Source organism: Glycine max, chromosome 10, assembly GCF_000004515.6.
Source record: "Glycine max cultivar Williams 82 chromosome 10, Glycine_max_v4.0, whole genome shotgun sequence".
NCBI classification, from domain to species: Eukaryota; Viridiplantae; Streptophyta; class Magnoliopsida; order Fabales; family Fabaceae; genus Glycine; species Glycine max.
The window spans coordinates 6,143,691-6,215,779 of NC_038246.2; the positions used below are offsets into that span (position 1 = coordinate 6,143,691).

General features: G+C 31.9%; 6 protein-coding genes and 1 non-coding gene across 11 annotated transcripts; 2 read left to right on the top strand and 5 right to left on the bottom strand.

Moving 5' to 3' along the window:
• Positions 1–19,246: 19,246 nt before the first annotated feature.
• Positions 19,247–21,227, top strand: LOC100798278 (stress response protein NST1). Of its 2 annotated transcripts, XM_041005668.1 has the most exons (2): positions 19,250–19,496; positions 19,589–21,227. In XM_041005668.1, exon 2 carries the CDS (start codon positions 19,597–19,599, stop codon positions 21,013–21,015), a length of 1,419 nt encoding a protein of 472 aa, XP_040861602.1. In that variant the 5' UTR covers positions 19,250–19,496; positions 19,589–19,596; the 3' UTR covers positions 21,016–21,227. The 2 variants fall into 2 exon arrangements, with proteins under 2 accessions (XP_040861601.1, XP_040861602.1); XM_041005667.1 differs by having other exon boundaries at positions 19,247–21,227.
• A 1,360-nt stretch (positions 21,228–22,587) lies between these two features.
• TRNAR-UCU (transfer RNA arginine (anticodon UCU)) lies at positions 22,588–22,660 on the bottom strand. Its single transcript has one exon. It is a non-coding gene; the product is annotated as a tRNA-Arg (tRNA).
• Positions 22,661–24,634: 1,974 nt separating this feature from the next.
• Positions 24,635–30,862, bottom strand: LOC100801466 (pyruvate kinase 1, cytosolic). The gene is made up of 15 exons (XM_003535221.5): positions 30,451–30,862; positions 30,255–30,351; positions 29,995–30,092; positions 29,348–29,503; positions 28,853–28,930; positions 28,422–28,553; positions 28,239–28,319; positions 28,038–28,109; positions 27,869–27,958; positions 27,289–27,522; positions 26,452–26,547; positions 26,206–26,273; positions 25,976–26,075; positions 25,504–25,563; positions 24,635–25,081 (listed from the first exon to the last, which is right to left on the bottom strand). The coding sequence occupies exons 1-15, from the start codon at positions 30,517–30,519 to the stop codon at positions 24,929–24,931; spliced, it is 1,584 nt and encodes a 527-aa protein (XP_003535269.1). The 5' UTR covers positions 30,520–30,862; the 3' UTR covers positions 24,635–24,928.
• Positions 30,863–34,619: 3,757 nt separating this feature from the next.
• On the top strand, positions 34,620–39,720 carry LOC100805176 (uncharacterized). Its single transcript, XM_003535227.3, has 7 exons — positions 34,620–35,603; positions 36,967–37,111; positions 37,248–37,301; positions 37,385–37,476; positions 38,401–38,636; positions 38,791–38,961; positions 39,298–39,720. Exons 1-7 carry the CDS (start codon positions 34,906–34,908, stop codon positions 39,393–39,395), a joined length of 1,494 nt encoding a protein of 497 aa, XP_003535275.1. The 5' UTR covers positions 34,620–34,905; the 3' UTR covers positions 39,396–39,720.
• A 648-nt stretch (positions 39,721–40,368) lies between these two features.
• Positions 40,369–43,692, bottom strand: LOC100804135 (leucine-rich repeat receptor-like protein kinase PXC1). Its single transcript, XM_003536986.5, has 2 exons — positions 42,085–43,692; positions 40,369–41,212 (listed from the first exon to the last, which is right to left on the bottom strand). The coding sequence occupies exons 1-2, from the start codon at positions 43,607–43,609 to the stop codon at positions 40,530–40,532; spliced, it is 2,208 nt and encodes a 735-aa protein (XP_003537034.2). The 5' UTR covers positions 43,610–43,692; the 3' UTR covers positions 40,369–40,529.
• Positions 43,693–51,114: 7,422 nt separating this feature from the next.
• On the bottom strand, positions 51,115–56,568 carry LOC100809456 (probable 3-deoxy-D-manno-octulosonic acid transferase, mitochondrial). Of its 2 annotated transcripts, XM_003535231.5 has the most exons (11): positions 56,207–56,566; positions 56,055–56,097; positions 55,029–55,151; positions 54,630–54,749; positions 54,470–54,548; positions 54,064–54,180; positions 53,425–53,522; positions 52,480–52,570; positions 51,976–52,095; positions 51,834–51,904; positions 51,115–51,750 (listed from the first exon to the last, which is right to left on the bottom strand). In XM_003535231.5, the coding sequence occupies exons 1-11, from the start codon at positions 56,494–56,496 to the stop codon at positions 51,553–51,555; spliced, it is 1,350 nt and encodes a 449-aa protein (XP_003535279.1). In that variant the 5' UTR covers positions 56,497–56,566; the 3' UTR covers positions 51,115–51,552. The 2 variants fall into 2 exon arrangements, with proteins under 2 accessions (XP_003535279.1, XP_006588813.1); XM_006588750.4 differs by lacking the exon at positions 54,630–54,749 and having other exon boundaries at positions 56,207–56,568.
• An 843-nt stretch (positions 56,569–57,411) lies between these two features.
• Positions 57,412–60,420, bottom strand: LOC100804666 (uncharacterized). 3 transcript variants are annotated; one of them, XM_006588753.4, is made up of 3 exons: positions 60,047–60,420; positions 59,712–59,929; positions 57,412–59,287 (listed from the first exon to the last, which is right to left on the bottom strand). In XM_006588753.4, the coding sequence occupies exon 3, from the start codon at positions 59,233–59,235 to the stop codon at positions 57,541–57,543; it is 1,695 nt and encodes a 564-aa protein (XP_006588816.1). In that variant the 5' UTR covers positions 59,236–59,287; positions 59,712–59,929; positions 60,047–60,420; the 3' UTR covers positions 57,412–57,540. The 3 variants fall into 3 exon arrangements, with proteins under 3 accessions (XP_006588816.1, XP_006588814.1, XP_025979831.1); XM_006588751.4 differs by having other exon boundaries at positions 59,853–59,929; positions 60,047–60,419; XM_026124046.2 differs by lacking the exon at positions 60,047–60,420 and having other exon boundaries at positions 59,853–60,034.
• Positions 60,421–72,089: the final 11,669 nt, after the last annotated feature.

Below are 72,089 nucleotides of genomic sequence, written 5' to 3' on the forward strand. Positions count from 1 at the left end.
AATCTTCTACACTTGGAAGGATGATTAAATACCAACAACAAGTTTCAACCTTACAAGGATGAGACTTCCTCAAATGATACATATCGGGGTTGTACCCGAATCAAATAAACATTAAAATGTAGTATTTAGAAGTGATCTAGTCGTCTCCCAGTAAGCAATGATCAACAACGTTCATAACATATATATAAATAGTAACAAAATGGGGGGGGGGGGGGGGAGGGTTGTTTGTTTTTGTAAATTAAACAGCAAGCAAACTTGAATTAAGAAAAATAACAAAACTAAAACATGTTGTTTTCCGTTGATTCAAAGCAAGTCTTTTATCCTAGGTTACAAGAATTTATCCCTAATCATTTCAACCACTTAATCCAACCCGAAATTAATTTACTAAGCGAAAATTAACACAAGGCTGTCATTATGTAATTAAGTAACACATACACCAATTAATCCCTTTCACATGTCCATTAAGCATGAACGTTAATTAAGCATAGAGACAATTAATCAAGCGTTAAGCATGTATGGATTAATATCACAACAAATACAGAATAATTGGTGAAGGGGAAAAACTGATCAGAATTTAATGTTAATAACAAAACCTCAAAGAGAGCTATGCTTAATCCTCAAGAGAAAACAACACTAGAGATTCAGCATTCCATTAACAGTAGAAACGAAACTGGAAACTAATTGCAACACAGAAACGAAAGTGAATCTACAAACATAAACCAAAAATGAAATTGCAATTGGAAATGAAATGCAGAAACGAATAGGAAATCAAAGGCAGAAAACGAACTGAAATTAGAAGACAAAAATGAAAACGAAACTGGAATTTGAAGCAAAAAACGAAAATGGAGTTCTACGTGAACAGTACCATGCGTGAATAGTAACACGAACCAAAAAAACTAAAAATGAAACCCTAAAAATCTCTACCTCTCGTGAACAGTAACCAGACCCCTACTAAAACCCTAGCAGCTGGGCTCACTAAAGCTCACCAAGCCCCAAAGCCTACAAATCTGATTTTTGGGCCCAATAGAGTCTGGTGGATGGTGGTGAAATTTGTGTGTGAAACGAAATGGAGTTTAATTACAAAAACATATTCATCCTTGCAACTTGGTGGAAGGATGCAAAGGTTATTACAAGATTGATCACATATCCTTATTAGTGCATAAGAAATGGTTAGAGAATGGGATAAGAGAGGCATGAGTGATGAAGATTACTTGGTAGTGCATATGTACTTGTCGCAATAATTATGAGATTCACATTTATTAGAACACCTAATAAAGTAAGAATTAGAAATTATTTGTAGAACTAGTGAATCTATGCACTCGAGGAAGAATAAACATAATAAAGTGAGAAAAGAGATCAAACATAGTGACAAATAAAACATTAATGATGCAAACAGAGACAAAACAATTGTTATGGAAATGAAGAGATTGGTAATGGAGAACAATATAGAGATGCATAAATAACAAATGATTATGGAGGTCAAGAAGAAGAATTAAAAGCTTAAAAGAGTGCAAAAGAAAACATGCATAGGTAACATCTTATTGAGAATGAAGATGAGTCTAATGATGATGCTGAAATTGAAGAAAAGGATGATCATGGTAAGAGTGAGAAAAAGAGATGTAAGAGTACTAAAAAGACATTTAGTTATTTGTGCACATTGCTAACTTTAGAATGAAGAATGTTCCACAATCTTCTACACTTGGAAGGATGATTAAGATTACCAACAACAAGTTTTCAACCTTACCAAGGATGAGACTTCCTCAAATGATGACATGATCGGGGTTGTACCCGAATCAAATAAACATTAAAATGTAGTATTTAGGAAGTGATCCTAGGTCGTCTCCCAGTAAGCAATGATCAACAAACGTTCATAACATATAATAATAAAATAGTAACAAATGGGGGGAGGGTTGTTTGTTTTTGTAAATTAAACAGCAAGCAAACTTGAATTAAGAAAATAACAAAACTAAAACATGTTGTTTCCCGTTGATTCAAAAGCAAGTCTTTTATCCTAGGTTACAAGAATTTATCCCTAATCATTTCAACCACTTAATCCAACCCGAAATTAATTTACTAAGCGAAAATTAACACAAGGCTGTCATTATGTATTAAGTAACACATACACCAATTAATCCTTCACATGTCCATTAAGCATGAACGTTAATTAAGCATAGAGACAATTAATCAAGCGTTAAGCATGTATGGATTAATATCAGCAACAAATACAGAATAATTGGTGAAGGGGAAAAACTGATCAGAATTTAATGTTAATAACAAAACCTCAAAGAGAGCTATGCTTAATCCTCAAGAGAAAACAACACTAGAGATTCAGCATTCCATTAACAGTAGAAACGAAACTGAAAACAACAAAACGAAATACAAACATAAACCAAAATGAAATTGCAATTGGAAATGAAATGCAGAAACGAATAGGAATCAAAGCAGAAAACGAACTGAAATTAGAAGACAAAAGAAAACGAAACTGGAATTTGAAGCAAAAACGAAAATGGAGTTCTACGTGAACAGTACCAGCGCGTGAATAGTAAACGACCAAAAAACTAAAATGAAACCCTAAAATCTCTACCTCTCGTGAACAGTAACCGAACCCCTACTAAAACCTAGCAGCTGGGCTCACTAAAGCTCACAGCCCCAAAGCTACAAATCTGATTTTTGGGCCCAATAAGTCTGGTGGCCCAATTACAAAAATACAGCCCAAAAACGAAATAAAATAAAACTGGACGACAAATAAAATTGTCTGCTCTCTTGAAGTCCAAGCCAATTCAACTCAATTCCGGATCCAAGTCCAATTGCTTATAATTCTCTTGAAATTAAATTAAAACACAGAATTAGTCAAGTAGGCCCAAATGATAAAACTGCATAATTAATTGACAATTAAAGCTGATCAGTAATTAAAATGGTGACAGAAAGGGGTAAGAAATAGGAGAAAATAATGACACATCAAATTCCCTCATACTTAGCCTTTTGCACTCCTGGGACAAAATCAAAAGCAGAGCAAGAACAAATCCAGAGACATTAAAGAGAGACGAACAAACACAAAAACATTTACATACTTCTCATGAATCTCAAGGAATGAAAGGAATAGGCAACATCCAACACGTAAAGAGTTAAAGAATCAAGACAGTCATGAAAATCATCCAAGCACCTCAAACATGGCAAGTAGTCAATCAGCTTAAGAATTGAATGAAAAGTGATAAAGCCTCACAAGATATGCACTCTATCTCTCAAGTGTCTAGGTACTGTTTACTCTCAGAGCACCCATGAAAACAAACACCACATAGACTTGGCAAGACTCTAAAATTGACAACCAAACACCACAAACACATGCACATGAGGATCAAAAGGTCTTTTAAGGTTGTAATGGGGCTAGGGACAAGGTAGGGAAAGTATGGGATAAGTAGCTAAAACCCAAAGGAATAGAGGAGCAATGGGGAATAAGTGGAAATTAAGCAAAAGTAGTAAACCCAAAACCAAAATTAAAAATTAAGCATAAAAAGTAAACCCAAAACCTCTAATATCAATAAAATCAACCAAGTCCTCAGACCAGTCTAAGTCCTCAAAACAAGACCTCATTTATTCAACTTCATTTTTTTTCTGTTTTTATTAGACAGAAGCATTTGAAAGCATTTTGAATACTTGAAAAATAAAGCAACAATTAGGCAATATATATATACATCAAGCATGGCAAAAATACATCATCAAGCATGGCAAAAAAAAAACATATCATCCAATGAAACATACCCCCCACACTTATTCCCAAAACAATTCCAAAGCTCCAAAATTCCTTAAGGGTAGGGTGAGATCATGGTTTTTCACTTAAGCTTGTAATGAGCTTCAAAACAAAGAAAGGGAACATAGGCTCAAAAGGGCTATCAAAGGAATTAATTCAAGGTAGGCTCATTTGGCTAGAGGCTTATAAGAACAAAATGCCTAAATCATCTCCCAACATGCATGTGAACAAGAAGTATCAACAAGAGTCAAGCCAAGGCTATTGTGCAAGCAATCAATGGGGCAAAACACACCGAATAAAATAGATGATAATGGCTCAAAATCTCACCAAGGGTAAATCTATCACTTTCAATTCAACCTTTCAAAACTAACTTGACATGTAGAGAAAAAACAAGGATTTCAATTCACAAAATGCCAAGAAACTCCTATTTCAAAAACAATTATCCATTACCTGTACATAACCTAGAATTGAAAGAGAAACATGTTGGATTGAGTGGCCTCAGAATAATTAAGAAGGGGGGTTGAATTAATTATTCTTAAACCTTTACTAATTAAAAAATTACTCTTTTAAGGATTTTACTAAATTGTTAAGAGAATGAGGAGTAGAAGAGAAACTTAACAGAAAGTAAAAGCGAAATTAAAGCACAGCAGAAAGTAAAAGAGTAGGGAAGAAGGAAACAAACACACAAGAGTTTTTATACTAGTTTGGTAACAACCCGTGCCTACATCCAATCCCCAAGCGACCTACGATCCTTGAGATTTCTTTCAACCTTGTATAAATCCTTTTACAAGCAAAGATCCACAAGGGATGTACCCTCCCTTGTTCTCTTTGAACCTAGTGGATGTACCCTCCACTAGAATGATCCACAAGAGATGTACCCTCTCTTGTTCTCAGTCAAACCCAAGTAGATGTACTCTCTACTTGTACCACAAAGGATGTACCCTCCAATGTGTTAGACAAAGATCTCAGGCTGTTAAACCTTTGATACTTTGTGAATGGGGATACAAAAGAATTCTTAGATGATTAGTCCTTTGAACACTTTTGTATTAGGGAAGGGAAGAATCAAAAGAATTCCTCAGACTGTGTCATTTTGAATTCTTTGACAAGGGAGAAGGGAGACACAAAAGAATTCAGGCGGTTAGTCATTTGTTCTTTTGGAAAAGGGAGAAGAGAGACACAAAAAGAATTCAGGCGGTTAGTCCTTGGCGAATTCTTTTTGGCAAAGGGAGAAGAGAATGAAAAGATGAATAACACAAGTTTTCAAGGTTTGGAAAACCAGAAAACTTTAGAAAACTTTTGGTACAAAGAAGAAGAAGAAGTTCAAAGAGATTCAAGGCTTGTAAAGGATTGTATGAAATAAGTGTTCAAGATTCTTGAAATGTAAAACAAAGCCTTGCTTTTATAGACTCTCCATGTCTGGTCAAGAAGACCATTCAGAAGAGTTATAACTTTTAGAAAAACTTAAAACCCATTTGAAAAAGTCAAAACCTTTTTGAAGAGTTACATCTTTTGATTTTTCAGAAACAGTCACTTGTAATCGATTACCAAATAAGTGTAATCGATTACACAAAGCTTTTGAGTGAAAGGATGTGACTCTTCACATTTAAATTTGAGTTTCAACGTTCAAGGGCACTGGTAATCGATTACCAAAACATTGTAATCGATTACTGCCTTTTGAAAATAATTGGAACGTTGTAAATTCAGTTTGAAAACTTTTCCAAACTCATTTTGCTACTGATAATCGATTACAACAATATGGTAATCGATTACCAGAGAGTAAAAAATCTTTGGTAAAGGTTTTGTCAAAAACTCAAGTGCTATTCAAAGTTTTGAAAAAACTTTTTAATACTTATCTTGATTGAGTCTTTTCTTCACTCTTGAATCTTGAGTCTTGAATCTTGATCTTGATTCTTGAGATCTTGAATCTTGATTCTTGATTCTAGGCTTTCTTCTTGAGTCTTGAATTCTCCTTGATTCTTGAACTCTTGACTTGTTCTTGATTCACTTGAGATGTTCTTTGATCTTTGAGCTTTTTGTTCATCACCTTTGTCATCATCTTTTGTTGTCATCATTGTTATCATCAAAACACCTTTGAATCACATTCACCATGAAGCCTTGCTTCTACAAAACATGCAATGTTGTACACAAAACATAAAACCAAAATAACAAAACCTTTTTAATTACTTATTAGCCTTAATTGTCAATTTAATTATGCAATTTTATCATTTGGGCCTACTTGACTAATTCTATGTTTTAATTTAATTTTAGGAGAATTATAAGCAATTGGGCTTGGATCTGGAATTGGGCTGAACCGGCTTGGACTTGAAGAGAGCAAACAATTTTATTTGTCGTCCAATTTTATTTTATTTCGTTTTGGGCTGTATTTTTGTAATTGGGCCACCAGACCTTATTGGGCCCAAAAATCATATTTGTAAGCTTTGGGGCCTAGTGACCTTTAGTGAGCCCAGCTGCTAGGGTTTTAGTAGGGGTCTAGTTACTGTTCACGAGAGGTAGAGATTTTTAGGGTTTCATTTTCAGTTTTTTTTTGTTTGTGTTACTATTCACGTAGAACTCCATTTTCATTTTCTGCTTCAAATTCCAGTTTCGTTTTCATTTCTGTCTTCTAATTTCAGTTTGTTTTCTACCTTTGATTTCCTATTCGTTTATGCATTTTGTTTCCAATTGCAATTTCATTTTCGATTTCTGTTTGTAAATTCACTTTCGTTTCTGTGTTGCAATTAGTTTCCAGTTTGTTTCTGCTATTAATGGAAGGCTGAATCTCTAGTGTTGTTTTCTCTTGAGGATTAAGCATAGCTCTCTTTGAGGTTTTGTTATTAACATTAAATTTTGATCAGTTTTTCCCCTTCACCAATTATTCTGTATTTGTTGTTGATATTAATCCATGCATGCTTAATGCTTGATTAATTGTCTCTATGCTTAATTAATGTTCATGCTTAATGGACATGTGAGAGGGATTAATTGGTGTATGTGTTGCTTAATCATATAATGACAGCCTTGTGTTAATTTTCGCTTAGTAAATTAATTTCGGGTTGGATTAAGTGGTTGAACTTATTAGGGATAAATTCTTGTAACCTAGGATAAGAGACTTGCTTTTGAATCAAGAGGAAACAACATGTTTTAATTATGTTATTTTTCTTAATTCAAGTTTACTTGCTGTTTAATTTACAAAAACAAACAATCTCCCTCATTTCGTTACTGTTTTATTATTATATGTTATGAACGTTTGTTGATCATTGCTCACTAGGAGATGACCTAGGATCACTTCCTAGATACTGCATTTTAATGTTTATTTGATTCGGGTACGGCCCCGATCATGACATTATTAATGAATAATTTGTAAATCATGGAGTAAAACATAATGGTTGTAAGAATATGCATCATGCAAGCAATAGATAGTGAAGTTGAATTTCAAAATTACTTTTGGACGAGTTTATGACTCCTATTAGCACATATGAAGAAGACTGGGAAAGTGATAGACTTATTCTCTCATAATTCATTGACGATGCACAATTTAAGTGTCTAGATTTGGAGACAGATATTAAGTCTAAGACTTTGTCAACCTCAACTCAACCTTAAAGGACTAGACCACAATGTCTTACTAACATCACATCACATGAAATGAAAAACACAAAAATAATTTAATTTTAAGATAAGATTATTTAGGATATGTTGTTTTCCTTGTTTTTTGTTTCCATTTTCATTAAATAATTACTTAGTTGTATTTTAGAAAATATTTTGTATGAAAATATTTTCAGAATGCATCTTAAAATTGAAAGAGAAAAATAGTTGTTTTCAACATTTTCTTTTTAAAATGAATATGTTTAAAAATGAAAAGCCAAAAACGTAGTGACATTCATGCATTTCACAGTTTCTCAAGTTAGATTAATTTATTTTGATGCTTACAAAACATGGTATTATTGAATGTGATTGGTGAATGGGGGATTGCAGATATGTAATTCTCACTACATGTGTCTCTAAGTTATGTTGTTTGATTTTTCAAGTGTTTGTGTTATAGCTTGTGTATGAGGATTTGAGGAGTTGCTATTGAAAATGACTAATTTGGAAGGTCTAACTAATACATGATGATCAAGATTGGAGCTTTAGGATTGGTTTATTGAGCCCTGAAGTGTCCAACTAACTTTGCACTTTGAGTTTATGCACATTGTTACTCCATCCAGGTGTTTATCCCTAAGTTATGAATTTAATTTTGACGGTATAGATCAATGAAAGTTGTCAACTTGTAAATTATTTGACAATGACTTGTTAAATACTCTACCAAATTTGTTGGTGAACTTAATAGTAGAAAATTGTTTATACAAGTACAACAATAAGAATTCAACCTATGGTACATAATTGAATTCTGTGTGCACTATGTTAGTTAAATTGCATTGATTTTGTGATTAAAATTTTAAAATGTCTTTAATGTGAGTGCAGTAGCCAATAACACTTTATTTGTACATTAACATGTGTTTGTTTTAATATATAGGAAGTAGTGAAATTGCATTTTGGAATCTTTAAGTAAGACTTTAAATATGGATGATGACATTGTTAAAACTCTTTTAATGTCTGAAAGTGTTGACACGACTAAGAAAGAAAATTATAATGTTTGAAAATTCTTTAATAAAATTGGTAAAGATAAAGATGGTGCATAGAAGGTTGTGTGCAAGTTTTGTAATCTTGACTTTGCAATGGGTAAGAATCTCAAAACCAAAAATAGTTATGAAACTTCCTATTTAAATTGTCATGATTGTAAAGATATTCCTAATACAAAAGAGAATGAAAAAGATGGAAGCATAAAAAATTTAATCAAAAGACTCATGAGAAATGCTTGCATAAGCACAAATTATGCATGATCTTCCCCTTAGTTTTGTTGAATATGAAAAAATTAGAGAATGTGTAAATTATTTGAATTATGATGCTAAAATGACGTCTAGGAATACTAGTGTGTCAAAACTGAGAAAGTATACAGTAAAGTTGATAACAAACTTAGGCAAATATTAATTAGGATTCCTATTATAATGTGTTTTAGTTTTGACATTTGGATAATAATTATTAGTGAAGGATATATTTGTGTGACAATTGTTGATGAAAATTCAAGATTAAATAGTAAACTTCTTCACGTTTGTCTAATGAAGCCTTTACACAGGTAGAGTTTGTAGTTGTTTTGTTTAATTGTTTAAAGGAATGGATATTAGACCAAAAAAATATTTTTCATTACTTTAGATAATGTTTCTGGTAATACTAGCATGCAAGATAGAGAAAACATCTTTGTGTGGAAAGGAATTTGTTGTGTGATAGGGAGTTTTTGCATGTACATTGTATTTCCTACATACTTAATTTTTTAGGAGAAGTTGAAAGTGGTTGACAAAATACTCTCTAAAATTCAAGATAGAAAGTATGTAAGAGGCTCAGATGAAAAGATGACTAAATTTAAAGATTGTGTTAGTGATGTAGGTATAGACACAAACATTGGTTTAAGATTAGATATGTCTATTAGGTGGAATTTTACATATTTAATGTTTAAGAGTGCACTCAAATATGAAAAAGTTTTTGAATATTTCCAAACGACAGATTGAAGTCATGTATATTGTTCATCTTATAAGGAATGAAGGAGGGGAGAAAAAAATGAGAATTGTTTGAGTCATTTTATGAGATTACAAATCTGATATCCAATTCATCTTACCCTACTTCGAACTTATATTTCATGAATGTGTGGAAGATTAAATGCATCTTGAATGAAAATATGAATAATGATGATGATGCTATAAGAGAAATGTCTTTGAAGATGAAAAATGAGAAGTTTGATAAATATTGAAAGAAGTATAATGACTTACTAGCTTTTAGAGCTATCCTTGACCCATGGTTGAAGATTCATTTTGTAAATTATTGTTATGATGAACTTGACCCCTCAATTGTTAAATAAAAGGTAAGAAAATGTGAAGAAAAAACTTAAGCAACTTTATAGTATAAGTTTGTTATAACTCCTTGTTTAATATTTTATTTCATTTTTCTTATATTTGGATAATTGATATATTATATACTATAGGACTATAAAGTGTGTTAGATTGAAGCTAAATCCTCCACTAGTAAAAATGATTTAGATGTGTACTTGGATTAATCTCAAGTGAATGATGATGACTATGAGAATTTTGATGTGCTTCACCATTAGAAGGTTAATGAGAAAAAGTTTCCACAATGGCATCGACGTATGCTTTTAGCATTGATGGATGTGTTATGAGAAAATATAGAAGTTTTACTTTTCTTGGACATGTTCAAATGTTGTAATAGGAATCAGTTGCATGTTTTTCTCAAAATGCTATTAATAATCCTTTGTTTTTTTGTAATGTTATCTTTTTTAACTATTTTAGGATTAATTGTCTTATTATATTCACTTGGTTGAGTTTTTAGATAAAGATGAGACTGGAGCAATAGTGGAGTCTCATATGCATAAGATATTTATATGAACTGATGCAAGGTACACCGCAATGCAATGTAGTATTTTATTACTATATTGTATGATTTCTATGGTAGAAAGGGATTAAGAAAAAAAATATGTTATCTAATGAAAATTGCTCCAAAAAAATTCACTTTGGATAAGACTTCTAATTACCCAATGACACCAAGCTCTAAATAAAATACGAAAATGACATTGTTTCTTTCTTTCCTTGAAAAATGTAATCTTCATGTTACATTGTTCAACATCCTCTATTTTCATAATTTCTTTAAGTCTCCTAAATTTACCTTTTTTCTCTTTTTCACTTCCTTGTCATTTATAGCAACCAAATATTGGGTTGGTTGGACATATACATGTCCACCATTCATTTTCCTACAACATTTCCCCTTTTTAGTATTTTTTTTTCCTATTGTCTCCCTTTAATCTCCTTAAGCTCATTAGCATCTTGTGGCCCAAAAGCATATCCTAATGGTTTAGTGTTCTTCACTTCGTCAGCCTTTTGAGCATAAGAAATGCCAAAAAAAATCCATCCATTTACAACTTTGTCTTCCTTATTACCTTGTTCCCCACATGCAATATTCTTACACCCTCTGTACCAACATTTCCCAATCTATGAAAAGATTTTGAATTTTGAATTTTGAATATCATCACCCTCTAAGGCTTTGTTCCCCTTCCCAATGTGCCCCTGACTTTGCTTTATTGTATCCCCTTAATAAATGATTGATTTTGACTAGTCACAATGACAAAGATACCCTTATGAGGATCGTGAGTACTTGTTTTTCTATGCACTATTGCCGACAATGACTCACCACTATTTACCTCATCTTTGACTATGGCATGTTCAACAAAGCACTCTGAAAAGCGTGATTCAAAGCCCAATTCTAAGCCTTGTATGGACAAGTCACTATCTAGGCACCTCTTTCCTACATCTAAACACATGATTTTTCATTTCACAACAAACAATTTCCTCCACAGTCTTGATGGTGTATGCCCTCCCATTGATATTCAACCTTTTGTTGATGCTAACATTCTAAAGACTCAAGGTACAAACAAGAATCCGACCATAGTCAAATCTTGACAAGTTATGGTCTCCTCATCCACTGATAGAAGTGTTCCTATAATGTCAACAAATTGTTTGAAATAGGAAGCACTTCATACATGAAGGGAAACACCTATTAATCTTAGCCACAACACTTTATTTGCTGGGATTTGTTCTAGAGACCAAGGTTCAATAAATACAAAAACTTCACTGAGCCACTATTTAACTATATCAAGGAGTTCCCTTAAATCCACATTAGTTAGGGCAGAAAAGAAGATTGTGTTGTCTTTTAAGTGTCTCACTATTACTAATTTGAGCCCTTCCATAAAGAAGAGTTCTTGTAACCTTGAACCATGTTTTGTATCAGACATTCTAGCCACAAAGTTTTTATCAAGTCAATCTTAGTTGCATTCTTCCATATTAATTACCTCACCATTCCACCTTCCCTCCTTAATAATCTCACCTTGAGTTTGTACTTTCTCCCATCTTAGTGTTATAGGTTTCTTATGTTCTACTGCAACTTGTGTATATGACTTCATAAAACTTAGACCGCCTTCCTTCATCACATTCTTCCTCTTCACACCCCAGCTATCATGACTATCCGTTACTCCTTGTTTGATCTTCACCTCCTTTGTTGTTGTCATCCCAAATCTAGTTAAGTAAACAAACAACTTTATGTCTCTTATATGAATGTTATCAAGTTGATATTCAAGCCTTTTGGGATTAGTCACCTCCAAGAACCAAACAAAATCGTATTTTTCATCGGACTTGTTCTTCCTTGGTGAGATATAGATATCCCACACTTTCTCCTACTTCATGAAAATGTTCCATAAGTTTTTTTATGTATGATATACTGGAAAATGCAAGAAGAAAAAGTTGGTTACCCCTTGTTTTCCAATATAATGACCTATGTTCAATTGATAATTCTTCTTTTTGTTCTCCCCTGTGCCTCCAACGTCCCACTCTCCCTCTCTACCTGCCACCTCCTCCAATGTTGCGTGTTAGGCTCTAGCTAGGAGTATTAGACCTTATAACAAGATAATCTTTTTGATACCTCCAAGCTTGAATGATGTTCTTCACTGTACACCCATCAATGCTTTTAAATTCCCATGGATCAAGCATAAAGACATAGAGATAGATAGGAATAAAGAAGGTGTGTATGGCTAGTCAAGTGGCATTGCATTACATAGAGTATTGTGTTTGAAGCTTAAACCACTAACGGTGGAACTTATTCCCTAGGTTGGGCATGTTATGTACATTAGGTTTAATATTATGCTTAAACCTGCATGCTATACTCTTAATTTTTATATAATTATACATTTCCCTGACTCTTTATGTTTTGGGTATTGGCTTTTGGTGGTGCTTGATATTGGCTGCTAGGGATAAATTTGGAAGCAACACAAATTAGAACTAAATTGGCTATGTTATGACATTAATTAAAGGATGGTGTTTTATTTGTATATTTAACCTATGATTTGATTCAAACTTGATAGAGGGTGCCATCATTGTTATATATTCTGTCTATGATTTACTTCAAACTTGAGACATGGTTAAGATATAATTGAAGATAGAAAGGTAATTGCTAGTGATAATTTGTAGGTTTCCCTGAAAAGGAATTGAATATATGAAAGCAATACACATGCTTCTTCAACCACAAGATATGAGGACATTATGAATAAATATAAAGAAAATATTAAAAATATTTAACAACTATTAAACTTCTCTTGAAGGAGTATTTGAGAAAATAAATAAAAAATCAATAATGGCATTTCTAGATTATATAACTTTTCTTCTCTCGATTGCATGGCTTTATTTTTAATCTTAGGATATGTTTGGGTTATTAGTGGGAGGGCATAAAATTACATTTACAAAAGGATATCAATAGTTACTTATGCATTACAAGTGCATTGGAATAACTGTTACAACATTTTGCACAACAAACCAAACATGCACTTAACCATTCTTAAATTGATCCAATAGTCAAGATTTGTTATTTGTCTAACAATCTCATAATAAAAATCTATACTTTGCACTTTTTATCCTCAACTTTTTACTTTTTAGCAAATTTACCACCAACAAATTAATTTGGCACATGTTACTCCCAACTTAAAAACTTGTAAATTGTACCTCCCATCATTTGTATGTTAATAAGCATAAAAGTTAGGGGTGAAATTTGTCAAAAAAGTAAAAATTTAGGGATAAAATTTGCTAAAAAGTAAAAAAAAGGCAAAATTTGCAAAAAAAAATAATAAAAAGTTAAGAGTAAAAAGTGTAATTCTTAAAAAAAGAGTAAAAAGTGTAATTATGTAAAACGATGGAAGGTAAAATTTGCAAGTTTCTTAAAGTATGAGGTAAAATATGTCAAATTAATTTGATGGAGGCTAAATTTTCTAAGAAAAAGTTAAGAAAAAAAAATACAATTAAGCCAAAACTCTACTTATTTGATACGGGGAGAATTTTTTTTGAAGGAGGTATAGCAAAAAAATAAGACCATACAACTATACATGGGTAATTGATATTAAATCACAAAGTCATATAATTCTTTTAAGTGGTCATGTGATCATTTAATATTTTTTAATCCCAACTCTCATCCTACTTGATACCCCCTTATCCCACACCATGAAGATCACACTTTTTTAAATGGTCATGTGATTCCAATATGTTGGGTCAAAGTGTTATTGTATTCAAATTTTTTAAATAAGGTTTTAGGTTTGAATCTTGTAAATGAAAAAAAAAATTAACTAGAAGTCAAAAGTTTATCAAGGGTGATCAACTAAGTTTTCTAACAAAAATTAATCAATAACAAAGGTAAAATATACTTCACACGGATAACATAGTGACAAATGATTAGGTGATCACTAATTATCTTTTAATTTTAAATATTTATATACAATTATATGATATAAGTTACAAATTTTAATTTTTATAACAAAAATCATTTAATGTGGTGATATATATATATATATATATATATATATATATATATATATATATATATATATATATATATATATATATATTACATTTTACATTGGTGCAACTTAATCAACTATTACATCATCTTATCACTTGATATAAAATATATTTTTTATCATTCTAACCGTTGAATTATATTTATATATTGTCAAGATTGTCTATGTCAACTCTTATCAAAATTAAACCATAATAAGAAGGTAATCAAATGATTTATATTTTAGTATATTTTAAAAAATTTATATTACGTTAATTTTAATATGTATGAATTAGGTAACAAATAATTTTGAATTAATATGAAATTTTATATATATGATCTATGTGAAAGAAACAGTCAATCCAACAATAAATTTTAAGAAAATATTATCCAATTGAAATTTATTGAACGGTGATTTGATCTCTTCTTTTATATATATATAGTATTAAGTGATCATTTTTAGTTATTATGAAAAATAAAATTATAAATCTAGTTTTTTAAAGGAAATTATAAATCTAATTCATACAAAAATAAATGAATACTACCTCCGCTTTCAAGTATAAGAAACAAATAAAAGTAATTTGTTTTTAAATATAAGAAACATATAACCACTCATAAATGCATTAATTGTTAATTTTATTTTATACTTTTAATTTACTATAAAGTCTACTAATGAGATATTCACTCATTTTCAATTAAAGTGGATCTATAAGACATCTCCAATGGTGTTCTATATGAGTTGTTTAACTTTAAATAATGTTGTTTAAGTTTTTTTTCTATTAGGACATATGATGCGGAGTTATTTATATAATTATCGTTATTTAATAATATTAGACCGTAAGTAACATATTTTCAAGTGTCGTAAGACCTATAAAATTAATTTAAACACTCACTTTAACAATTTTGACATTGAAGTGAGTTTTTGTTTAAAATACTCAAATCTATATAGAATTGTAAGACCCATAAAATTATGATAAACAATTATGTATTATAGACGCTCTAGGTCATATTCATTGGTCCAAATAATTATCCCTTGAAAAGTAAGAAATACCATTAAATACAACTAACACTTAAATCATTTAATTTTATGGATATTTATGAAATAAAATTTAAATTTATGATATTATTAATTATAACTAATCAACTAAGAATCTATTTGAGCCATCTTATTTTTAAATTTTTTCTCCAAAAAAGGAAAAAAATGAAACAAACAATATTTACATAAAAATTCTTAAATTTTAAATTTTAAGGAACTTATTTTATAGTATATTTTTTGTTTTAAAAAGAGCTTTTAAAACAAGTCCCCTAGAGGAGCTTTTTATTAGCTTTTGCGGAGCTTATTTTGCTAAGGCCGGTTCGATTCCGCACAAGTTTGTATTCTTTTTTTCTTTTTCTTTTTTAATTTTTTTTAATTTTCTAAAACAACTTTAGATTGGACTCTTGATCGCTTGTGTGTGCAGTAACAATATTTTTTTTTATCGTACGCGATAACAATATTGCTTCTTTGTAGATTCTTATTTATTCGACATTTTTAACGTGATTGGATATTATTGAATTACAACCAAATATTTTTTTTACTTCTTTCAAAATATTATTGAACAATAAATAATTTATATATATATATATATATATATATATATATATTATTTCAAATCATCATTAAAATAAATTAAAAATCCAAATACTTCTACTTTAATATTTTTATTTACTTTCATAATTATTAAAATAAATTTATGTAAATTAAATTAATTTTGTACAATATTTTTTATTTTATAAATATTTTTAATAGATAAGATAACTAATTTTAAATAAATTTATATTTTAAAAAATAACAAACGGCATTTAGCTTAAAAGAAACTTTTGAGTTAAAAATAATAAAATTTAAGAAACAACTGATACTTATTTTAAAGCTCTAATATTTAAGTTTTACTTAACAGTAACTTTTAAGTTAAAAATAAGTTGGATCAAACATACTGGTGCCTATTGTTAATTTATTATTAATCTTGATGAATTAAATATTTATTCAGTGTGATATTTACAAAATCACATTTTCTTTTTCATACATACAAACCCACATCTTTTAATGTAATATGTTGTATGACTTATGCACAATTTAGTCGGTTTGTTTAAAATTAAAAAAAGTTCTTAAAAATTGAAGAAAAAAACTTTTATTAAGGAAGAAAAGTAGTTTAAATTGTTTATTTTATTTAGAAAATGTGTTTTAATAAATAAGTTTAACAAAAAAAGTTATATATAATTGATGTATCCAAAAGTAAAAGTTAAATATTGTTTAAAAGAAAGAAAGAAAAGACATAAATAGTAAATATAATGGGTATAATTCAATTAACAAATGCTAAATTTATGGGAATAATCTGAGCTTGATGATTCCTTGTCAAAAAGATCTGAATTTGATCTCGTAGAGAATACATTAAAAAAAAATAATGAGCTTTAAGTGTGATAAGTTTGTAAGAATACTTAAAATAAACCTAATAAGCAAATGATTATACTGGTTACCAAATAAATTAAGAAACATCTGAGATTTTCTATCGTGCCTCCTCCGTTAATTTGGGGTATTGATATATTTGATTTTTCCAACCAATAGGAATCAAGTTGTATTATTATATTTTATTTTAAGATTTAATGATAATTTGAAAATGATACTTTTTTTAAAAATTGTTAACAAAAGATTAATCTAACAAAAACACAAGTAAAGATATGCCAATTAGCATAATAGCAAGCAAAACAATATGAGAACAAATAAAAAAAGTGATAAAAAAAATTCACAATTTTAAAATTTTGAATTCCATTATTATATTTTTTAAGTCATTATATTTTACGAATTTTATGTATTTTATATAATTCTCTTAAGTTATACTCCTATTTTGTGTTTTCTGAATTTTTACATATTTTTTATATGCAAAATGTATATATGATTCTCTTCAGGTATTTTTATATACCTTTTATTATCGTTCAGTGCTTTGTCAAATATTTTTACATATTAATTAAGTAAGAAATGTAAAATAAATTAAGAATTAAATATAAAAAAAACTTAAGAGAATTATATAAAATTCATAAATACAAATACTTAAAAAAAAAGAATGAAATTCAAAATTTTAAAATTCTATATTTTTTTGCTTTAAATTAATCTTTTGTTAACAATTTTAAAAAAAATTAAAGTTTATTTTTTCTCCATTATTATTAAATTTTAAAATAATAATATAACTTGATTCCTATTGATTGAAAAATCACGTATATCAATACCTCAAATTAACTATGAGAGGCAGCACATAGTAAGGTTTATGGTTTTAGTTTTAGTTAACGAAATATCCAGCTCGTATACAAAGAGCAGCATCCTTGTTGCCGTTTTGAAGCGCCACATAGTCGCCGTGGCTCCCCAGTTTTGAACAAAACCAGTGGATTGGTTGGTTTGTTTCTCGGCCTTTTTTTTTTTTTTTATCAAATGGTGGTAATTTTAGTAGTATTTAGTTTTTATAATTTTGAAACTTATTCATTTTAATCTTTATAGTTAATAAATAGATTATTTTAATCCCTCAAATTTATATTTTAATTCCTAAAATGTTTTTGTCATTAAAATTTTTTAATTAATGGAGTTAAAAAATTTAATGATAAAGACCTTTTAAAAATTAAAATGTAAACGTCAGAAATTAAAAAAATTCACTTATTAAACTTACTAAAATATCTACCTATTAGCTATAAGAACTAAAAGAGATAAATTTAAAAGTTAAAGAGACCAAATGATTAATTAATTATTCTTTTTTATGATTAAAGTTTTTTGTTTTAAGATTTTTTATAATGTTGTTTTTTCTTTTGTTTTGCTTTCAATTTTTTTAGAAATTGTAAATAATTTTATTTTTAATTTTACATGTGATTAGTCTTATTAATATTTTGTATATATTTTTTATAAGGTTTTATTTAATATATTATATATTTTTTTATATTATTTATTTAAAATATTTTATATAATTTTTTATTTAATATATTTTGTATCTTTAAAATTTAGATAATTTTTTAATAATGTTATTGAATTTTATTTGTATTTAAAATCAAATAAATAATATAAAATACTTAAATTTTAAAAAACTAAAATTTAAAAATCCAAGACATTTAAATAAAAATTATATGTTCTTTTAACATAATCATAATAATTATTTATAACGACTAATATAATTTTTATTTTTTGTGTTTTTGTTTAATGTGTGTTGTTCATTTATATTAATATATTATGTTATTTTTAATTTAACAATTATTTTATTATTAAATTACTAAATTATTAGATGTTGTTAATAGTAAATTCCTTTATACAAAATAAATAATATTATTTCATAAATTATAAGTTAATATTAGTAACAAAATATTTTAATATTTGATTTAAAATTTGATTTTTTTTAAAATTTAAGTATTTAAAATAAAATAAATATTAAAAAATGCATTAAATAACATTATGTTAGTTTTTTTATTTCATTTATAAAATAAATCAAATTTAATAACATTATTAAAAAATTATCTAAATTTTAAATATAAAAAATATATTAAATAAAACAATATTAAAAAACTATATAAAATTTTTTAAATAAAAATTATTAAAAAAATATATAATAGAACCATAAAAAATATATACAAGATATCAAATAAAACTAATAACAAGTAAAATAAAAAATATTTATTTAATGATTAAATAAATAAAATTATTTATAATTTTAAAAAAATTGAAAGAAAAAGAAAATACAACTAAATAAAAAATCCTAAAATAAAAAACTTTAAATATAAAAAAATATAACTTTAAAGTAGTAAATTATTAAAAAAACAATTAAATTTATGATTTTAAAGTAGTAAATAAAAAAATCAAATTATATTCATAAAATTTTGTACGACTTTAATTATAAAAAAGTAAAAAAAAATTACTCATAACACATTATAATTTATTGCAAATAAAAAAAAATTACTCCTGTTGATAAAAAAAAAAAAAAACCATTAATTCTCTTTATCCCATTTTCTCCCAAACCCTCTCACTCTAACCAAACACAAAACCATGGGCAGTTTGTGTCTGCTCCAACAAAACCAGTTGCTTCAAAAAACCAACACAACATAGTAACACACGCGCACCCTCTTTCTCTTTATCCTCTGTTATTATAACATTTACCCTTTTCTTTCCCCGACAACCCAATCCATCACCAACTCCTAAGTAATCCCATCTTTAACGCTATTACGATGCATTGATGTTCTTGTGCACCCTTTTGGCACTGTTCAACTATTCGATTAAAGGGTAAGCGTCTTTCATCCAAAGCTGGTTCCTTTTTTGCTTATTTTGAAAGAAAGAAAAATTGGTGTTTTTGTTGATGGAACCCATTGGACTAGGTTGTGGAATGTTCTCTGGGTTGGTAGGAGTGGAAAGCCCTTTACAACAGCAACAACAGGAACAAAACCCTCACCATTTGCAACACCATCCCCAAATGGTTCCCTATGCCACACACCATGACACTGAAAACCCTCATCATCCACACCTTCACCATTCAATCAAACAAGGGTACCCTCCTTTTTTATCCAAGACTAAACAACAACAGCAACAGCAACAGCAACAAAGCTCTTTCAGTGATGATGATGAGCCAGGGTCTGCTGATGATGACCCCAAGAAGAAGGTCTCACCATGGCAGAGAATGAAGTGGACTGATACCATGGTGAGGCTCTTGATAATGGCGGTTTATTACATTGGTGATGAAGCTGGCTCTGAAGGGACTGATAAGAAGAAAGCCTCTGGTTTGATGCAGAAGAAAGGGAAGTGGAAATCGGTTTCAAGGGCTATGATGGAGAAGGGGTTCTATGTTTCTCCTCAGCAGTGTGAGGACAAGTTCAGTGACTTGAACAAGAGGTATAAGAGGGTGAATGATATTCTTGGCAAGGGAACTGCTTGCAGGGTTGTGGAGAATCAGAACTTGTTGGATTCAATGGACTTGTCTCCAAAGATGAAAGAGGAGGTTAAGAAGTTGCTCAATTCCAGGCACTTGTTCTTCAGGGAAATGTGTGCTTACCATAATAGTTGTGGAAATGGGAATAACAATGCTCCACAGCAAGGAGAGTCTGGTGGTGAAGTGTCTCAGCCTCAGTCTCAGTCTCAGGCTCAACCTCATCATCAACAGCAGCAGCAACCGCAGCAACAACGATGTTTTCATTCATCAGAGGTGGCAAATTTGGGGGGTTCAGGTGTGGAGGGTTTGAGGGTGTTGAAAGTGGGAAATGGGGAAGAGGGTGATGATGATGAGGATGAGGATGATGATGAATCCGAGGATGATTCGGATGAGGATGAAGATGATTTGGGAGAAGGTGGTTCGAGGGGTCATGTGGGGCATGGACATGAAGACATTGAGGATGAGAATGATGGAAGGACAATGAGGAAGAGGGCAAGGAAAGTAGGAGGAGGGGTTTCCAATTCTCTGTCACCACAGACGATGCAGCAACTGAGTGCTGAAGTGACTGGCATGTTCCAAGACGTAGGTAAGAGTGCTTGGGACAAGAAACAATGGATGAGGAATAGGATGAAGCAGTTGGAGGAGCAGCGAATAAGCTACCATACACAAGCATTTGAGTTGGAGAAACAAAGGCTGAAATGGGCAAGGTTTAGCAGCAAGAAGGAGAGGGAAATGGAGAGAGCCAAACTTGAAAATGAAAGAAGGAAGCTTGAGAATGAGAGAATGGTTTTGCTCATTCGCCAGAAGGAGCTTGAATTGATGGGTCTTCAACCCCAACAACAGCAGCATCAGCAACAACAACAACATTCTTCCACCTAGGTCTAGGGGAGATGATTTTGCTGGGGTTAATTAATTGTATGATAGATGAAACCAAGGTATAGAAAAAGATGTAGATCGATTAGGCCTAATAGAGGAAAGTGGCTGTTCTCTTTTTGGGGTACTTGTTAAGTTGATTGTTATTGAAGAAAAGAAAAATAGAAAATGTCTGTATCTACCATCTTGATAGTTGATACCCTTTTTGTTTATTTAAACATGTTTTTGTTATTAGTACTATTTTTGTTTTGAACTATGCTTAGCTAAATCTGTCACTTCCTCCTTCAAGTTGGATAAAACTAAGTGAAGCCACTTTTGACCCGGGATCAACTTGCATTACATTTGTGGAACAAAAACAAAATATAAACTGTAGAAACGTGTCTTTGTGCATGTTTTTTTGGCAACATTCAATTAAATTTGTATAAAATTTAGGAGGATTTTATATAATAATATATATAGATGACTAACTGCACAACTCAAATTTCAAATTCATTTCAAGCAAATGCAGAGTTCTAGGGGGGCTGCAAAATAGTATTTGTAACAAGTGTTATAATATATTACATCATAATAAGTGCCACCGCAGATTATTATATAATAACTGAGGATTTGGTTTCACTGCAGATTATTTAGAGCCACTTAATACTTGAATTTGTTATGTTTTCCTCTCCCCATCATTTCCAGCAAATATTTGGCGCCAAATTCACGTTGAAGCCACGGTTATGCCATTTTTTGCATGAACATAGCTCCCATTCTAGCATGTCCCTTTGCTATGACAGCTTTCTTTGCCAAGGTAAGTTAATTATGTAAAGTTGAATCCTGATATGAGTACTGAAATTAATATTGACTGAACTATTTTCAACTTTAGCTCGAAAGCTTCCCTATGTGATTGGTCATTTCCTAGTTTAGCTCTTCCAATGGATTCTAGATCCCAACTTGCTCGAGTAAATTGGCTTGGACAACCTATAGCAGCTGTGCATCAATGTACATTACTCCAATTAATTCCTAGTTTTTTTAATGTATATATAGAAAAAGAGATACTATTGTAAATTCCATCCTGAATATAAAATCCAAATGTTTACTTTCCATTGACCCTCCCACCTAATATCCACATTAGAAGTGATATTTTAGCAAAAATTGTCACATGGTATAGCCGTATAGGTGCTCAAAGATGGAACTGGTGAGTGAGTTGAAAAATATCAATACCCCTTCCGAGAAAAAGTACCTCCCACCTGCAGAATTGTGCAGCAGCCCCTAAACTCAATAAATACTTTTCATAATCCACTATTAGAGTATAAAAAACTGACCAAGAAAAAGCAGGAACTGAGCTAAATATTCTCTATAGATAATGGGGGTTATTGTCTTGAGTCAACTTCAACAGAGGAGATTAGTCAAAACTTAAGATCATCTCAACTGCAAAATATATCAAGTGGCTCTAAATACATCCTTGGATTATGGGAAAGGTTGAGATATGAACTCACATCACATTACATTTTGTGGAATAAAAACAGATTACATATTTACCGCAGAGACCACATAGGGGTCTGCCAAACTGAAGGTTAAAAATGTTGAAGAATCTCACACGCCCGGTGGGACTCGAACCCACAATCGCCTGATTAGAAGTCAGGCGCCTTATCCATTAGGCCACAGGCGCTTTCCATTGGATTCTTGGAAATGTTTCATAAAATAATTTCATTCCTTAGCCGCTAAACAATGTTAAAAATTATTGGTATTGTAAACAAGGTAAGCCAATGTAAACACAGCACATCCTGGTAAATAAAATTTTCTAGCCATTAGATGGAAATGGAATTAGGGGTGCCCATATCCAAGAAAGTACAGTAGCCTCTTCCAAAGATCAATATAATTCATGGCTGTACGTATTTACTTTACACAGGATATAAATATAATAATTATGATATGCAGAGCATACTTAAAATTAAATTCTGTATTATAACTAATATTATTTATAAAATACTCACTTCAGTAGTACTATATTATTAATTGCATTAGATGTGAACATGGACAGATCCAGCAAACAAGCAAACGGGGTTGAAATTTATTTTGTACTTAATTATTTTTATATCTAGCCTTTAATAAATAATGATTTTTATCAAATTATTTATTGATTTTACACGTAAAACTATTTTTTTATTTCAAATGATACGAGAAACACATAAATTAATAACTCACACTCATTTTTTTTCAAGTTTTAAAAGATTTTTTTGGTACAATAACAATAAAACAAACAATAACTCATCATCAAAAAAAGGACCAAACTCAGTAGATATAATAATAATTAAAAACATTAAATTTTATAACCCTTATATATAATAAAAATAAACATTTTATAATATAATGTTAATAATTAAAATATAGATAGATAAATAAAACTTGTGATAATACACAGAACATAATTTTTTTTGAGTCACAAAGCATAATTAACCTAGGCAATTAGTAACAATTGATAAAAATTCAGAGTGATATCATTCTTATTAGATCTATTAATTAGCATATCTGTTTGGGTGATTTTACAATAATATATATCTTTGGGTTAGATTTCAAATTTAGTGGTATAATTATTATTAAAAAGATTATTATATTATTAGATTTATTAGTAGTATACATATCTTTTTTTTACTAGAAATAATATTTTTTGATACCAAAAGAAATATTATCATCCACCACGAAAATTGTTTTATGATAAAAATCTCTAAACATACTGCTCTTAGCACCTGGCTATCACCCACTTACAATTTGACTGTTTAATAGTATTAACAGAATTTTGAGGGAGGGGGGCTGAAGCCCCTGCTATCCCCCCTTACATCGGTCCCTGGATGTGAACCTTACCAAAATGAAGTTGGCATTAATCTCATAAATGACAAAATGAAACTACAGAAGAAAAATTGTTCTTTTGAAGTAAAAAGGAAAAAAAAACATTTAAAAAGCACAATTTATGTAGCATTTCTTAGCACCTAAGTCTTCATACTGAATACACAGTCAACCCAATCTCTCAGGGGGAATCACTAACAATTAACAGTCACAGATAGTTAACCGAAAATAAGCAAATCAAAATTTATAACTCAACCTCGAAAACTCCACTTTAGCTTATTTGATACGAAGGCATCTTAAAATTCAAATTAGAACCAGAAATGAATGGATTTTAACAATATACACAACCAATTATTGTTGAAACAGAGTGCTTGATAGAAACTGTGTACTGTGTACACGGAGTCCATCTTATTCATACTATGAGTGCACTAAGTGCCATAACAGATTTATATTATATAATAACTGAAGGTTAAAAATGTTTAACTCAAACCCACAAACAATCAATTTTGCTTTAAAAATCAACATTATGGAGATAAATAACTTTCACCTTTAATGGACCATGACCAGTTCTCGGATATTTGTTCTTGATTACAAGACACTCAATTTTATAGAATTGACCGAGTTATCAAGTCACGAATTTGTAATTGCTGCCATGCAACTTTAATCATGTAGTGTACTAAAATCAAATCAACTACGGCTTCATAAGTAAATCATTCTGATCCACACTCCATCCGTACATTAAACATATACTCGTTCATATGACCACACAATAAAAATATGCTTATAAACAACTGGTCTCTGAAATAACAAGCAATTAGCATCATTAGATTGGTAATCCGATTCAATAATCACATTTTTCGAACTGTGTTCTAGTATGAATCTTAAACTAAAAAAATTGGCATCAAGGGCACATTGCCTTGATTTTATGTTTGACAGCCAGTAATAATTTGCATCAAAATTTGTTTCATCAAAACCAAGTAGAGATAACTTCTACTTGTGGCAGAATGACCCGCATCTTCAAGAAAAATAACCAAAGTTGTAAAAATAAATAAATAACACTAAAACTGTAGTTGGTTGAGTGCTCTTTAATAGTTTAATCTTCAAGCTCAATAATCTTAACCACAGATGCATCACCAAGTTTCTGGCAAACAACTACCCGGTCATGTGACTTAATAACTCCCAATGATTTTCCATGATCAAGGGCAACCTTAAGAATAGACTCATTTGTTGCACTTGTTGACTCAGCCTGCAAGCATAGAGTATGAGATTGTCATATATAATGGGAAGCGTATTAAGAAGCATAACATAATTGGACATTTATACAGGCCACAACAGCATAAAGTATCAATAATATATGTCTTATGCCAAATGAAGACCAAGTGTTTCAACAATGTAAAACAAGAGGCGGTATCCAAAGTGCTAGCCACCCACGAGGCTTATTGTAATTGAAAATAAATAAATAGTGCTTGGATCCAAATTAATCCTGCCTCTAGAACTAACTAGAGAGACAAGAAACTCAATATGCCAAAAATATGCATTGAAGATGTCACTAACTAGATTGTTCTTTAGGCATCTAATTCTAACCCTAAAGAACAATCTCAACAGAACAATGTCCATCAACTCAAGAATGAATTATAACAAAGTAAAATTCCAAAAAGAAAAACTTACAGGATGTCGTGGATCTGCAAGCATAGGAAAGAGACCTCTCACGATAAGTGATTGTCTTGCCTGCATCACAAATTGAATTTCTTAGTAAGTAAGCAAGGTGTAAGCCAATGTAAACCTAACACATCCTGGTAAATAAATTTTTCTAATCACTAGATGGAATTAGGGGTATCCATATCCAATAAAGTACAGTAGCATCTTCCAAAGATCAATATGATTCATGGTTGTATGTATCTACTTTACACAGGATATAAATATCATAATTATGATACGCCGAGAATACTTAGTAAAATTAAAATGTATTATAATATTATTTATAAAATATTCATTACGGTTGTGTATTAATTGCATTAGATGTAAGCCTTCCCAAAAATGAAAGTAGGCAATCGGTCAATTCAACCCAATCTTAGGGGGAATCAATAACAGCCACAGATAGTGAACAGAAATAAGCAGCTAACTCAATTTAAAATTCAACCTCAAAAGCTCCACTAAAGCTCCACTTTAGCTGATTTGTCTTGAGTCGGGGGATCACAACAGATAGTACTGGCATTGTTGGCCTATACTTTGCGATCAATCTGGCAAGTAGACAAGTACATATAACATTTAGACAGAAAGATTTAAGGATAATGGTGAAATGAAGATGCAGGATAGAAGGAAATAATATGGATATTAATTGAAGGATATCTAATTACTCAAAGAAAATACCTTGCAGCCCTTCCTGATGAAGTGAAACAAATTATAATAGATGCTTTCACCTTAATTGCAGCCCGTACCTAACAAGTAAAGATTAGCATGTGAGAAGCACACTTTCAAAGATGAAATAGAATCAACCACACCATGCCAATAAAGCAAAAGCAATAGGCATAAACCTGACCCCCATCTCTAAAAGAAAGAAAGGAAGGCATGCACAAGAAAATACTATTAAAAATGTAAGAGAAAAATGTAAATTACCGCAGAGGATGCAATAGATTCCAAGTGGGTCATGGGTTCTCCAACATACTTGACTGTCCTCTTAAAATAAAGGTCTTGATTGAAAACTTTCTCAGCCTACAAGGACATGAAATGGAAGGCAGAGACTTGAGCCAACATTTTGAGGGACATTTCAAATAGGAGAACAATTCATATGATTCAAAGGAATTCCCAACAAATGATTTGCAGAAGAAATGCCACACAGAGATAAACCACCATAAGGTAGAAAAAGGTAAAAATGGGAAAAAGGAAAGGGAAGTTAGGAACCCAGAATAGAAAGCAGAAAAGATAATGATTTTATTTCTTAATTGAAATTTGAAAATGAACAGAAGTAGAAAGATCACTCCTCCAAGGGCAGAATGTCCCTCCATTCTACCCCTCCTATTTAAGCTTTACCTGTCCTTCCACCCTCTCTAACTAACTATTGATATTTGGGAATCACATACTTTTCCTGTTTAATTCAAGATCTGACATGAAAGCATCTTTAAAATTCAAATTAGAACCAGAAATGAATGGATTTTAACAATATACACAACCAATTCTTGTTGAAACAGAATGCTTGATAGAAATGTGTATTGTGTACATGGAGTCCATCTTAATCATACTATGAGTGCACCTTTGACAGTTGCAGGAGTCAATCACTATCAGTTTACAAGAAAGCTATCAAACGCCAAAACTATAAGATTTCAGATTCATTTAGGCAACAGAGGTCCAACAAAAAGAGAAAACATTTTGGTCAGAAACCATAAAACCTGCATCAACACATCAGAACAAATCCAATTTATTGGACAAAATTAATGAGCTAAAAAATGAACTTACCTCAGAACAAATTCTGCCAACAGTAGAAATAGTCTCAATAGGGTACAACCCACGTAAAGTCTCAGCACCCAGAAGTATGGCATCACTTCCATCTAAAACAGCATTGGCAACATCTGTGGCTTCAGCACGAGTTGGTCTCAAGTTGTCAGTCATGCTATCCACAACACGTGTAAGCACAGCAGGTTTCCCAGCCATGTTACACTTGTAAAGGGCAGATTTTTGAAACAAAAACACCTACAGAAGCAAATGGAAAATGATTAATAGTAACATCTATGCAACAGTCAGTCTTAGAACTATTCAGCATTCACTTAACAGGGACAGTCACAAACATATAATTGTCACAAGGGGCAAAGACATAAGCAGCAATTCATTAAGCTGATTCAGCTTAAACATATTTTAATTTTTTTCTCACAGCATGCTCATATTAAATTTTCAAGACCCAACATAGACATCTGGATTCTGGAATAACTACACAACTTCAAACTACAAAGAATTAGTCAGACCAAAACTTATTTTGTTACGAGACTGCGCGACAACAAGAACTTCAAACTACAAAATAATTTTTAACAAGGAAATATACCTTCTCTGGTGGAAGATCAATACCCAAATTCCCACGGGAAAGGATAATACCGTCAGCTTCTTGAAGAATCTCATCAAAATGGGTCAATCCCTAAGAAAAAAGAAGTTGTCAGAGTACATTATGAAGAAATGAAGTTGTTGCAGTACATTATGAAGAAATGCAAACTCACCTCAACATTTTCAATCTTTGCAAAAATTTGAGTCTGGCTGAGATCACCTAACTTGGAAAGAAATTCGCGAGCCTGCATTACAAACATATAAAGGGTTGTTAGTAGAAAACCTGAAACATCGATAAGTATAAATATCAAATTACCAATTATGAATGAATCTGAGATCACAAATCAAAGTAAAGGATTTGGATCCCAAATTACCTGGCGAACGTCTTTAGCGTGCCGAGTATATGACAGTGACAGAAAATCAATTTTGTTTTTAACACCCCAGGTGCTTATAACCTGAAACAAATAAAGCAAAATAAACACAAAACTAAGGAAACGTATTTTCTAGTGCAATGAAAGGTAAATCATTCTAACATGCTAGCTAAAGGCAGAACTTACCTCCTTGTCTTTCTCAGTGAGAGTAGGCAAATCAATATGAATTTGAGAGGCATGCAAAGTGAACAATGACCCAGCCAATGTAGCTGTGTTCTTTATAATACAAACAACATCTTGCCCTTTGACTTCAGATACCTGCACAACTTCAGGGAGAACTCATCATGCAAGTAAAAGGTTGAATATTCCTTTTTATGTCTAGGGCCACACTTAGGTTTAGAGCATATCAATTCAATAAAATTAATTTCAACTACACGAAATCACAGTATTGATTAAAATAAATGGTTTGTGAATATTAAAGATATATAAATACAAACTCATAACCCAAATGAAAAGGACCAATATAAATCATTTGAAAAGATACTGAGGAACACTGAAACAATAGTAAAAAGGGACCTATTGCAGTAAACTTAACATTCAGGGTTCAATAATATTACCTCTAGCCATACAGAAGTAGTTTCACTTCCCGTGAACAAGTATTGACCAATAAAAATGGTGTCTCCCTTCTTCACTGCCTATAAACAATAAGAAAAAGATAAATATTGAGGTTCAAAACCAACAAATGATATTGCTTACATACAAAAATTTTACAAATTATGCAAGCGATAAATTACAATTCAAGCAGAAGATGTCTATAGATATTTTGGGTCATGAATAGAAAATTTCCATGTAGGAATCAAATAAAATCAGTTAACAGCCACTAAGACCTAAGCAAGAGTTAAATCATAAACAAAGATAAAACTTGTAGCTAATTCAAGCCAAGCAACTTAGAAGGGAAAAAGCAATTGACTCCAAACATGCACTGCATAGGCAGTAAAGTGTAAAAAGTTAATCAGACAAAGTTGTTTGAGTTAATATTCCATGGAAACAATGTGCATGCAAGAAAGTGACCTCATATTATGGCAAGAACAAGATGAAAAATATCAACAAACCTTAGCCAGTCCATCAAAATTGATAGGCAATATCTCTGAAGAGGCTTCTTGTCCCTGATCAGGAGTTAGAACAACCAGACCATTTGCCTCGAGCGAGATTGCTCTCTCACTTTTGTTAACAACCTGCATCTCAGCGCCCACTGTGTCCAGCATAACCTATCAAAAATCAAATAACAAACTCTTAGCTCCTTTCCCATTGTCTACCTTCAACATAAAACCCAATACAAGTGTAAAAATACAATAACACAGAAACCCTAGATTCCTCAAGCAGTTGCTAAAAGAGCTTCACTTCACCTTGACAAAACAGACTGTAGGTTTCAATTTCTATTACTTCTAACCAAAGCAACCAACTTTCAAAAGAGAAAAAAATAAAAAATAAAAGAGGAAAACTGTTATCTTGGCATGGCCCTCTCTCAGCCATTTTGTCATTTTCCTCATTTAACAAACTAGACCCTCTATCTTCTATTTTTATCGGCAAATGTTAGTTTTTGTTAGCAGAAGGGATTGAACCATGACCTTTCTCCTTGTCCTTTTTCCTTAACCATCCAACCACCATATATCTCCACTAGACCCTCTATCTACTCTCCAGCACCAAGGTAGCAAAAGATACCATTGGAAAAAAAAAAAATTGAAGAAAGAAAACTCACAGCACAGAGCTTCTTAGTACTCTTGATAGCAGCCTTCAAATTCTCCAAAGTCTCCTGGTGGTACTCAGGGTCATGCCATGAAAAGTCAAAACGAGCCACTACACACAACAACAAAAAACAAACAAAAAAAAATCAGAATATCCATAACAATACATCACATAAACATAACCCTCTTACCCATTCTTCACTAAAAACTGTGAAGTTTCAAAATTTACAGAAAAAAAAAAACTAAACAAAGAAAGCGAAAAACTGTAATATACCAGACATGCCAGCCTTGAGGCAACCAGAAATGGTTTCGACGGATCTAGATTTAGGTCCCAGGGTACCAACAATCTTTGTCATTGCAGAGAAAAAACTCTACAAAAATAAAACATAAATATCAAATCAAAATAATTATAATTATATAAACAAAAATAGATCCATAGATTGAAAAGTAAAAGGGAAAGAAAAACTAACAGGCTTGGATGGCTCAAGGATGGAGACCATCCTAATAGGTTCCTCGAGAAGCAAGTGACTGGAAGGCATGTTTGGCGATGGATCGATGAACAAAACCTAATAAAAAGACCAGAAAGCGAAGAAGACACAGTTCGAGGATTGAAACAGTGACGGTGGTGGCGTGCGGCGTCTAAGACCAAACACAAACGCAAACGCTGTTTTAGAAATAGAAAACCTTTAAAAGAATATGCTTTTTTGCCTTTTGCTTTGATATCTCTCTCTCTCATTAAGTAAGTTTTTTTTTACTCTATTTTCAACTTTCCTATGTCACCGTGTGTTGTGTTGTGGTGTGGTGTTCTCTTTTTTGTGTCTTTTTTATGTTCTTACTGTGTGGGTGTGGTGGTGGTAAAAAACGAAAAAGGGAATTTGAAGAATAACACGTGGCGAGAAGCCAGCTGTTCGATGTGGGGGCCCCACCTTGTGTTGTGAACCGTACTTTTCTCGTGTGATTATGGCACTAAACCGAAAGAAAAGTAAGTACAGGACTATGGTCTTAGGTTGTTGTGTTTGATTTTGTGAAGGGGCAAAGTGTGGGGATGTGAAATTTTTGTTTCTAGAAGAAGGGATACTAGGTAGAGAGAGCAACGGTTACTTGGAAAGGAGTTAGGTGGCGTGGGACGCATGGTGCTGTGGCGTGCTAGGCAAGGTGGGTAATACCATTAGTTTAATCCTTTACATTTAAAATAAGTTTAACTCTTTTTTTTCATCCTAATCATTTTTTCCTCTTTAATTTATAAATAATTTTGTTCTATTTTTCTTCCTTGTATCACTATTGGTTTCATGAAAGATTACATCATCACTTGATGATGTCATCCTATCACATCAAACAAAATAAATATAATTAATGAAGAGAGAAAAAAATGACATATTTACCGTGATGAAAAATTATTTAAATTACAAATTAAATATTAAAACAAAGGCTTGAATATTAAAATAGAACCTCAAATTAAATATTAAAATTCATATAATTAATATTATGATACGCTTAATACTATCACATTTTTATAAATTCTTATTTATCACAATCATTATTATATTGGTGTTGTGTTACCATTATATCTATATTTTTGTTGTCACCATCATCATTATTATTGTTGTTGTCATCACCCTAATTGTTTTTACTATCATTATTCTTGTTGCTTCCGACACAACCATTATCATTACTAACACAATTGTTTAAAGGCAATGAAGAATGTGAGAAAGACAGATAGTGATGGAGATTGAAGGAAGACAAGAAAGAAAACAAGGAATAAAAAAGTTTGAAGGTAGAAGAAGCATATAGATTGAGATATAAATAAATTAATATTAAAACATTTGTTTTATTTTAATATATTATATTTAAAAACTTAAATATTTTTTCGTCCTTGCAAAGGTTAATTAATGATTTTAAGAGGTAATGGGCAATTTAAGTATAATTTAGGGTTTTGATTATAATATGAATGGGAGGAAAGAGGTACAAGTGAAATCACAATCATGGACTTGCTTTTTTGATAAGTTCTTTTACATTGATAGTATTTGCTTGTTTTATTCTATTTTTGTGAAGTAATTGATAACCTATTTTCTCAAACTTTTGATTAAATCAAATTGTTTAGTGTATTGTAAAATTAGATTCATTTAGAATTTCTTTTAGTCATTTGGATACGATGTCTAAATGTAGGTCTTCTGTAACTAGGCATATGGTGCATTTGCCTTTAGCAAACATATTTAACGCATCAATAACCCTTTTGTTTTAGCATATTGCATTCTTCTCTTTCTCATTTTGCTTGATAGTTGAATGAAACATGATTTCTAGATAATACACCACTTTTTCACTCGATGAGACCTCCTTTAAACATTTTGTTTTGTTATGCGAAAAAATAGAGTCAACGGAAATAGAATAAAGATAATTAAAAAAGAGAGAAATAAAACTAAAATAAGGTAGAATGTTGGGTTGTTTGGTGTAAGATAAATAAGTAATACAGTAAAAACAAAATAACAAGTTTGTTTGGTTTGAATGGAATGAGAGGAGAGAATTTAATAAACTTATAAAAACACTAGTATAGCTTGAAATGTGTGAGGTTTCTTACCAAATATAGTTGATTAAAATTAATACATAATCAATTAAAAATTTAAAATATATGTATTTAATCATTCGTAACATTAAAATAATTGACTATAGTCAAGTGACAAAAGATTTCAAATGAAAGGCATGATCTATTATTGAATTGTGAAAATCGATACTATTATGTCTTGTAACGTGGAAGGTTTCTTACCAATTATAGTTGGCTAAAATTAATGCATAATCAATCAAAATATATGTATTTAGTTGTTTAAGACATAAAAATATTCGATTATAGTCAAGTGACAAAAGGTTTCAAATGAAAGGCATAATGTATTATTGAATTGTAAAAATTGATTACCTTGGAGTAACAAAAGGTTCCAAATGGGTAAAGTGACATCAAATGTGAAGGCTAAAATTTGCAAAACGAGATCTACTCATTCAACTTCATTTATCTCACAAACATACTCTACCAAATTACTATGCTTCATTTCTTTTTATGCCTGCCTCACTCTCTCCATTGCACCAACCAAACCGGGCATAAATAATTTGCCATTTCAATGATACAATGGCTTGTAGGGCTGGTTAGTTTGTATATGGACTGAGATTCAATATTAAAAAATTGTTTAATTTATAAAGTGGTGGACTGAGATTTTACCAAAACAAAACAAAAGTGCTTCTTTTAAATAGATTTTGTAGAGAGCATGCAACTCTAGAACAAACATTCTTATAGTTTTGGAAAATGTCTATGTTAATTGAGAAAAAGGATCTTACAAATAAGAGGAGGGAACTTTAATACCTAAAATGAAAAGGAGTCTTAAAAATTGACAAAAGAGAACATAATTGATAATATTAAACACAACTTAGTTAAGTAATAAGATCTTGGAGTCAAAATTCATAAGCTTGAAAATTGAACTAATATAGGTAACTTATTGTTTGGCTCGAGATGGACTAACCAATGTGTTTATGATAAACTAAGTTAATGTAATGACCTCTTAAAAAAAATGTAATGATTTGTCTAAAATGGACTAAGTTGATGTTTTGTTCAAAATAGATTAAGCTAATATCTTGAGGGAAATGGACTAAGTTGATATCTTGGGAGAAATTTGAGCTTTTTTGGTAGCAAGGGTAAAACTATGTGGAAAATGAGTACTTGTATAAGATATTTTGATATTCAAGTTAGTAAATATTTGTTCATAGTGATGATATGTAAAAAAAATGCATACCTTATTTAATACTTTATTATTTGTAATCACATATTGAAAATCTTATTCCTTGGTTATTTATTTTAGATTGGTTCAACATTTTGGGACGATAATGTAAAAAAATTAACAACAACTCATATAGTGTATTTAATCAACTGAATTAGACTCTCTTGTCATTTGAAATAAAATGATCCTTTGTATGAATAATGTTATCTTTTATATATGTTGAGCTTGTAACAACTATTATCTATCACTACTTGATTATTAACATTTTAATCTAAATAAATTTAACACCATAAAAAATATGAAAGATTTGAAGTATTTTTAATCTTCAAGTAATAAGTTTTTTATTAAAAAATTATGAAGGGAATACACATGTATGTTTATTTATTTAAAAAATAGTATTTTTTTAATAAAATTAATTTTCGTCTTCTTATTTTCTCAAACTTGAGATTTTAGTCTCCTTATTTTTAATTAAGATATTTTATCCCATTTTTAAAAAGTTTATAATTTTAATCCTTCATTTTTTAATCAAGATATTTTATCTTTCACTTAAAAAAATCACACTTTTAATCATTATGACTAATTTCAAACATTAATCTATATAAACACTGAGTGACATATTTATTTATTATACACATAATAAATATTTATTTTCCAACAAACTTAATTTATTAAAAAAAATTAAAAAATATATAGTCAAATCTAAAATTGAAAAAAGATTAAAATTACAATTTTTTTTAAAAAATGAGGAATAAAATGTGTCCATTAATAAATAGGAAAACTGCAGATTTTTTTTTTAAAATAAGAACAGAATATTTTAATTAAAAAATAAAAAAAACCAATATTACAGATTTAAAAAAATAAAGAGAAAAAATTGCATTTTAATTTTATTTTATTTAATATCAAACCGAAGAAACGTTGGCCCATTGAGCATGGCCCGTCACCAGCATCAGGTCCGAATCTCCCCCACTCGAGAAGGACTAGCAAAAGCGCGTAGAACGCACTCGCTCTTGTCACTTAACGGGACCGTCACCACGCGTGACGGCAGATACGAGACCCACTCACGGAAGGCACGCTCCGTCAAACCCTCCCACACACATTTTCTCTCAATCTCAACGCCCCATTCTCTTTCCCTAACGTCCCCGACGACGCCGTAACGTCCTCCCCTTCATGGCCTCTTGCGACGACGACGACGACTTCTCTCTCCTCCGCGATGACACCCACCACCACCTCCACCAGCCCTACGCGCCGCACCACCACCACTTCTCCCCCTCCGCCGTCTCCGTCGCCTCCGCCTCCTCCGTGCCGCCTAAACCCGCCGCCGCCGCAGACGACGACGCCGAGGACTTCTCCAACCCCTTCGACGAAGACGACGACGGCGAGAAGCGCAAGGAGCGCGACGAGATCGGCGAGGGAGCCGCCTCGTACGGATTCAACAACAAGAGATCTAAGACGACGGCTCCGTCGAACGGCGTCGGCGCCGTATCCGGCGGCGCCGAGTACCGCAAGGACCGGGAGGAGTGGAGCGACACGGCGATTGTGTGCCTCCTCGAGGCGTACACGGAGAAGTTCACGCAGTTGAACCGGGGGAACCTGAGGGGAAGGGATTGGGAGGAGGTTGCGGCGGTGGTGAGCGAACGGTGCGAGAATCAATCAAAGAGCGTTGAACAGTGTAAAAACAAGGTCGATAACCTAAAGAAGAGGTACAAATTGGAGCGACACAGAATGAGCAGTGGCTGCATTTCCACCAGCCACTGGCCTTGGTTCAAGCAATTGGAACAGATCGTCGGAAATTCTCTCCCGGCGAAGTTCTCCGACGAGGATAAAGCGGTCATTTCAGCCGGAACTTCTCCCCGGCAATCGAAAAGGTATTCGGCACTCAGCACCGTGATAATGTTTGATAATTGTGTTGTTGCATTTGCATGCAAGTTCTAGTAGTTCACACTTGACATTTTGGTGATTTGTTTAATAATTATTGTGGTATTATATTTGCCTGAGGATTTGTTTATTTGTTTTCTGATTCTGGTTTGCTATATTTCTTGCCTAATCTACCACATCATAAATACTTTAATTCACTCGAGATGCTTGAAGATTGTGGAATATTGTAAAGCTTTATGACATTGCTTTGCAGTACAACTGTGCAGCATGTTATGGTTAGTAAAACGTTTGCTTTTTTTTTTTTATGTGATGGTTCATGGTAGGTTTTTGTGATGTTATTCGTGGGCAAGTTTATACTTTAGAATTGGTTATTGGAATAAATAATGGATCTTTGGTTTTGTCTGAATCTGAGAACTTGTTTTCTCCAGAGGTATTGCTTCATTTTAACAAGTGTCATGCTTTATTCACTGGCATTCTTCTAGTTTACAAGTCACATGGGAACTTAAAAGTTAAAACGGTTATGGCATTACGTTAATTGTTATCTGTAGTGTGTTATTATCTGGATCTAGCATTCATCGGTAAATTATTACATGTATTGTAACGTTACATTTCACTGTGCTTTATGTCAACAGAGGATTTGTCTATTTTGTTTGTGATCTGAGTACTTGCTTATCCTTGTCCTTAATTTTTACAAGTGTCATGCTGTCTTCACTGGCACACTTCTAGTTTACAAATCTCATGGGAACTTAAAACGGTTATGGCGTTACTTTAGTCATTTTCTTAGTGCCTTATTATCTCGATGTAGCATCCATTAGTAAATTAATTCATGTATTGTTACGTTACGTTTGAGTGTGCTTTATGTCAAGAGGATTTGTCCATTTTGTTTGCGATTTGAGTACCTTGCTTATCCTTGTACTTAATTTATGTAGATGGTTGCAACATGGAATGATGAAAAACTTAATAACTTTTTATTAGTACTGGTGTGCACGTTATAGTTTGTAGAATCTTAGTATTAAATGGTATTGGCTTTTTGTCATGGTATTTATGTATAAGTTTGGGTTTAGAATAGGATTTTGGAATAAATATAGATCTATGGGTTTTACTGGTGCTGAAAATTTGAAGTTCTCTTTAGTGTCGTTGCAAATAATCTAATGCTATCTTCACTGGTACACTTCTGGATCACAAATCACATGGATATTATAATGACAGGTGGTGTTACTAAGATGGTGTAGCAAATTGATTGTGTTGTCATTATTTGGAGTATTTTATGTTAAATCACATTAAATATTAAGTATTTATCTCTTTCCTTTACCTGTCATGTGAATATTGAGCATTCCCCTATTCTATGTATAGATATGGAGTGGCAACACCCAGCACTGGAGGTCCAGCAAATAGCATGAAGTCCAAAGCATTGTCAAACAGTAGATGGCGGAGGGTAGTCCTCAAAATTAGTGGGGCAGCTCTTACTGGATCTGATACCTGCAATATTGACCCTAAGGTTTGTGGTTTGGATACACATATGTGTGAAGTTTGATAAAATTGTTCGACTCATGACCTCTTTATACCAAGTTCCTAATTGTCATCTGGATGTTTTGACAACACTCATTCCATTTGTTTGTTTAATTAATTATCAGGTGGCAATGTTAGTTTCAAGAGAAGTTGCCATAGCTTCCCGCCTTGGTGTGGAGGTATCAGTTCTCTTGATTGTTTTCTGGAGTCTGTTATTCTGCTACCATTTTCAGTTTAACTGAAGCATCTTGTGATATTTCAGGTGGCAATTGTTGTTGGAGGTCGTAATTTCTTCTCTGGAGAGGCTTGGGTAAATGTGACAGGTTTAGAAAGATGTACTGCGTACCAAGTTGGGTAAGGTTAATCACTAGAATTTCTATGCAAGTTCTATCTACGCCATTCTAATTTTACTAGAGATCAATCGCAAAGAAAATAAATGGAAAAATAGATTTAGGTATCAGTGCAACCATCCACATCCTGATCACAAATGGATAGTCCAAAAGAAGAAGATATATTTAAGTTGTGAAGTGGGATAGAAAGTACCTAGGTTGTAGTGCTGGAGAAGGCCACAGCTGGGGAGTGAACTCTGATTTGACTTGTATCAGTTGTAAGGTATATTGGTAGTGGCATTGTAGAGCACTTACCTTGTCTGGGTCATAAGACTACAAAGAAGACAAAGATTCTCCTCACTTTAAAAAACTAAATTGGAAATGTGATATTTGAAGATCTGGGTGGAACTGTAAAATGGGGTGTGGATAGAATCACCAGGAGAATTTATCTGTCCTGTGTTTTGTCTATGCTAATTTTCTCTTTCAACTGTATGTGCCTCAGCCGATAATTTGCATTAACCCATTCTTCCCCTTTCTAGAGTTTCACTTCTGACATTTAGTTGCATATTCAAATTTTGGGAAGTTTTTGATCTATGATGAATAAATTTATATTGAAATATATATGACAGTTATTTCTTTCCTATCAGTTTAAGCTTTCAACTTATGTTACTTTTATATTTGATTTCTGTGTTTCTTTTTCTTGGAAAACATGAATGTCTTTTGATGCTTTAACTTTGAGACATCCTATTGTGCTCTGGCAAGTATCTTCTTGATACCTTCATGGCCATTACTTCATTGCTTATGTACTTATGTTACCATAAGATCTTTTTCATCTTGCTGGTTAATATATTATCTTTCAAAGTGATTTACTTTCGTTATCATTTCTACGTTTCTTTAAAACATTGACCTAAACAAATAACTACTGTTTTCTTGAACTTGAATATGCCAGCATGATGGCAACTGTGATGAATTCAATATTGCTCCAATCGACTCTAGAGAAGATGGGTGTTCAGACTCGTGTACAAACTTCAGTTGCCATGCAGGAGTTTGCTGAACCATACAATAGGCAGCGGGCCATCAGACATCTTGAGAAAGGAAGGGTTGTTATATTTGGTGGCATTGGTTTTGGTGCTGGCACTCCTCTTTTCTCAACCGACATAGCTGCAGCTCTTCGTGCTTCAGAGCGTATGCTGCTGTCCTATTTTGTTTTTTTTAAACAATTTCTAATTACCTTTTTTCCCCCACCTTATCTTTAGTTTATGCAAAGGGACAACACATGTATCTTTGTTTTGGGTTTTTGTTTTTGCAAGCATCAGCAATATCTCCTTGTATCTTGCAGTTAATGCTGAAGCAGTTCTAAAGGGTACTAATGTAGATGGTGTATACGACTGCAACTCACGAGACAACAATTTCACTTTTGAGCACATATCCTTCAGAGAGCTAGGTTCAAGAGGTGTCACCTCTATGGATATGTCAGCGCTGACATTCTGTGAGGAAAATGCTATTCCTGGTTAGTAAGTTGTTGCATTTGGTCCCTATTACGAGAGCGTGTTTTAGGTTTTAGTGCTGTAGGTATTCTTGCATAGACAATACAAATGCGCAGCCATTATGATGTGTGCCTTGCAGTGGATCCTAAACAGTCCTGATTGCATGCTTAAACCACTAGGCACTGTCTATGCAAGAAAATTCCTCGATGGTGCTTAGTCGTGGTTTTCCTAGAGTTATCATTTTTGCTTTTATGTTGAGGTTTATGAGTATTCAGCATTAGTTTTATAAACTGATATTGAAGTAACCGACAAAGAGGATATTTTATTTGATGAATTTCTTTGGCCATTTACTTGTACAGTTGTGGTTTTTAATCTACTGGAGCCTGGGAACATCTCAAAAGCTTTGTGTGGAGAACAAGTTGGCACACTAATTGACCAAACTGGAGCAATAAGCTAACAGTTAATTCATCCAATTCAATTATTATTAGTCGCACCGGAGCCATCAAGTTGAGTGGGATATTTGCCATGACTGAGATTCTTGAAGAATAAAATATAAAATCTTGACAGATTCAGCGTGTGGCCAAGTTAGTGGAAATTGTACTTTGGAACTGTAATCACAAATTCCCTATCACTAATTTTAGGTGGTTGTTGTACTTTTAATAAGTTTATGTAAAAAAGAAAAAAAATGCTTTTGTATATTATTCCTAGATGAATTGTAGCATAGTAATGTATTAGCAGTAGTCATCCTTTGTTAGTGAATGTAAACAGATAGAGTAATTCAACTTTATTTATTATTCCTTTTAAAAAAAAAACTTTATTTATCATTGCAACTGTACTAGTCATTTTCCCTTAGTTCAGTAGACGAAAAAAAGTAACTTTTATTTTGGTTCAAGGAGAACCTACTAAATCTCATGAAACAAGGAGGTGCATTGCAAAATTTGAATTCACGCACTTCCATAACATGTCTTTTAGCTCTACTAAGTGAGCTATTTCATTTTATAATTAAAATGAGATTTCCTAGAAATAGTTGAAGACTTTATCTTGCCTTAAATATTTCATCTCAACACGGAATGTGTGCTCTTTTGTCTAGAAAGTTATTCAGTAGTTGAGTTGCAAGCTATTTCTGGCATGCGGTTAAATTTATCATGAACTTCCATCGAAATCGTATGTCGCATGCCTAACTTTTGACAGCAGTTTTAAGCATATTGATGATACTAACACGATTCCATGATTTCAGGGTCGCACATGAATGACAATGTCATTGAAGTGTGTTACCCAATTCATAATTGCTGATTCAGTGTTCTTATCAAGACAGTCCACTGATGTAAACTCCAAATGTACATTATACAATTCAACTACACAGTAGTACTTATTCTATGCTCAGGTTCAAGGTCAAATCATTCAGATTTGTGCTACGTTCAACAATGAAATTCCACAAAAACTCAAATTTTATAAAGACCACTTAACAACGCCAATGAGTAATGTGCATTTAGACAATGCAAACTAGAAGAGGAGACAGGAGGTAACTACAAAACATGACATGAATTAATCTTATATATACCAGACACCAATATTCAACATTATATTACTCCTAAGCTAGACCATCTTCAGTGGTGGGAATGGAAGGCGAAAGTGAATGACGCGATTCGTCATAGTCCTCCCCAAGAGGTGATTGCTCCACCCTGATCTCCTCAATCATCTTCACAACTTCCTCCATGGTAGGCCTCTTCTCCGGTTGCGCCGCCACACAAGCCAACCCTACATGCAGCATGGACACAAGTTCTTCCTCAATGTTCTTGTAGCGCAACAGCTCCTGATCAAACACCTCTGCAGTCCACTCTTCCCTCACCACCGACCGAACCCATTTTGGAAGGTCCACCGTAGCCTGCTCCGGCTCTTCCTCCATTCGGGGACGAGCCGGTGAAGGGTACTGCAATGAAGGAGCTCTTCCTGTGAGAACCTCCAACAACAATACTCCAAAACTGTATACGTCAGCCTGCTGAGATAGCCTCTTGTTCTGTTCCTGTTCCGGGGCTCTATACCCTCCCAACCGTGCAATGGCGTGAACCGGGTTTAGGAGGAGTGATAACCCGAAGTCTGAGATGCATGCAACACCGTTCTTGTCTAGAAGAACGTTGGAGGATTTCACATTCCCGTGAGGCACTTTGGCTGCACTGTACTCTGCATGAATCTTGGCTAGACCTCTTGCTGCTCCTAACACCAAGCTTATTCTTGTAGTCCAATCCAATGGAATTCTTCCCGGACCACGGTTCCCTGTGATGATCAATATCCAACAAACACATAATGAAAGAGAAATTAAAAACTAAATCATTGAAGTTTATATTGTCAAACAATGGTTTGGGATGTGATCCAAACATGTAGTGCATAATATGTGTTTCAACTTCTTAAAGTTGGTTTTGAGTGAAATTAGTTTTAGTTAAAATCGATTTTAAGGTAAGCAAAATCCAATATAAGTTTTTCTATGCAATGCAAAGGTCACTTAATTAACTCAAAGTGAGACCAAATATGCAGTGTGCGTGTTTGAACGCCTATTTTGGTATTAAAGTGGGACTAAATATTTAGTGTATTTTAGTCGCACGTTTTGGGACAAAATGTAAATGGAATTCCTTACTTTTTTTGGAGCTATTCTCTATAATCTTAACAGTAAATGATTGTATTGAAGATCGAGGCAAATTATTAAGATAAAACTCCAAATCTCCAATGAATGGTACTAAAAGTAGCCAAGAAAATATCTAAATTTTGTCCTTTTCATGTCAAATGCAGAAAAATGTTCTAGCTACATAGAGTGTGTGTTTGGAATGAATTTAATAAGGTAGATCATGCTAAGAGTAGCTTGTGACCAAATCCAGAGTGTTTGTTTCAAAATATAGAATGCAGAATGTTTGTTTCAACATACAGATCCAAACATTTAGCTAAAGTCTCACCTGAGTTGGTATTTTAACATGAACCTAAACACGGACTAAGGGTCCGTTTGGTTGGTGAAGAAAGGAAGAGAAATGAGAGAAAACTTTCAAAAATTTAGTAGTCTCATACTTGCATAATTTAAATATTTCTTCTCAATTTCATTTCTTTTGACTCTATGGAAGCGATACCAAGAGATTAATTAATTGAGAAGAGTGACTAACCATGAAGAAGAGCATGCAAGCATCCATTGGAGAGATAATCATAGACAAGAAGCTTTTCCTCCTTGGCATAGTAATAAGCCTTGAGTCTCACAACATTAGAATGCTTAAGCTTCCCAATCACATCCATATACTGCTCAAACTCATGCCTTGCACAAGGGTTCGCATCCTTGAGCCTCTTCACTGCCACAATGCACCCATCATTAAGCACCACCCTATAAACTGTCCCCAAACTCCCCTTCCCAAGCATCTCCGCCGAAGCTCGAAGCAAATCCTCCAACTCAAACTCACTCCTCCGATCAAAAAACACAAGCCTACTCCTATTAGTTCCACTGGTTCCATCACTCTCACCACCACCATACACCTTCTTCTCACTCCCATTGTAGCTGCTCCCACTCTTCCTCTTCCCATAGCTCTCTCTACTCCCCACCAAGCTCGAACCCCTCCCTCTAGCACAGCAATGCGCCACCACAAACGACGCCACCACGAGCAGTGCCACGCAGTTCGCGACCACCATGGCCACGATGGCGCCAGGACTCAAACCCCTGTGTCGTTGCTCTTTCCCTGGACGAGCTATCACGCTTGTCTCAGGGAAGGAGCTAGGGTTTGAAGGAACCGTTGTCTGAGACGACGGTTCCTTTTCATTGTTGTTATTATTACCATTATCCTTAGGAGGGGTTGTGGTGAAAGAGCAACCTGGTAATGGTGTTGCACCGCACAACCCCTCGTTACCAGAGAACGTCGTGGAACTGAATTTCTTCAGCATGGGGGATGGTAAGTGACCGTAGAACTCGTTGTTTGTCATGTTGAGTTCTTTGAGGTTCTTCATGGAGGATGAAAGGTCGGGGATTTCGCCAGAGAGAAGGTTGTTCTGGAGTTTTAGTGTTATGAGTTGTGTTAAGTTTGATATCACATCAACCTTGCCGCGAAGGTTGTTGTCGGAGAGGTCAAGGCGGAGGAGGGATTTTAGGGAGGATATCTCCGGCGGGATCTCACCAGAGAAGTCGTTGCTGCTGAGGTAGAGGAGTTGGAGGTTGGTGCAATTGGAGAATAACAGCGAAATGGTGTCGTTTAAGCGATTGTCGTGGAGGTTGAGGAGGCGGAGGTGGGTGAGGGGAGTGAGAGGGTCTAGGGCTCCACGGAGGTTGAGGGAAGGGAGGGAGAGGGCGGTGACGCGGCCATTCGGAGAACAAAGAACGCCGCGCCAGGCGGCGATACAAGCATCGCCGCCTGTCCAATTTGAAAGAAGGTAGCCATGTAGGTCACTTTGACGACGAAAAAGTGTAAGTGCATGAGTGTCATTGTGGTGGAGACTTAACGTGAAAATCGGTAAGAAAAATAAAAACATGAACAAGACATGGTAATGCTTCATCATCATGTGATGAAGATGATGAAGAGGAGCCAAGTTCATATTTTTCCTTTGTTGTCTATGAGGCGGGAAGTGCAAACAAATTGAAACAATATAAAGGTAGGGAATGGTTGTGTGAATGATTGCTGTTGTCCATTGCTCTAAAGAAAAAGATCTCATAAGCAAACCTGATCACTTTTATTTGCTTTTTCTTTTTCTTGGTCTGTTCTGAAAAAGGGGGAAAGAAGAGAAATATGTGTTGTGTTGGGCTTCTTGATCCTTGAGATCTGAAAATATTGTCCCTGCCGAATCTTTATAATACTATAGAATAGAAGAATGGCCCCAATGTTAATCTTCTTCAATGTTATAGGACGATTTTTTTTTTTATAAAGTGCTATAGGACGAATTTAGTAACAGAATGATGCCGCTTGAATAAATAATGTTTATACTATGAATGGATTTGTTGTATACTTTCTTCCTTTATTGATTGTTTTAATGTGCCACCGGTACTTTATTAACTTCAGTTAACAAAAATGATGTACTTTTTTGCTGTGTTATTGTGGCGTAATGTGGTGAGATTCCATAGCCTAGATCACGAACTTGGAGCCTTTCTGAACAAAATACCGATTTCCTCCTCAAACTATTACTCCCTTAAGTAACTCTTAAAAGTAATAAAGCTATTCAAATAATTCTTGAAATTTTGGATATCTATTGGTTTAGTTCCTAACTTCATGTATTTTAGTAAAATTCAGAAATTAATTTAAAAGTTTTTTTTTCAATATTTAAAAGACTAATTAACATGATTTTTAATATTTCTAAAGTTACTTAAGTAAAGAGAATAATACTTCAAGATGAAATTGATGGTTTGCTCGAACACTTTTATGTGTCAATTTGAAAATAATTCAGGATATGCTGGTTTTCAGCAAAAGGGTGGCCACTGCTTTGTTCTATCCGACAGCACTACGTGTCTTCACTCTTCACTTATGTTAAGAGATCTCAAACCGTATTTTCAATTTGACTTTTAAATGAAACAGTAACACGCGCAAGAATAAATTTAAAATATAAATAGGTAGGTATGAACGAATTATAGCTATAAAGAGTACAATGGCTGTACATTATATCAATTTGTCATGCAATACGATTATAATTCATATACATTAAGTAATTATTAATATACACAACTTGATGCTGCAGGACTTTTGAATTTGAACTCCACTATTGAAGAAGGTTATATAATAAAAAACAATTAAATGACAATCATGATAATTTATTTTCATTTCAGCAATAACTGCATCCTACTCACTTTTTAAGTAATATACCACCTCTAGTACTTATTATAAGCAACAAGTGTTACACTACTTATAATAAGGACTAGAGACCATATTATATAAGCAAAATTGTTAATTATAATCTCAACACTTTAGTTATACTTAATAATTATAGTTTAATTAATAATATATATTAAATTTGTAGATAAAATTTGAATTTGATTCTCACATAATACACCCTTAATTTAATTTTCAGTTTTCTTATCCAAAAAATAGTTGCCTTATCAAAAAATTATATAACTGTACGTGGATACGTGTGGTCCTCGTGACTTAAGAGAACTGGTTCTGCATGCCTTTATTAATTTTACGAACAGGGGCGGCAATATTATGAACGTCTTGAGAAGAAAAATAAAAGGTAGAAAAAACAAAAGTCAACCTACAGTTATTTATGATGAATTGTTTCAAGGTGATTGTCAACAGTCAACGAAAATTTTGACATTTAGAGGGATAGCTAGCTAGACACCAAGAGTTGGTATATTCATATTTATTAGAATCTTATCAAAAGCATCATTGCAAGCATATATGTATATATAGTACTAAGGACTAATTTGCACACACTATTTTGGGCCATAAGAAAAGATCTCATGCAACATTTTAGTGGTTATATATATTTTTTTAGGATAAATGTAAATTATTAAATTTTTTTGTTAGTAGAGATAAAATTCATGGATCTTTCCTTCCTTCCCTTTTTTCTTAAACACCTAACTCATTTTATATCTCTTGTAATCATCTTTAATTAATTGCAATAATTTGTTTGTTTTTTGAAATATTCTGGTGGAGAAAAGGAAAATTTTGAAGTCTAATGGTCCACAATTATCTGTGTTGTTGAGCTGTGAACCACTAAGGCATGGACTGTGTCGATTTAATTAATTTGTGCAACTTTCACTAATCACTGCTGATATATTTAACCCCCAAATGAAAATGATTTATTTTAGTTGGCAAACTTTTGAGGCTTTCAACAAAGGAGAGTGGTTCATTATTTGATTTGCTTGCTGCTCTTGTTTTCTATGTCGTGGAAGGAAAAGAGTTCCCCACTTTATGTAATAAAAACAAGCAAAGTTTTTCTCACAACAACAACCCTTGAAGTGATCGAATTCAATACATTATACATGCATGCCAAATACAAACAAGGAACATGACTGAATTTTAAACGTAATGAGGAAAATTGTCATGGCTATTTAATTCAAACGCACCAAAGCCAAATACACTATAGGCAAACTAATAGTTGAAATTGCCCAACAAGAATTGATATAATATTTTATAGTGGTTTAGTATTTCCAAAAGAATATCGCCTTTTATTTTTGAATAAACGCACAATTCTTGAAAATAACCACCAGACCTAATTTGGCCTTTGAAGGAAAAAAAGTGACCAGATAGTTTCTTAAAATTATAAATTTGGGATACTTCAATCTTTTAGTCATTTTCCTCCATTTTCAAAAATAGAATTGACTATTTATTTAGTCATTTATTTTTCTTAAAAGAAATACTCTTATTTACTCAAAAGAAGAGAGTTAGAACAAAGTTATATATTAATAGTCAATAAAGTTGATCCACCATAAAGAATTGAACTCATATTGTACAAAAACTTATTAGTTTAAATTTCCATTACTTATGCGAGAATTTTGTTATTGAATAATCTCTAAAAACTTCCAATTCATCTCATTTTTAACAAAAAAAGAAATTTATACTGATGGGTGCTACAGATACACTACACTACTGCTCCATGGGAGCATCATCCACCAATGTGTAATTTTTAATGCACTAATGCATTCCCCCCAAAAGTGAGGGAAATGTTTCAGCTTTTTTTCATTGTTAGCATTACAATGACACCATGCTTTGGCCCATTGAACTTGCAAAAGCAAAAAGAAAGACAAAGCAGCAGAGATTGAAGGCGAGATTGGCGCTCCAAATCTAAAACATTTGCCCCAATCACTCACTGAGTCAGCAAAACTTGAAAAAGCACCACGGTACTGCATGCAGTGGCTGTAGGGAATCAAAATCTGTGTTTGTTTCCTTCAATTGCTTTTTATCATATTGGAAAATTGGCCAAGAACACAGTTTTAGCTTAAGAACATTCTACTTAGGTGAAAGCAAAAGCTGTGGATTTTTAGTCTCTCCATAATTGCATGTCTATCTGACTTAACATAATATAGGGGTGTCAAGCCTGCGATCAATCACATGTGTCACAGTAACTTTTAGTTTTTCTTTTTATGGTACACTGTAACCTTAGTTGATGCAAGAAATCTTTTAGTTAGTTTTTAATTTTTTTATTATTTAAAAATTTGTTTGATGATTCGGTAAATATTTTTTTAAGTAGTTTTTAATTTTTTTTGAAATGTTATTTTAAGTAGTATTTTTTAAAGTGTCAACTTTTAATTTTTTTATATTTTATTTTTTTATTCTTAAAATATTTATTCAATTTTTTTATTATCTTTTTTTTAAATATGTTATTTTTGTTATTTTATATTTTTGAGTTATTTCAAAAGCTAGTTTTACACTTATGATTAATAAACTACTTTAAGCTTTCAACTATCAACTAATTTTTTAGTTTTTAACTAACTTTTTAATTTTCATCTAATTCTTCAATTAATTTTGTCCAACATAATTTTTATGTTTAAACAAAAAAAAGATATGCTAGTAACATATTTTTTTAATATATTTTCTCTAATTAATTAAAATTATTAAAAATTATAAAATTTTGAAAGTCTCATTTATTTAATGAATATTTGTTATAATTCTATACTTTCATCTTAAAAATGACAGGAGAATAAAAAGACTAAAAGACACATTATAAAGCACAGTGTACAATACAAAAATTTATTTGTTGCCAAAATGGTCCCTCATGACCGTCTACTCAAGGAATATAATTGATTTTGCCAGTTACATAATCGATTATATATGTCTTTGTTGCAAACAAAATAAGTTAACGGGGCATATAAATGATTATGCAAATTGCACAATCAATTATATGTGTATGATTTATGAATATGATCAAGGCAAGTTGACTATATGTGTATGATCAAACCCACAAAAATAGAGGATATTTATATTATGTTTAACAAATTATTTTAGTTATTTTTAGTTTTTTTAATTAGTTGAAAAATTTGTTGGATCATTCATTAAACAAATTTTTTAAAGTAGTCTCTAATATTTTTTTAGTAGTCATGAATTATATTCGATCAAACTAACTAAAGAATGAAAAGATGAAAAATTAGTTGAAAATTAAAAATTTATAGATATTTTACACAGAAAGTTTTGTATGTAAATGAGTTGAGAGTTATGAATTGCAGTATTTAATAATGTTTTTCTCTTGATATAGATCTATTATACTAGTATTGTATTGAGAAATTTATCAAATTGATTGTAAAATTGAGTTAATCCCCTTAAAAAATTATGTTTAAAAAAATTGTTGGGGGTGTTTCGTGGCCCCCTTTCATCCAACGTAGCTTCACACCTCTTAATTGTAAAAATATTTATCTTATACAATTCAGATATCAGAATACAGTCTTTCGTTTTTTTGTAACACAGTTGTTTATATTTAGCTAATCATCATTAGTGAACCAAGTAGTTAGGATATGGTCATATTTCTAGCAACTTACATATCGTCATCTGTAAATTAAGGAGCTTAAAAAAACATTAAAAGGAATGCCAAGTCCACGTGAAATCTTCAAGTATTGCTTGGATTAAGAAGGAGAACAAACTAATGCTACCCCAAAGTTTTGTCACTAATATGCTGCTTTATTTGAAAGAGTAGATCTGATTATACTATATCAAAACTAGTAAATGTCATCAAGTCACACTATAATTTAATATATAGTTGAAGGTGTGGGGCTGTATAGGTAATGGGAAGGGGTACCATTGTGTCCATGATATATATATGTATGTATCCAATTTGATCAAGCCATAAAATTATTATTCGAAAGTTATGAATTGTATTACTTAGTCATATTTTTCTCCTATTTTAAAATTTTGATTTTATTATACTATTAATTGTATTGTAAATTTTTACCTATGGCCTACGTGTATAGTGAGAAATTTATTAAAAAATTGTGGGGGAGGGAGCGGGGGATCATATGCCCTTTTCATCCAACGTATATAAATATTTTATCTTATACAACTCACCTCTTAATTCATGGTCAATGGACCTAGAAGTTAGGATATGGTCATATTTGTTGCAATTGCAAGTTACATATATCATCATCTGGAAGAGTAATTAATATATCCAAAAAAAAAAATTTACCTCTCAGTTCAAATCCACCACATCCTCGATCTATCTCTTTTTTACGTCAAAACAAGTATGCAAAAATCTCATTTTGCATATAAAATCTAAAACAAAATCACATTTTTCTTTTGTTTTTTTAAAGTCGAAACAGACGATACACCACAAAATTTATGTTTTCCTCAAAAAAATTAAATTACAAGGTTAATAATAAAAAATTTATTATTAATGACATAAATCTTTGTCTTTTTCCAGTATTACAATTTACAAGTATTAGCATTGGAAGATAGCTGTTACTATGTCATGTTGTGCTGATTCATATTACAATTATTACAATTCAGCTGCATATTAGCATTCAAAAGGGTGGTGTGGTGCTGATATTAGTGATATACTTTTTTTTAGGTTAGATATTAGTGATATACTTACTATGCGGCGTGATTCATTTTTTGAAATGTGCCTCTGTATATATGCGTTGGTGTTTTGTTGTTAGTTATTCTATTTAAATTAGTCAATAGAATGATAGGTCAAGTGGGACTTATAAAAAAATCAGATTAGGCCTTTAAAATAGGTTTGTAACATGTATCAGGCCTAAGCTTGGGCTGCTAAATTATAAAACAGGTTAGCCTTAAGTAAGGTTTAATCCGACTTATTTCCACCTCTATTTGTGATCATTTGCATGCCCATAACTTATCCCTTAAAGTTGATTTTAATCATTTGAAATTAATAATAGGTTTTATAAGGAAAAAAAAAAAGCATTATTATATACTGTTAGTTGGGAATTTTGGTCTAAGGTTCGAAAAACACAAATCAACAAATAAGAGTTTAACCAAGATGGCTTTAAGGTTCTTTAATCAAACTAGCAACTAACTTGTTTTGAAATTGAAAAAATGTTTACTTAAATTTCGATTTTAACAATTATACAGGTTTTTTTTTATTAAAGTATTATTAATCCTAACAAAATGTCGAATTCTTAAGTTTTGATATAGTAAAAGAAGCATCTAGCGGTGACCGTGGGAGAAGCAAAGAGAAGGTTTGTGATAAGGGCTGGTTACCTTAACCATCCACTGCTTCAACAACTACTAGACCAATATGAAGGTCGTTATGGCTTCAACAAGAGTGGTCCTCTGGCTATACCTTGTGATGAGTTCCTTTTTGAAGATATTATTCAGACCCTGAGAGATGAGAGATGGAACTTCTTCCTCTAGCCATGTGCCTCTCAAGAAGCTAGACTTGGGCTTGTCCAAGGACTCTATGCCCTTACTTCAGGGCATTGAAAGCAAAAGGAGGAGCAGCAACTAAATGTACTTATTTTTATTACTATATCAGTCTAAGGAGAATAAGTATAACTCTCTTTCATTTCCCTCAATTGCCAATTAGGTTCAAGATTGTCCAAGAGTAGTTCTCAACAACCATGTTAGATTCACAAATGATGTCATAACTTCTTCTTATTCATCAATGCCTTATTGTTAGATGAGTTATTTATTTATTTTATCTAAGATTTCTTGGCACGTTATTTTTATCACAAAAAATTTAGATAAATTGAATCTCAGAAGCTCATTAAGACCGGAGTAAGTCTCAACTTAAAAAAAAATACTTATAAAAGATATTTCTACATTGCTTACCAAGAAAGTCTTTATTGGATCCAATTTGATTTTATATCTGTGACATGAGTCTTAACTTTATCAATTAGATCAACTTTGGTTGGCAAATGTTAGTATTTAATGTTATGATGCATGTGTTTAAATTTCTTGTTTTAAACATGATCTTTGATGATGCATAAATACAACTTAATTATGGTTTGATATAGTAGAATTAATGAAGTCTTTAAGCTGAAATTGGGAAAAAAAAAAAAAGATAAGTATTTGAACAGTGAAAACCAGCAAGGGGCTAAAAGATGTTGTTATTGGAACCGAAATCATCAACAGTTGACTCCATACTCCGGAGGACATGTACAGTTGTAGCACAAATTGCTTGCCAGGCAATAATGAAATATGGGTATTTATTTTGAAAATTGGCGAAATTATTGTTATTTTCGTACTAAATACCTAAAAATTAATGAATCAACAATATTTAAGACTCGTGTTCTGTACATCAGTTTTGTTGTAATCCGCAATATTATTTAGATCGAACAATAAATATTTTAATGTACCCACCACGAAATAGATTATGAGATGCTATATGATTATGCAAATAGCAACTCTATAGTACGAATCACAATATTCAAAGCCACCTACAAGAGCCTATTGTATGGCCAGGAGATGATTGTTCATGAGCTACTCAACGATTTGAAACACATTTGCCAAAGTCCAAACCAAAGTAAAAGTTTGTAACAACACTTGAATAAAAGAAGCATCTGGCATCTACACTCTTCAAGCTTTTGATGTTAGGTAATATCCGAGAATATTAGAAAGCTAACGAGTAGATTGATGGCATGCTGTTAAAATAATAACATCAAACCATCATTACTGTGAAATGGGGTTATAAATATGGGTGTGCTTCTATCGCGGGGTAAATGAATCCAATAAATGGTTCGAGTCTGAACGAAAATTTGTTGTGACAATGTGAAACTTCATTTCTCATAGTCTAAAACTCTTGGATTCATCTGCAGACAACCTACAAAAAATATGAAAATTTAGCAAACTCCAAATATTTTCAACAATGCCACAGGACAACTGACAAAACGCTTCCTTAGCGGCTCTACGGCGTGCTTCCAGAAGTGTTGCATTGGTGAAGAGCTCAATGAGAGCTTTTTCGAGCTCCAGTTTTCCAGAAACCTATAAGTAAACGACCAGAGAACAGTATAAGAATATTCGTGCTGAAGAACAATGTTTGATAGGCAAATGAGTTGCCACCCCACCTGATGAACCGACAAAGGATTTGATCGTTGCATTTCCAGTACCATGTGGGAGAAATGCCCAATGTGACAACCTGAAATCAACTATGAGTTCCAACCTAAAATAACATGTTGAAATTTGAGAATTGCATTATTCAACATTCACCTGTCAAAACAGCACAGCCTGCTGCAGCAGCTTCTGAGATATTGTGGCCAGACAAACCAGGGAGTAGCGAACCCCCAATCACAGCTATTGGTGTTAATGTGTACAAGAGTCTTAATTCACCTACCAAAGAAGATGGATGATAATAAATGTCATGGATGATATCCCTAATAAGCCTAATAATTCCATCCGCCTAGGTACCCTTTGCCTACTCTCTAATTAGTAATAGACTTGAAAGGATAGTTCCATATTTACATAAAAGTCAACATGAAATTGCAAATAAAAACTAAGGGCAGGATACTTCACCAATCCTCCCTTGAGTAAACCTAAATTAAAATGATCTTGACAATTATAAAAGAAAGACAAGTGGTGATGCAGATGGTGAATTATGGCAAAGAATGAGGAGCAAACTCAACAGCTCGAGAAATCCCATGGTCTCAATTCTCAGTAGAAGTGGATTTTCATGTATGAGAGCATATCATGTTGGTGAAAAGAAAGAATTTGTACCCAAAGTGTCCACCACATAAATATCAGTTCCAGGCTTAAACTTCTCATTTTGAGACCTCAAAACGACATTTTGTCCTTCTTTCTCCAATTTCTGCACTATATCAAGAATCACCATGAATTTCAGAGATGGTAGAAAGTGTTAAAAATAAGAAGAGTAATGTTTAAATGAGAATCATTTCTGTTGTATGCAAATGACCCTAAAGGAGATGTACAAACTGATTGTCATTTGAATATAAGCATATTCATACACAATGATTTAGGTAGCGTTTAACCTTGCTTTTTTTTAAGCTTCTCTTCTCTTTTAAAAGACAAGCCAAGGCAAACAAACCTAGAAAAGCTCTTGGAATAAAAGTAACATTTTTTAACAAAACCCCAATAAACACTAACAAGTGTTTGGTCTGGAGGAAGGGACTAATCACCCGCAAAGTAGCGAACTACGATTTGAGTTTCTACTAAGAATGGCACTAACATTTAGTATCTGCTAGAAACTGGATCAAAACACCCTCAACTGAGACAAATTTTCTGTATTATTCTTCAATTAATTCTGGTACCAATAGATGGCAGTACCAGAACAGCAGATGTACAGAAATGAAAGGTAACACAGGGTGTTTGAGAGATCCTGCTATTTTCTTTCCTTTTTTTAGTCTCCCTAATTCTGTTCTTTTAGCTATATGGGTTAACTTCCTCTCTTGGTTCCTTTTTATTCCATTACATAAATCACTCAATTATTTCCTTATATAAATCATTCATCTACCCTTGATTGCTGCACATGCAATCTGTTGCATTATTAATTCAATTCCCCCTCTGCCGCTTCCTAATATAAACCTTATTAAAGTGGTTTCCTAACAGTATCAGACTCTGTCTCAAGTAAGGATGGCCTCCTATGAAAGATACCTGTAGGAAACCAAAATCATGTTTTGAAAGGATATGTGAAGAAAAGCTTACTTTGGCAATCTCTCGTCCTTCCTGTGGATGCCGAGGGACAATAATAGTCATTGTATTAGGTTGTTGCTGCATAAGGGCATTGTGAACACCTAATATTACTGCAGAGAAAGCAATCAAATATAAACATATTATAGGATATAGAATATAATGAGTATCAAAACAAGGACAGTAGCAAACTAATTCCACCAATATAAAGTCTTGAAACTAATAGTAGAACAATCTGTAAAAGACAGAAGAAACATAGATTCTAACACTATAAAGTTTTTAAAAAATATCAATTCCATGAATTTAAAATCACACAAAAGGAGGCCAAAACAATAACATAGTATTTTCTTGTTAGTGCTAATTTATGGAGGAAAAAGGAAAACAGAATTTGCTACATCATGGGAAAAAAATTGTAACTCAAGGTCAGAGTTGATAAAAACATAACAAAACGTGTGCAAACAAAAAATGTTAATATCTTTACTGACTGCAAAGCAAATCTGAACAATCAAACCACCTATATTTTGTTAATTTTCCGATAGTACAGGCTTCAAACATTTTTTTATGTTAAGCAAACTGATCAGGTGTTCCAATAGATTCCGAGGAACAAATAAGTATTTGCAACATAATACCAGAGGTATAGAAGAAGGAACTGACTTTCTTCTTCTCCACTATGAATGGAAGAAGCCATCCAAACCTTCTTTTGTGTAAGCTCTAGTCTCAGATTGTCTATATCAATTCTACCTCTTTCATTGACTCCAAAATCTTCTATTACTGAATGAAAAGAGTGATGAGACAAGATTAGCACAGAGTACAGACCAGTTTATCACTTCAAAATCAGCTATCCAAGAGGAACCAAAAACAGCAATTTTCTCCTTCTATAATTGTAGCCATATCAGCAACAAAAGGTACATCAACTAGGCATCTAGTTTTGTTTAAAAGTCAATAAACCAAATCATAGAAAAAGAACACAATGATGGTGTATATCTGAACAGACTGTTATTAATTTTTCATGTTCAATTTCATTTTCTCTGAATAAAAAATAACGAAATTAATGACATACCATATTTTAAATCACCAGAAAAGTTTATGATATAAGGAGGGGCTTGTAGCAGCTGAAACCGGATACCCTGCTCTGTACTCTGTGACATTCAAAATGTTCAACGATGGCGTAATAAGAGACATTAATCAATGCGAAGGTAAAAAGATCTAGGTGCACATACCAATGGGACAATCAACGAAAACTTGGATAACATCAATGAAATTAATGGTAGAAGCACTGGTCTTGACCAAATTTTAAAGGACTTTTCAGACATCCGAGCATTTAAGAGTGCCAGTTTTATCTGATGAGAGCAAAATGAGTTATAACATGTAAGAATCGGTAAAACTAATTGATATGATGCGCATGCAATGCACACAAATGAAGCAGATGTATGAGCAAAGAAATTAATTGGTCTTCCATTTTAAACTAAAATTGTTAGCCTCAACTACTGTTCATTTAAGTAATTGGCTATCTAGTCCCAATTCAGATGTGTGGATTAAACATTCAACTATTTCTCTCTTCTGTATCTATACATGCTCTACAAATGTAGTCCACAAACTAATGAGAAAGAATGACTTACACCATTTCTGGAAGCATCCATGATGAGATTTGGCCAGAGTTCACTTTCCATCAGCACAATAGCATTTGGTTTCCAGTAATCAAGGAAAGAATGGATGGAAGTAGGGGTGTCAACTGGTGAAAACTGCCAAATTTGAAAGTTACAAAAATCAAAACAATTGTGTTAAGCCTAATCAGAAAATTCAAAAACTGTAGATCAAACAATAACTTCAAAAATATTTAAGAGCCTCCATTCAAGATGATAAATAAACGGTAAATAGTAAGCAAGCCAGAATACAAAAGTCAACCCAGGAATGTCATTTCAAGTGTCCATTAGATCGAATGTCCTGAAGCCAGATTTACATCCCTAAGATTCTAGAAACCAGTTAAAAAACAAAGATTGAAAACAAATATTGCACAAATAAATTTCCTTAAAAAAAACACATTTCTCTTTTTTCCACTTTTTATCAGAAATAAACTTATTCCGGAAAAATGCATGATTAGTGTTAATCCTTGTTTTCAAAATTAAGAAATGACAGTCCAGCATATGCATATCATCCTTTTATCAGCAAGTTAGTTTTACTTATATGAATGATCAGGTTCAGCACAGGCAAAAGCTTTGCTTATATGAATAATCAGGTTCAATATATCATTAACCCATAGGATTGGCACAATGGTGTAAGGCTTTGTTGCGTTCACATGTGGGAGCACCATCTATTTAGTGGGAAAATGCATGTTTGATTTCTACTGTGTGCAAAATTCCCTTGAGCGGCAATCAGGCAATCACACACCGCGAGCAATATTATTAGTCTCTGACCTAATGGGTTAAGGGACAATGGTGATCTCTAACCCAGGACCACCAAAAGAAGTTCAACATATCATCCTTTACAACAGCTTAATCGAGGAATGATAATAACACTCTCTAATACACAAATATATGGCCAGTTAACAAGTCTTGGTAAAATAGTGTATGAAATTGTATTCTAGGCCCTGCATGCGGATAAAGAAATTACTCAATCAATGTTAGTAGCTTTCCATAACAGCGTACCTGTAAAATGATTCCACTCGGAAGCGACTTGCTCAATACTTCACTGCATTACAAAAAAAAAAAAAAAAAACTTCAATCGTTTAAACTAAACTTTCTAGTGTTCCGAAATTCGGAGCGAGGAAATAGTGTGTGTGTGAGTGTGAGAGTCTTACAACGAGGACATGGTGGTGATGGTCATGAGCACGTTCAAGTGAGGCATTCGCCGAATGCAGTGTTTGATGACGGGAACGGCGATCATTCCTTCGCCTAAGGAAACGGCGTGGAACCAGAGGAGTGGACCCGCGTGCCGGGGCTGAGAGGGGAGGCCGAGGCGCTCCAGCCACCGGTGCGGGTGCTCCAGGCCGAGGAAGCGCCGCCAGCGCAGGTGGAGGCGGATTAACGGCGATAGGCCGTGGGTTAGGGCTCTGTATAACTTGTACACCACCAACCCCTTCTTCATCATCCTTCTCGTTCACGCCATTGTCTTCCTCTTTTCTTCTCTGCTGTTACTTCACTAGACCTGACTGCAAGCCCGAGCCCAAAACCCAAAGACCACCCCATCTATATGGGCCTCTCGCCCCAATTAGAAATCAAGTGGGCCATTTTCTGGTGGCCCGCTGAATGTATCTTTAGATTTGTTTTATAAGTAATAATAGAATAGACGACACATATAAGGAATTTATAACGAGTCACACACCTAAAGTTAGACCCCTTTATAATATATCTTCGGATTAGGTATGTATCAATAACTCTCTTTGAGGAACTCAAATTGTAATTTAGATTAAAAGTATCAGCATGTTTTAAATTAGTTTCAAAAAGTTAATTAATTTGTTTTGATGACTCTCTTTGGATTAGTTTGTTTTGATGACTAAAAAACTAATTAATTTTACATGATAAAAAATTGTTTTAATTCAGAGCTTAACTATTTACGTAATCTTTTAGTGTATCATCTTTTGAAAAACACAAGTTATTTTTTATTAATTTTAAATTATTTTCAAAAAGTCATTATTTGTATTTCTATAATATTTAATATTTTGTTATATTTTAAACTTGATGAAAATTATATTCTCATATTTTTATTTATAATTTAAACATTTTTCTATTTTCGTTCCATTCTTGTATAAGTTCTCTAAAATATGAACAGTTGAACTCTATTCTATTTATCTTTGTTAATAATTAGTTGTATTGTCTATGGTTGACTTCAGTCAACACACCAGCTTGTGGTTTAAGCTGATCAGTGTCTTTAGGCCAAGATGGTTTGTTGCAATAGATTTGGCCTTAAGAGCCCAGTCCAGAACAGTATTTATAAACAGCAATGTGCAGATCTTGAACAAAATCATCTAATATTTCTAATCTGCAATATCAATTAACCAAAATGTAACCAAAGCTCAGAATCAGCGTGATGTGATTCCCAGCGTATTTTTAACATTAAAAGCATTAAAGTACTATTAGGAAAAGGCTACATTAGAAAATGATAACTGTACATCATTGGTGACATTCATGTAGCCTATAAATATTTATTGTACAACACATTCTTTCTCAAACGAACACCATTAAGAGCTCTAGACCCTGCAAACTCCTGCGCCTCTCTATCAATCCTGCACACATAGTGAACACCAACAAGGAGCTCAACCATTGCAGCTTCAGCTTTTGCTTGGTCTGCAAAGTAAAGAGTGTGAACAAGCAAAACATTTTTGGCTTTGGAAGCACATTGCTCCCTCTCAAAATTCCTCTCAGAATGCCACTTTATCATGTTGTGTGCCAGTGGAGCCAACCATTCCAATATCTGTGCAACTACCATGCTCCATTCCACTGCAAGGCTAGCTTCGTGGACCGTGGCACGCTGGCTCTTGGCATACCACTTGAGCTTACCCCTCAGAGCGGTTCTTATAGTGGTTGGTAACATGTTGTACAAATCATCCCTTGTTTCATGATCAATGAGGTGAGGTGCTGACACCACCATCTTCTCTATTAGTACAATCACATTTGCATAATGTAGAGCTAAAGCTGCATCGCCAAGTGTAGATGGACCTGGCTTTAACCGACCCTTCATCGACAGTTTTAAATAAATTCTAGTTCTGCATATGAGAGATGATTTATCAACTGTTTTCATGTTGTCATTGTTCTTCACATGACAATCAACCAACCTCATAGAACCTCCTTTAGTTGGCACACAAGATTGTACAAAAGGAGATTTATTTCCAACTGACATGAATCCAGTGAATGGAACAATATGCTCGAACTGCTTGCTTTCTGAATGAAGCACTTGTTGCTCTTTCTTCTTTTTCTTGCTCTTGCTCTTGTCAACCTCAAAACCTGAGTTTAACACTGACTTGCTCTCAATAGGTTGTGAACAGAATCCATATGAATTGGTCTTAGAAGGATGAACTGAGGTGGTGTGCCTAAGAGTAGAGAAGGAATGACTGCGAGTAAGACGATTGTTATTGGTAGTCACGGGCGGAGAAAGAGAATCATTTTGTTGGTTTTCAATAGGTATATGACTATTTCCAAAGACAACAATGATTCTCTCAAGAATTGTGAACAATGATCTTGCCAATAACCTTACAACATAGTCATAACTTCTGTTCCACGGAGCCATGTCTCTCAGATTTTTCACTTGCTGGCGCTGCCACATGACCTTCTTTTGAAACTCGAGCAGCTTCACCCCATGAAGCTCGCGATTTGCCTTCATTCTCCTGAAAGTTTGTTCCCTATCAGCCAGTACCTCAAGCTCTTGGGACAATAGTGACATACAAGCAACAAATCTGTCCATTTTCTTCACCTTCCTCTCCATCTTTTTCCACGCATATTCCCACCCGGACCATTGAAGATAGTTTTGAGCAGGATTATCAACAAAATGTTCATAACCATGATAAACTGGACCCTTGCACTTCTTACTCAACCTGGCCACAGACCAAGCTAGAGACTCGAAGTTATTGAGTATCTCACACAAGGCAAGGTCCATCAAGAAATAATCATCATCAGACACTAGCATTTTGACCCCAACCGACTTCATTATCCATGCCTTCGTATTCATTATTTCCCTGTCACTCAAAGAACGCCACAAATTAACCACCTTAGACATCAAACCCGCAACTTCAAATGCCAAAACTCCAATCACTTCCTTGCCATCTGATGCACTCTTACGTGACACTGACCAAAAAGCACTGAGCCATGTCCCATTCACTGTTTCACCCCCCATAGTTCAATAGGTACGTTATCCTAATTAGCACTCTTAGAAGATACCCACTATCCTGTATGTACATTATCAAATACAAAAACACAATTAGAGACTAAAAATCCCTTAAAGCCACCAAAGTTGCAGCATTATGAAAAGAGAACTGCTAGTAGCACACTCTTTTTTTTAATACATTTTTTAGTTTTTGTTAGTTAAAATTATTAAACATTATGAACGAGACTCAGTTAAATGAGAAGCAGGGCAACTCAGTGTTGTGATTTCTAACAAATTTCAACAAAAAATAAAAAATAAAAAGAATAAGAAGTGTGCTTAAAAAATATGTTACAAGAGTATATTGACATTTTTGTTTAAAACAAATGGCAGGCTTTGTATGAAGAAAAATCTTAACCCAAAAATGCTGTTTTGGAGTACTTTGGAATCTCAAGGACTCTAAAGTCTAAAGTCTAAACCGCTATTCAAAATTTAAAATTTCTTCTTACCCATTGTCATTGACCGATGTTTCTTACTAGACAAGCAGAGCAGCTCCTAAAAATGAACCTAAACTTCAAAAAAAAAACACACACACACACATACACACACATATATATATATAGAGAGAGAGAGAGAGACTAGAAACATACCCTCCACAAATCTGAGGCAGCATTGAGCTGAGGGAGAAGAAACTGAACCTCTGCAAGGAGAAAAGTGGAAATACCAGCTGAAACCATAATGAACGGATGCTTACTGATATGAGAAAAGGATAAGGAAATAGACAAAGAACAAAGCGTGAGAGAAAGACAAAGACAAAAGACAGAGACAGAGAGAGAAATAGTACAAAACCGGTCAAACCGTGGGAAAAACAAGGTTCTCCATGTTGGGTTTTTAATGCTTTTGGGAAACGTGGATGTTACTGTGGACAGTTCAGTGGTTGATAGCCTCTGGTAATTGCTAGTTCAAAAAATAGTGTTTTCTGTGAGTGTGATGCCAAAGATGTCACTGCCTTCAGTGCCTCGTGACCCCTTCAGTTTGTGTTAGGATGTTTGAGTGTTTTGGATTGTAGTAAACATTAAGAATTTTTATTCAAAGCGGCTACCAGTGTCGTCGTTTTTCATTGTAACCTGGGACAGTAGCGGAATTTTAAGGAGTATATGCTGTGTTGGATCAATCGGTTAATTGGTGTATGCTATGCCTCGGATTTGAAAGTATTTAATGTATGCAACTGCAAGAGATTGGCGTTGGTCACATAGCAATCCCCTTTGGTAACAATTTTTATAAGAAAAAAGATTGACATCTAATAGTTGTCTGCACCCAGATACATAACAAACAACTCAAAGGATTGGTGCAAACAACTCAAAAGGGATTGATGTACTATTGTAAAGATCCACCCTTAAGTTTATATGACTGTGTAAAAAAAAAAAATTTGAAACAACGATTACACGTTACAAGCGGGATTAATCTTTGTATTAAAAAATGTGTTATTTAATCCAAGACAAATAAAAAAGATAGATAACAAAAGAAAGATAAGTAATTGAAATGATCAAAGTTTTTTTTTAAGGAAAAATGAAATATTTCATTAATGATCAAGTTGTGCTACTTGATTCACACTCTTCGGTGGTTAATGCGGTATTTGTGTAAGGAAAATGTTTAATGTAGTTCATAATCCATGATTTTTGTTTATTATTCAATCTCCTTTCTTTTGAAATTTACATATTAGCCAATTACATTATGACAGCTGCTTTGTAAAAAAAATTGCACCATGATCACTCGTACCATTTAGCACTACTCTTATATAAATAATAAACAAAATTATTTATAATATTGTATGTATTTAATGTTGTTAATGTAATATTTATATCAAAATTCAATGTTATATTTATTAAATGTAATATATCGTTATCCTTAAAAAATGCAATATATCATTAACTTTAATAGTATTATTAATTATAATATTTATAAAATATAATATATTTAATGATATTCATGCAGTGTTTGTATATACATTAAATTAAATTGTGTTGTTTATCGTATTCATTAAATATAATAAATAATGCAGTCAAAAAATATAATGAATAATAAAATTTCAAAATATTATTAAATATATGAATTTTTTTATCTCTACAAATTAAAATTATATCATCAAAAATTAATTATTAAGTAACTTAATACAAAAATACATATACTAAAATATAGGTTACAACTTATTTTTTTTATTATTTTTTTAAAAAATAATATGACTATATCTGTCGATTTATATTTATATTCATATCTATCTATATAAAAAAGTGTAATAATATATTTATTTAGTGTTATTATGCAGTATTTATATAAACATTAAATATAATTATTTATTTTCTTTATTAAATATAATATGTTTATTAAATTTAATAGATAAAATATATGGTTTATTAACAGATTTTCTCTCAATTAGTTGAGCAGTGAGTAATTATATATCATCTGATATCTAAATTTGTTTCATATGAATAAAAAATGATTCTATATAAATTAAAAATATATCAAATAAAATTAGTGATTACTAATACTAAAAACTACAGTAATAAATAAATACTAAAATATACATTAAAACTGTATTGCTGTGTCAGTGTCAGTGCTTTAAAAAGTTATCTAAATTCATTGAGATTGAGCCAGCAGTGAAAGGTTGGTTTGTGCAATTTGTATAAGGTCCTACACTCTAACCTTATTACCAATATCATAGACCAAAAAGTTATAATATTTTCGAAATGTAATATATTTAATAATGCATGTATTTAATTATATTAATGTCATGTTTATAAACAGTAATTAATATTATAAATTGTAGTTATTGAATATAATAAATGATTAAATTTAATAATTTTAATAAATATTATACATATGAAATATGTATATGTATATATAATTACCAACAAGTGGTTGATTTTGATTTCTTAAAATAAGGTGTTAGGTTTAAGTATTAATGGATACTTCGTATCAACGTTATGGGTATAAAAAATATGTATATATAATTTAGTAAATGTACAATATGCTTATTAATATATGACTTCTCATGTATTAAAAATGACAATTAACAAATGTATCTGATAACTGCTAAATAATTGTAAATTAATAATAGAAAATCAAATAAATATTGACTTAAAAATAATTATTTAGTAGTTATTTGTAATTAAAAGTTAAAGAATTGATAAAGTTTAAATTTTGGTTGCAGAATTGAAGGCTGAAGGTGTAACAAGCAAAAAGTAAGAAAAAAATTGAAGAAAATAAGAAAATTAAAAGCAAACCCAGTCCAGTACGCGCGTCACGCGCTAAGCGAACAAGGAAGCATAGGCGCTAAGTGAGACATTAAACACGAAAACGCAAAATCCGTTACTCACGCTAAGCGCGGAGCACACGCCAAGCGTGCGATCCAACAAAAGCACACGCCAAGCACGTGATTCAACAGAAGCACACGTTAAGCCTGCAACACGCACTAAGCGCGCCTACGAAAGTCCGAAGTCCATTTCAACAGCTATAAATAGAGAGTCAATCCAGGGGGAACAACACACCTCGCCTCAAAGAACTTCTCTCAGCATTCTAAGCCTGAGCTCTCCCTTTCTCTCTATATTCTTTGTTTTCTATCCATTCTTTCTTTCACCCCTCAATTGTAAAGCCCTCAATGGTCATGAGTGGCTAATCCCCTAGTTAGGGCCTGACAGGCCTAAAAAGTCAACGATGTATGGTGTACTTCAAGAGTTATCAATGCAAAGAGAATTCCTTCCAGGTTGTATATTCTAATTTCTTTTCTTTTTATCTTGCATTTACATCTTAAATTTCTTTTGGGTTTTATTCGTTCGGGAGAGGGTAATTCCTAACAAGGATTTAAGAGGCAATGCATGCATCAGTTTTAGGGGTTATGCACTTGGAAAAGGGTAACACCTAATAGAACAAATAAAGAAAAGAATCATAGGGTCAACATTGCTAGGCATAGAATGATGGTCCAATGCCCATGCATTTAGCAAACACCTAGAATTCAGTCTTAATGCATTTTAATTATTGAGTCTTCACAAAGGCATTTGGGAGATAGGTAATTGAAATAGGCTTATCATCGTGAGGCATCAGGGGCAAGTAACAGGTGTGGGTAGAACAGATTCAACTGCATTGATAATGAAACATAATCAATTCATGCATCGTAGGCCAGTTAGGTTTGTCTGGTCTTAATATTCTCATCTTACTTGATTTCTTAATTGTTTGATTTTGCAAATTACTCTTGCTTTTATTCTTGCTTTGATCTATTTACGTCTTACTTACAAATGAAAGAATATTCAATAAAAGTGCAATAAAATCTCTGTGGAAACGATACTCGGACTTTCGAGAATTACTACTTAGAACGAATTGGTACACTTGCCAAAACCCTCAACAGTACCATTTTATAATTATGATTATAATGAATCATTTATAATAAACTATAAATGTATAAAAAAATCATCTTTTTCTCAACATGATAAATAATAGGCTTAATTGCATTTTTTTATCTCAAATTTTTAATTTTTGGTGAATTTTACCTCCAACAAATTAATTTGGTGTAATTTATTCTCTACTTTTAAGAAACTTGCATATTTACTCACTGTTATTTTACTCCTAACATAATTACACTTTTATCCCTAACTTACACCAAACTTTTTATTTTTCGTCAAATTTTACCCCTAACTTTTGAGCTTATTAAAGAAAAAATAATTGGGATAAAATTTGCAAGGTCTTAAAAGTTAGGGGTAAAATTTGCTAAAAAAATAGGGATAAAAATACAATTAAACCTAAATAATAACCAACAATGATTGACACAAGTGATAGTAGCTTGTGTCCCTTAATCAAATAGTTTAGGCCCAAGGTTTCGAATCACGTTTAGTCCTTGGAAATGAAATAGATTATGTTGAAAGAAAAATACTCATCTTTGTATGTGCCCATGGTTTCCAAAGATGAAAATTTGTCACTATTTTTGAAAAACAATTTTGTATCAATACTATGGTTAGAAACAAACATATAATAAAAGTATGATAATAAAATAGGCTTGATTTGAAAAATGTATTCAAATAAGAGTATGAAATATGTACTTTTATTATATTATTTTGAAAGGTCTTCTTTTAAAAATAATGAGACTTTTTTATTTAGAATTTTGTTTAAAGAATTATTTAGTTATCATAATTTTTTCAGATATATATTTTTTTAATTAATAAAACACATTTTTACTTTTAAAAAATACAAACAACCAGGCCGTATTTTTTCTCCTCCTAATCAACTAGGCCCTGTTTGAAAGTGTTTGCAAAACACTTCTCTACTCAACCAGGCCTTATGAGTAGTGACTAAAATGTGATTTTGTACTAAGGTTTAGGTCTTGCATATTAGAACCAAAAATAGCCCAATCCCACTATTAGCCATGCCCCTATAAAGGGGCGGCAACACCCAAGCAAGTAATCTAGCATTTCATTTTTATTCGCATCCCACACCTCCAAATAAATAAATAATATCATTCTATTATTAACCATTGGCCAAAGTTAAACAATGACACTTAGTCTGATATTAAACAATCTAATTCAATTGATTGAATAAAATATATAAATTATTATAAATTCCCTAATATTATCTTTAATTCCTAACAACAACAAAAAAGTGACACCCACTCTAAGTCTCCAAATGGATGATTACAGATACGTAGTGGCCAATCATTTACATATATACTGCTAGATAAATACTAAATAAAATAGGCTAGTGTGTATTTATCTTGCGATGCAGACATCTTCCAGCAAAATTGAGATAAGTAACAACCCAAAAAATATGTTAATCTTTCAAGTGAGTCATTCTCAAGTTCTATTGTGTACTTTAGGTGTGAGATTAAAGCTTGATTTGAGAGTCCAATGGCATATCTTTAATCACAAAAATGTTTCCAATAGTGCATGTACTATCTATCGTCCAATCTTCTTGAATGATAGTTCTAAAATTTCAATGGGTTCAGTTTGTGGGCTATAAAATATAATCATAAAACCTATCTATGTGTAAGATGTTATTCTAAATATACGAAAAAGTGGTGGGCCATGCCAGGCAAATGGTCAACAGGGACTGGTAAAATTTTCATATAACTTTGCTAATGGAATAATTAGGTTAAGTTTAATTACGGTATAATTTATAAACAACATCTAGAAGAATTTCACATGGAGTTGTAACTTTTTTCAGCTTTATTTGTATTCTTGATTTATAAACTAAGTTACATTTTTTCCTCTAACTTGTGGTCCCGAAATATTCACGCTTATCAAAATTAAGTCACGACAAGGTTGGCATTTTTAATTTCTCTAATTTTTCTCCTAGTTGGAAGGTATATATATATATATATAGTCATGCATTTGAGTTATCCTTCCGTTGAAGCCACCGATGGAGATCAATTGAACAAAGTTATAGATTTTCAAAATAATTTTTCGGTAACCCACTTTGATCTGTTCTATGAAAGAAAAGATTATACAATCACATAACAAATAATAAAATAATTAATAAAAAAGCTAACCTTGAAAGTTTGAAACTTCATAGCTCCCACATGATTATTACTTGGGAATCTCACTTTCATGAACTGCTTTTCCCCTATTTTTTTTATTAAAAAAAAAACAGTTTGTGGTTAAAAGAGTTTCGTTTTCCATACGCGTGCTTGGGTAAAGAAAAAGATATACTACAAGAGAAGGGACGTTTCTTTTTATTTTGGTTCTTCTACTTGATTGCGGCAGAGAAATTCAATTCTTTTTCGGTCACTATATATTAAGAAGTTTATTTATGGAAATAAAGCTTGAATAGTAGAATTATGAGAGCAGCACATTATAGTTTTGTAATTTGATGATGGCAAGGCCACAGATGCCCCACCCTGAGATATACTTGTACTTCTTATATATTATGGATAAATTATATTTTTGACTTTTTTTTATATGATATAAAAGTTAGATAAGTAAAAAATATAATAAAAATATGTTAAATGTTTGTATTATTTAATTTATTTGATTTGTATTATTATTCATTATTATTATTTATTTTCTTAAGATTTAATGATTGTAATAAATAACTAATTTTAATCATTAAATTTTAAGAAAATAAATAATAAGGATGAGGAGTAACTCTAAAATAATTAATTTTGAAGTAAATGGATTTCATATATATATATATATATATATATATATATATATATATATATATATATATATATATATATATATATAATGTTTAATTAAGGTATATTAGATAATGTTCATGTATGGTTATATTGTGTGTTGCAATGACGTTGTTGATCTTGCGGACCAGGCAAACGATAGTGGAATTAAGATGATGCCCTCGATGAAGATGAGGAGGCAGTCGTCGTACGAACAAGATGTGCACGTCGAGGTTGCGGTGCCTAGTGGAACACTGGTTCAACAACAGCAATGAAGAAGGGAGAGTTGGAAGGGGAAAAAATGTTTTAATGAGAGAAGATCTATGATAGCATTATGTACCCTGGTGAATCTAATGATCATTGGTTATGGTACATGGTGGACCACTTAACAAAATCATTTACGCTATGTATATCAACTTACTTTAGGAATAGCTTTAAAATAGTTACTTTTCATCGTATTCATTTATTTTTTTAAAATCTAGTAGTTAAGATTAATTATTCATTACAACTATTAGATTACAAGAAAATAAATAATAAAAACGAAGTTATTCTTTGAGTAAGTTTATTTATTCTCATACATATACACACATCATATTTTTCATAAAGCAATCATGTAAAAGCTACATATAGTTTAAATTTGACTTGTTTATTTAATTAGCTTAACTTTTAGTTCAACCAAGTTAAATGAGTCAATTATTTAACTGAATCTTGAAATATATTAAGTTGGTTCAATTCAATGTTAGTCCTACATTTGATGTTAATAAGATATAATATTATTATTTCAAATATTTGTATTGACTTTACTTCATTTGTTTTCTCTCCTCGTTAATATTGATAATTATTATGTTTACGTAATTTGAATATTTAAATCACATAGTAATTATTTAATTTTTCTCTCTTTTATTGCTTCTTTTATGTTAAAATACTAGGAATTTAGTTTCTTCTGAGTTTTTGTCTAGTATTTGTTAAAGTTAGTTAATTTATAGTATTTTGGGGTGTGTTTTTTGTTGTAGAATTACATAACAGAAGACCTCGAAGAGGATTGAAATAGTGTGTCTAACGCATCAACAAACGCTCAATGCAAGGAGCCAACTTAAAGGTCAGGTTCAGCGCGCATTTGACGGTTTAGCGAGCAATCACTTATGTCAGCTGAACTTTGCATGTGCGCTTAGCGAGCATATGCAGGCTTAATGCACCGTCGATATCGAAAAACATGACTGTGTTGTGTTTTAAAAGAGAAAAAAGAGAGAAAACATGAGAGTTCTTTTTGGGACCAAAATAAGGAGCTAGGGCACGAGAGAAGAGGGAGAACCCACTTACTTGGGATCCTTTCCTCCATTTTCTTTCACACCTCTCGTTTCCTTTTTGTATTAGTAAGTCTCTCATGACAATAAGAGGCTAAATCAACTATTGTTGAAAACTCACCAACCAAACACTCTTGATGTAATGATTCTAACATGCTATTTTGATATTATTGTCTCTTTTATGTGCTTAATATCATGTTTATGGTTTGATCACCCATACTCATGTAGTGTTATAGGGTTTATGCATTGGAAAATGTTTATCTCCTAAGAACTTGAAAAGAGCATCTAGGTAATCCATGTCTAGGAATAAAATGGGATTATTTATCCTTATTTATGCATCTTTATTCTTAAAGCAAATTATTTGATGTAGCTCTTAAGGAATTAGTAGTAAAATTAGGTAACTTAGACTATTTCACATGAGGGATTATGGTTAGGATTGATTAGTGAATAAAGGTAATAATTGGAATAATGTTAAATAGTGAAAAAGTTTTAATGTTGCATCAAGAGTATTTTCGATAGGTTAAGTCCCAACATGTTCCATAATTATGCTTCAACCGACAACTCACCTCCTAAGTGTTTGTGTTCTATCTCTTTAATGTGTTATGTTGAAATATCATTGTTTATATTGAGTTTTACATTTTGTATCACTATTCGACTAATATTGAATTCAATTCATTAATCACTGAAAATTGGACATATACAAACTCTGAGTATAGTTAAAGTTTTTGTAGACTCGACACTCAATTTTATCGTTTTAAATTACTACTTAAACGAATTGATGCACTTACTAATGAGTTAACAATTATATTTATCACTTTAATTTTATAGGTTGTACATCTAAAAAGGAAAAATAAGATTCCTAAAATGCCTAGAGACAAAGTTGACTCTTAAAAAACTTAAGATATTAATGTATTTCACTTAATATCTACATAAGCCAGTTAAATATTTCATAATTAAGGTTTTTTGTGAAAAATAAATAATATAAAAATATTTTAGATTATTTTTATAAAATAACCAAACACAATTTCTAATTTGGATCCTATAAAAAGAGTTGGAGGGAGTAATAAATTATGATTTTTTGTTCAAAATTATACCTAAGTTCTAATAACTTTTACATTTCATTATATTAGGAAGTATTGAATGAGATCCAGCAAAAACAAAAGAAGTATCGAATGAGAATAAAAAATAAAATATAATATATGTCATGTGTGGGTTTGTGATTAATGTAAAAACTATATTGAGTTTAGGGATTTTGTAAGATTTCTCAATGAAATAACAATCGTCTGACTATAATAAGCTTTTTTTTTTGCTGAATATAATAATAAGCTTATGCTGTCATGCCGTATTAATTCATATAAAAATATTTTCTTTTATATATTTTTCAAGTTTCAGCTTTTTAAAATAATAAAAAAATTACTCTCCAACAAATAACTTATTCTGTACATCACATGAGAACATGCACTAGTAACACTTTGTTACTAAAGTTCGAACGACTAATTTGTTAAAATAAAATCTGTAGCAAAATAATGTGTTCATAGCTTAAAGTTGAAGCGTGTAATTCTTAATTTAGCTTACATTTTTCATATAGGTAAATGATTAAATATATTATTGGTGTCTAAAGAGTTGAACCAAAGTATTTGTTTTTCTCTCTGAAATTTAGGAATGTCTAAAGAGTTTATATAAATCTTCTTTAGACTTTATTAAAACAATGCTACTCATAAAAATTTTAAATTTATTTTAATATTTGTAATAAATATATTAAAATATATTTTTTTATTTTTTTAAATAAATTTTATAACATGCATTCTTATATAATAGAATTTTAATAAATAAGCGCTTAATTAAATTATATACTCAATTATAATTTTACTTTTAATTTTCATCCTTGTCTCAATTGCTTTTTGCATTATTGTTTGTTACAAAAAAAAGTACTTTTAGTAAAGCGGGGTAAATTTATTATTTTTAATAATTAATCTCTAATTTCAGTAATTTTATAATTTTTAAAATGAAAGATATAGTACATAACATATTAATATAAATTTAATGTCTATTTTTTGTATTTAAAAATAAAAATTTCTCTCTTAACCCTTTTTCTTAAAAAAATTATTTCTAAATATAAGTTAAATATAGTAATTAGTTATTAGATTTCAGTGTAAAACTGTGCATGGACTATTTTCTCAGGGGGAAAAAGACCATTTTCTCTCATTTTAAACTGTTAAACGTCATTAAAATAGTGTTTAACTAAATATTAACTCGTTTTAAAAAAATATTAACTATAAATTTAGTTTAAAACGTCTTTTTAGTTGGAAGTACAATAATTATTTAAGGCAAAACGACTAGGGACTTAATCTACTTGCTAATGATTACCTTGCTCCCCACATCCAACAACCATAATTGAAATTGTAGGACAGTATAGAAAATTATATCTGCCATGAACTAACTCGCACATTCTTAATCAAATTGTCAAGGAAGTGAAGGAACTCGCATCAAATCCTAACAAATAGCAATGACAACAATACCAATACACAATAAACTATATAACCACCATCATGAAAATCCAAATGTTCAAACATTTATTTACTTTCACTAAAAAAAATATTCATCACATTCTAAATTAAATGGATCTAACTCAATTGGTTTAATAAGATATATAAATACTATAAATTTCTAATATTATATTCAATTTTTACGAAAAAAACCAACCAATACTATTAATCTGCATATAATTACTACTCCAATCATAACATAGTACGTCCGTGTGTTTTCAACTAACACTAGTTCTCCAACATTATAGCACCACACACCACCTTGCTAAGAACACTTTCTTGGACACGGTTATTGTTATGCAAAAGTAAATAACACAACATAACTAAATAATTCTTCCAAAAAAAACTTAATAATACGTATTTATAACTCAAATATAAGAAAAATATTGTATTAGATTAACCTTAATTAGATAAGTCATATAAATATTTTATCTAAGATAAATTTCATATAAAAAAAAGAAATATATGAACTTATTAAATAATATAAATATATAATCAAATCAGTAGTATAGATTAGGAATCACACAAATAATAATCATAAGATTAATGTAATACTATTGCATTCACAAATATAAAATAATTTGTTTAACAAAAAAATATATTCTATTATTTTTGTGTGTAAAATTTTCTTGAATCATCCATACTAAAAATTATAAATAATATTAATTTCTAATTTGATGGGTCGGTAGACACTCATAATATCCAATATTAAATAAAATAACATAAATAATTTTATTCTATGATGCATCACCATGTCTTTAGTGCTCCAAACTGTAACCAAAACATAGTTCTATCTAGTATAAACCAAGAGTCAACCTCTATTAAATGTGCATAGTACCCATTCGGCTAAACCAGTCAACCATGAATCTATCACATGTCTTCATAAGTCATAACCATTGCATAAAATATAGCTGCGGTGTGTAGTGAAGGTAAATCTTAAAGTACAAAGAAGAAGAAAGCTATTAGACTTAAATATATTTTTAAATTTTAAATATATAATTTTATAATAATCTCTTATTTGAAAAACTTATTGTCATACTTTTTATGTATTTTATTTTTCTTGGTCATGCAATTTAGTAGCTAGTCTAATAAACTCGATAAAAAATATTAATATATAGTTGCGTCACTTAAAAAATATTGATAATTTGATTCTTCACGTATAGTCACCCTCCAAAAAAAAACTATGCTTATAGTCCAATAAAAAAATAATTTATTTAAATTTCCCTTTCAAAAAGAGTACTAGTGCTCTAGTAGTATACAATTCTGGACCATTCTTAATTTATATACACACAAAAAGAGAAGAAAAAAAAAACTTATGTTGTATTAAAATTGTAAGTAAAGATTACTAAGAGAAGAAAAAAGCAAACGTGTAAAAGGGGAAAAATCCTATTGGTTAGCCTTTAATTAATAATTTTTGTCATGATTTGATTATTAATTTAAATTGATTTTAATGGATTGCGTGTTGTGTCAGGGAGGTCAACGGTCTTGCCGACAGCTTTTATTTCCCTGTTTGCTTTTTCAGACCTAAAAATGGATTTATCTGCATTCTTTTTCTTTTGTTTTACTATTTGTTAATTTATATATTAAAGCTAGTAATTGATTCGAGCACCCACTTTTATTTTTATTAATTAAAGAATCAACTTCCATCTGTTTCACTATCAAAACGTAATGCACGAAATCTGGCTAAAGTAGGAGTAGAGTGGCATGTTATGTTACACGCTTGTTATTATTATTATTTATTGGGGCTTTCCAACAAAAACGCTTATTCCGAAAACTGAAAATAAAAGAAAGGGTAAACCTAATTTAATCCTTGAAAACGATTCTTAAAGTACAAAATAATATTTAAATACCAAGTAGTAATTTCTTCAATAATTAAAA

Bases quoted from the DNA above. Each gene is read 5' to 3' on its own strand.
- LOC100801466 (XM_003535221.5), bottom strand. From the start codon at position 30,519: ATGCCTTCCAGTCACTTGCTTCTCGAGGAACCTATTAGGATGGTCTCC. The intron at 28,931-29,347 runs GTTTGTTGATAT...TATTGTTTATAG, and splicing joins ATTTTGATGGACTGGCTAAG to GCAGTGAAGAAGGGAGACAC. The intron at 27,523-27,868 runs GTATATTTCCTT...TTGCTTCTGTAG, and splicing joins TTGATCTTCCACCAGAGAAG to GTGTTTTTGTTTCAAAAATC.
- LOC100804135 (XM_003536986.5), bottom strand. From the start codon at position 43,609: ATGAGATCTTTTTCTTTAGAGCAATGGACAACAGCAATCATTCACACA. The intron at 41,213-42,084 runs GTTAGTCACTCT...TGATCATCACAG, and splicing joins CTTGCATGCTCTTCTTCATG to GGAACCGTGGTCCGGGAAGA.
- LOC100805176 (XM_003535227.3), top strand. From the start codon at position 34,906: ATGGCCTCTTGCGACGACGACGACGACTTCTCTCTCCTCCGCGATGAC. The intron at 35,604-36,966 runs GTATTCGGCACT...TTCTATGTATAG, and splicing joins TCTCCCCGGCAATCGAAAAG to ATATGGAGTGGCAACACCCA. The intron at 37,302-37,384 runs GTATCAGTTCTC...GTGATATTTCAG, and splicing joins CTTCCCGCCTTGGTGTGGAG to GTGGCAATTGTTGTTGGAGG.
- LOC100809456 (XM_003535231.5), bottom strand. From the start codon at position 56,496: ATGATGAAGAAGGGGTTGGTGGTGTACAAGTTATACAGAGCCCTAACC. The intron at 53,523-54,063 runs GTCAGTTCCTTC...CTTTCTCTGCAG, and splicing joins TCATAGTGGAGAAGAAGAAA to TAATATTAGGTGTTCACAAT. The intron at 51,751-51,833 runs GTGGGGTGGCAA...GTTTACTTATAG, and splicing joins ATCCTTTGTCGGTTCATCAG to GTTTCTGGAAAACTGGAGCT.
- LOC100798278 (XM_041005667.1), top strand. From the start codon at position 19,570: ATGGAACCCATTGGACTAGGTTGTGGAATGTTCTCTGGGTTGGTAGGA.
- LOC100804666 (XM_006588753.4), bottom strand. From the start codon at position 59,235: ATGGGGGGTGAAACAGTGAATGGGACATGGCTCAGTGCTTTTTGGTCA.